The sequence below is a fragment of the Homalodisca vitripennis genome, chromosome 5 (assembly GCF_021130785.1).
Source record: "Homalodisca vitripennis isolate AUS2020 chromosome 5, UT_GWSS_2.1, whole genome shotgun sequence".
NCBI classification, from domain to species: Eukaryota; Metazoa; Arthropoda; class Insecta; order Hemiptera; family Cicadellidae; genus Homalodisca; species Homalodisca vitripennis.
Genome location: NC_060211.1, coordinates 40,782,952 through 40,855,040, shown reverse-complemented (window position 1 = coordinate 40,855,040; position 72,089 = coordinate 40,782,952). Strand labels below are relative to the sequence as shown.

Below are 72,089 nucleotides of genomic sequence, written 5' to 3'. Positions count from 1 at the left end.
AACTTTTATCATCTTAACCAAAACACTTAAAAGATAGGCTTCACAATTTAGCACAATCAAAAATAATAATAAATAGTGTAACTATTAATAGAGTAATTGAGTGTATAGTTTGAAAAGTGTAAGATAATTCGTAAAGCAGTGGCGTTATTATTAATGATCTCGTTTCAGCAATAATTCTACGATATATCACGTATTTATTCTGCAGAAGGCAGTTATAAATGTCGTTTTTCCAAGGGGCTGTCATGGCTTGGAGTATGCTATTCAGGTGTGGATTCAGAGTGAAGAAATGGTTGATATAAACAATTGCAGAAAAACTTTATATAGAAAAATATGAAAATTAGTCATACAAAAAACAACAGTAGTCCCGCGGGAACACTACAGAGTCTACGTCTACGGCCAGACATAGGAACTACCATTGGCGAAACATAGCGCATATTTAGCGATTTCTGTTGGTTGGACCTAGTTACTAACCTCAAAGGACTCAATCAGGCCCATACTCAGGCCGGGGTTTTCGGTCAATTTTACGAGCCCCTGTAAAGATATTCGGCCGAGCCTCATCACACGTATATTTATAGGAACGGTAGCGGGACATTATGGGGCCCGGCCAAATATATGTTTCGGGGCCCGCCAAAGCTGAGTACGGCCCTGGACTCAGTACTTTTGTCACATGGCAACGAAAATGGTGCAACAGGGAGGTGACAACAAATTAAGAGAGGTGTTACTTCTTCCTATTCTTCCTAGTGTGAATTTGTTACTTTTAAGTAACAAGTTATCTGATAAACAGTGAATGTTGTCATGAAATACTGTTTTATCCTGTGTTCATTGTTAAATTTGAACAACTCACCGAGAGTTTTGGAGTTAATTTGTTCAAAAATAAAGAAACTTATAGTTGTTTCCGCTAAATAATGAGTTTGATTTGGGGTGTTTATAGAATACGGCAATAAGTATTCAGCCTGAATAAAAATGCACTACTGAAATTTTTAATTTGAAAAATTCAGCCGATTTATTAGCTCTCATTTATGTTAGTGACTTGACGTGGATCACGTGGATGTCTTGAAAAAGATACGTATTTCTCATTTCATAGCCTACTGAAAGAAAGTAATAACACTATAACTCGTAACTAACGGGTAATTTGAAATAATAAAGGGACTATTATACTTAAACTGATAACATGTTCTGGACAGTCGCCATAGTTTTATAATGATACACAAAATTTCGAGAATCGGTATCAACCCTCTTGTTCAGTTGGAAAAACGAAAGATGTACGATTAAGCATGCACGAACACTAATACATGAAAATTATAAATATAAAATTAAATAAAAAATAAAACAATTATATTGTGGTTAGGTAAATTATGCTATTATTTATTCTGATCTCTTATTATTAGAGTGTTAGTTAAAAGTATTTGGACCTTACGACTGCTTTCCACATTTGTATTTGCTTAAAATGCAAAAGAACGGCTACAAGCATAATTAAACTCTTATTATGCACTTGTAATGAACTACTGCATGTGAATATTTAATGTACATAATCCAAGTATAAAACCTTGGTAATGTTTCTAAATATAGGCTATAGAGAAAATTAAGTATGTTGATGGTTTGTGTAAGTAGGCTACCTATATAAAAAGAATATTAACCACTTCAGGCATTAACATAACATTAATACACACAAAGTTGGAATAACTTACTAACATAGATTTATAGCTTCCCCCTACTATTATTATTATTATTTTATTTTTTTAAGTTCTTCAATCAATCTTACCAAACTTGACATAGCCTACGTGCAGACTTTATATAAAGGCGCTGTAAGCTTGATTTCGGATTGTAATATTTAGACTTTATATTATTTAGTCTAGTTATCGACTTTATAATATATGGTATTTTGAAAACCATATATATATTATTATATTATATTAATTATTAGATTATGGAGAGATAATTTTATACAAACAATCTTATATTTAAAAATTAAGTTTACAATGCAATTACTGTTATGTATTCAACAACAAATCATTTCACTACTAATATTATTACTAGAGACCATAACTGATTTTTTTTCCGATCCTTCCAATCAAAAGTAATAATAAAATGCGTTAGTTCTACGTACAACACAGCAACAAATAATGTTCTTGTTTAAAAGTCAAACAAAAAGTAAATGTATTATTACCAGTTTTCAGTTGGTTGAACTAGTCCAAAATAATAAGTGGAAAATTAAATATTTTTAATACATTTTTATCGTTGTTCTTGATTATGTATCACTAAAAAAATATACGTAATACAATTTCATAATTTTTGGTAGTATAGTAAATAAATCATTTCCGTGAGGCTAACTTTCAAAAGTGAGCAACAAACTCTATGTTAGATGGGCGATTAAATAAAACTCTATTTTCGATAGGTTTTTTATTACTAATTTAGATTATTTAAGCTTTCTTGAGTAAAATTACACTAAGTACAAATGCTTTATGGGAGTATTTTTTAGTAATAATAAAATATTATTCACTTGAATGTCCTGAAAATGAGCATCAGGATTTATAAGTTAGATAAACTTTTTATTAATTTAGCTACTTTGGTACAATTTTCTCTAAAATCACAAGACCAAATATAATGATTTTTTATGTACTAAACATGAAAATTAACAATAATGAGCTATCTTCAAGACAACAAATTATTTAAAGAAAACAATAGTAAAACATTTTTAAAATTTTTGTTATGTTTTCAAAACAAAATTGCAAATCAGAATTTAGAAATTTTATCACGGGTAACTATAATAATTGAAAATCAAAACCCTGTAACTTATTTTATTTTATTTTATGGTAACGAAAGATGGTTAATTTAACATGGGTGGTATTATAGGCCTGTCCTCTTAAAATATCATTCTACACGTCGAATCGTGTAGCCTACTTACCTTTTCTCCGACTGTTGCACAATGTCGGGGCAAATATGCGAGTCGTAAGATGTCGAGCAGTGGAAACTGGGATGACACGGGGTAGACTGGTATAACAAATGCAGAAGCGAATGAGTATTGAGCTAGGAGACATACAATAACGAAAAACACAAACTTGTCTGATTGAGCCATGGCGATGCAGTAGATAGATTGTAGTCTAGAGGTCGTTATTCTGTCGTTAGCTATATGCCTAGCCCTTACCCACTGACGAAACAACATCCTTACTGTGAGTAAACAACACTCTGACCGCATAGATAACTTATCGTTATGTGGTCGTTATCTTTCCTTGATGGCATTTATTAAACAATACTTTGAAGTATACAAACATTGTTTGCTGAGCTAAAAATGCCTTGCAGTTCAAATATTAGCTGTGAAACTTAGAAAATGTACTGCATTCGTATATAGGGCGTATATAGGGGGGGGGTCTCAACCCCCCCCCCAGAAATTTTGAAAGAAATAATTAAAATTGCACGTAGTAGTTTGTTTTAAGCTATATAACATTTATGAGATCTTAAAGATCAAAAACATTCCATTGGGACGATTCCTGAAACTCTAGTTTTTGCGGGTAACTTGTATTTCCTAAACCATCCGAAATAATTTTTTAAATACGAGTACTTAACTGATTGCATTGGATTCAAAATTAACCGCAGAATTGTCACCATAAACGAGCGAAAGGCAACGATATTAACCCAGTATAAAATAGAATATAATGGTTCTGTGCGGGAGTATTCTCAAAACATAAATTGTTCAACGCCATAATAATTAAAATGTTATTACATTTTCTACTGTTACCTTGACTTGAATTGGTTACATGTATTAAAAACTCTGTACAAAAAGTTGAAAAGGAAACAAACATTTCAAGACTACTGAAAACAAGCGTATTGCGATCAATTAAAACATTACCGTAATCTTTACAGTAAATTTACAATAATTTAATACAGACACATGCAAACTTTTTACATAATTATACTTTATAATAAAATTGCTTAGTTCAAATAAAAAAACTCATGAACTTAATAATGTAATTCTTAATGGAAGATAACGAAAAATAATATAACAATCTAAAAGAGAAAATAAAATGAATGAAATGAAAAATGTCTTTATTTACAGAGGCGAAGTTAGGACTTAAAAGTCCTCTCTACCACTTAACCTCCAAACAAAACAAACAAAGTAAACCTGTACAACATTGTAATTTACACGTAAACTAAATCACTTTAATAGTTAATTACATATTGGATTTAACATAATAATGTATATATATATATATATATATATATATATATATATATATATAAATTATAATTAAAATTAACCATTTTGATTAAACTCTAAACGAATATATCAGGTATAGATAACAGATTTGGAGTAAAGTAAACCACGTTTTAAACAAACGAATTAGTACTGATTAGTTTTAATTGTCCAATAGATCATAATTTTGTCTAAATTATACGTAAATTTGTTTGGATTGTTACATGTTTACTAACAAGCGGATTGTTCGCCTCTGTTATTCAAAATCTGCATGGATATTTAATAAAGCAATTTATTTAGAATCTATGATGTTAAATACTTTTATATTTTAGTAAAGAGTCCAGGAATGAAGTGTCAATTTGCCTTAAACTAAATCAAACTGTGATGGTTTTATCGTAAGCAGAAAACCTGCAGACAACGTGTCGATCGCCAAACGCGCCTAAGTCCAGCGGTTATAAATAGGCGAAGGACCACAAGAGAAATATTTTTATATAATACGGCTAGATATTTAAGGACATATTTTTGAGCCTACAACGTAAACCGTTAACCTCACAGATGATGATATTGGATACGTAAGCTACCATGATAATGACACATTTCCTTTCGTAGCATGCTAGCTAAAATTTGCGAATGTTGCAAATTTTGTGCCAACATAGTTAAACAACCACTAAACCGTTCTTATGGTGGAAATGCCAGTTAGTGTAGAAAAATTCATGTCTGACAATTACTTTTATACGTAAGGTTAGGTATTATTTCGCTGGGAGCTTACGCTCCAGGCCCTCAGTATGGAAGTAGCTACACAAGTTTGACTTACAACTATAGTTATAGTACGGCTTCAATCCGATCTGAACAAATAATTTTGGCAAAAGTTCAAACTTTCATATCATATTTTCAAGGAGTCTAGTCAGGCCCGTTTTACCGAATAGGCACGGTAGGCACGTGCCTAGGGCGCTAGGCGATTGTCATTTTTTGGGGGGCGCAAACAATGGAGAAAAATTGCCGTGGTTGTATCTGCATGCATCATCATCAAACGGACTTTTTCTAGGCTGTCTTAAGCTGATAAGTGAATTTGGTCCATTTCTCGCCCAAAACATGGTAACAAAGGCAAAGGTAGTATATCATACATTTCGTCTGACATTTGCAGTGAATTTATTGAGATTATGAGCAAAGAAGTACTGAAGAAAAATCTTAAATTAAATTAAGCAAGTTCGTTATCTCTCTATAATCATAGACTCCACACCTGACGTGTCGCACACAGACCAATTGGCCGTAGTACTTCGGTATGTTTCATTGCCTAATGATTGCGCCAACGAACGCCTGATAGGCCTACAACTCTTACCAAGTGTGTGCAACAAATCTGGAAGTTTGGAAGAATCAACCCTCAGTTTACACGAGAAACTTGAGCTGGATGTCGATAACTGTTGTGGACAAAGTTACGACTGTGCATCAAACATATAGGGCATATACTCAGATCTTCAGGCAAGGATGAATTCATGAAGATTCTACTCCGTTCTACTCTGTCGATGAATTCATGATGAGCCGCTGGGATTTATGAGAGGCATAGGATCTGGAGTCAGTGAGAGTGTGCTTGGGTGAATGTGTGGAAGTGTAGGTTTGGGTGCATGTGTGAATGCTTTAACTTTGGCATGTGTGAAACTATTTACAAAATGATTTACAATGATTTACTGACATTTGCAATGCAATGTAAAATTGTAAAAATGCAATAAAATATGATTTGATTTGATTTAGGATTAACAGCAAAAATGATCTTTCTGACTATGTACCATGTGCAGCTCACTCACTAAACCTTGCTGGGTGTTTTGCTGCCGATAAGGTGTGTCAAGATAACACACGTACAAGGGCTGTATGATTTTTTCTCGGCATCCACTTATAGGTGGAACATCCTAAAAATTCATATTGAAAAGAGCAACGAAGGAAAATCAAACAAAGATCAGGGAAAGCTTAAAACACCTGAGTGATACAAGATGGTCTGCTAGGGCAAACGCCCTTCGAGCTTTAAAAATAAGTCGACATAAATTAAACGATGCTCTTGAAGAGTAAAATAAAGACGATACTCAGACACCAGAAACACAATGCACAGCCACTGGGTTTATATAAACATTTGTGAATTTACATACCACGTTATTAACTGTGATCTGGGACGAAATTCTCAAGAGAGTTGATAAACAAGTAAGACTCTTCAAAATCAAGATTTAGACCTATTTAGTCCTACAAAAAAACTTAAAACACTATCCTCGTTTTTCAGTGAAAAGAGAGATTTATTTGATGATTTTGAGTCCAAACCATTGAAACTTGCAGAAAAAGAAGAAGCCGTTTACGACAAAGCAAGAAAAAGAAAGTTATTGCCCGATGAAAAGAAGGACAGAAGCATGGAAGAAACATCTCCTCGAGAAAGATTTTGCACTGGGGTGTTTATTGCCATTTTTGATAACATAGCTTCGCAGCTCAACAACAAAAGGGAGGCCTATTTAAGATCTTATAAAATCTAGAAGAGAAAAATTCCAAACAGGTGGCTTGTGAAGCTAAACTGTTAGGAGAAGTATACAAGAACGATATTGATGGGCAAGACTTTGTCCAGGAATGTAACCATTAGAAACAATACATGGTTTTGGAGAACCTTTCTAAGATCAAAGAAATGTACGCCTACATAAAATCAAACAGATTAGAGAACACTCTCTCCAATTTGGAGGTCGCTCTCAGGATATTTCTACCCTTACCTGTGACGAACTGCACAGCTGAACGTAGCTTTTCAGCTTTGAAAAGAGTAAAGTCAGAAATTAGATCGTCTATGGTTGATGAAAAGCTTAATGTCTTATTGTTGCTCTGCACCCAAAACAACATTACTTTAAAATTAGACTACAAAAACATTATTGACGACTTTGCAACACGGAAAACCAGAAAAAGCTATTGTATGAATCTTTAGTCAGTCTAGTGGTAAGGGCCAACAATCCAAAAATAATAAAAAGAAAATGTGATTAAACGAATACTGTAAATTATGCAAAAACTTCAAATGTAAAGAAGGGAGGGTGGGTGGTCCGTGAGGTATGTTACACGCATTCTCCCCAGAGGCCAGTACCTCCGCACCTCACGGCTACCGGTTGCCAGTCCAGGACACGGCGGGTTCATAGGTGGTGGAGAATAGGAAGGCTCTCGAAAAGAATCAGGATAATTTGTAAAGGAGACTTAAGGGACACTAAGTCTAAAGTCCCTCCCGAACCAAAACTGGTATTCCAGACTAAATCTAAATTTACGGTTTGTAGGGGTTATGGTAGGGCTGGTGGAGGGGGGGGTTGTAGTCCGCTGGCAGGAGTATAAAAAGGGGCGCAACTCTTCGTTGTGCCTAGGGCGCTGGCAGGGTGTAAAACGGGCCTGAGTCTAGTTCAATTACACCAGGCAAACATTGTTTTAGTTTTAAATTTGAGGGTCGTTGGAGCAACGATTTGTGGTGTATGAGACAGATTTATTTCAAAAAGAAAACATAACCTAAATGGTTCGTTGTGCCAACACAGCTTACATACAAATTAAAAGGTTAATTTACACTCAGTGTTCGTTGGCCCTACGATCAAAAATTTATCAATACATACTTACATATCTTATATGATTCGGTGGACCAACGGCCCCATTTCTATAACAAGTGAACTGTAAATACATAGATTGGATTGTACCATTGTTTGTTGGCCCAACATCCCGTTTTATAAATTATTGCGATTCGATTAGTCCACTGGCTCGTTGGGTCAACGATACGACGAAATGAAACAGCGAGTTTTAAATAAAAAGAGTCGATTACTGACCAATTAATTAGTCCACTGCTGCGATTGCTTTACCTGCACTGTAATAAATAAGCGCCTTATTGCATTACAACTGTGATTATATTTTACTAATAAATTACAGGTATAAGAATTTATAAATTATAATTTTTTGTTGGAAATAATTTCTCTTGAGCTTAGTATAATTGTTAACCTATTTCCTTCCATTTATTAAATTAACACATTCGTTATCGCTTTTTTGTTATCGGGCGTTTTCCAGAAAGTCCATTTTTCAATCAAGTTATAGTCGTTTTTGTATACGAGAAAAATAATATATTCCCAAAGGGCCGTCAAACTTTTGTATGATAGTTTTTAAATATAATTCGGAGAAGGGGTCCCTGATCTCCACATTGACTGGGGTGTAAGTAATGTTCCCAGATCCACCAGTAGTTGATGTATGTCCCCCGGTTGCAGCGCCAATTGATGAATGTAAATTTGAAGTGATGTCAATTTGATGAGAGTCCCAGGTTATAACGCCAATTTGCTGTGTGTCACCTTCACTTTGGTTGCGATAATTTGCTGAAAGTCAGTTCTTTAGAGTTATTGACTCACCATGTAGTTGTACGCCCTTCGTCACTAGTGGCACGTTGTTGTACCATGTTCCTCATCATGGTATCGGTCGCCATCTTGCCCAATGCTAGCTGTATTCCCTCGGTATTACTCAAAGATTATTAGATTTGAACGTCTCTGGTGTTATAACCAGAGACAAGTCTGTGTGTATGTCAGGGTTCCAAAATATGGTAAGTAATAATTACAAAATTTAACATCACTCCACACTTTTTATAAAAGGAATATTTAAAGAAAGTCAAAGCAAGTGACCACGATATTAATTTATTAAATGTCACACTCTCAACACATATTATAATTTCACTCACCTTGCAGTGCTTTGATAATTTTAAAAGTCTAAACAATATCCCATCCTTGATTAAATTTCAATATACTATACAACAGATCATTACTATCCCAGGAGAACTAACACAACCTCCTTGCTTCGAGTCTGGTGAAAGAAGAACGAATCTCCGTATAAAACGACGGATACCGACTCAAAACAATACTCATCCCTTCTCTCGTTCAAATCAGCGTCTTTACGAATAAATATAATTTGATTCTTTTTTATAATTGTCGAAATATATTACGTTTACTATAATTAATCAATTTAAGTATTTCTATTTTCTTTTTATTATTTTTTCAAAGCTTTTTATTTAAATTTTTAGCAACATGTGCTTTATGACGTCATCAATATATAAGTCATTCATACCACAATTGGCTTTTCTGCGTAATTCTATTTAATGTTTTTGTAAAACACGAATTTTGGTTATGTTTACTTCATTTTAATTTATCAAATCTTTTCCCGAATAAAGTTCAATAAATGTCTTCGTTATTAAATAAATCTCAATTCCGACAACATGTGATTCACTGACGTCACAGTCTGCCGATTCATTGACGTCACAGTCTGCCTATTCCCCGCGAATATTCAAATGTCGTAATTTGACCTGTTACAATTACGACATTTAACTGGTACCTCCCGCATTTGATCGTCCTAGATACGCCGATGCTGTTGTTTACGTTATTACTTATCATTACAAGACTTCAACTAATTTGAAAATATTAAGGGTTTTTAGATAAATGCGAATAACTACAGTTGGAGGAATTTAGCTGTGCTCGTGCAGCCCTACCCTTTCAACAAAACGCTATATGTGTGGCGGGTTGCGTTTACGTGCTAGCCGCTGAGATGTAGGCGCAATAATCTTTTTAACGGCTTTTAACTCACGATTTGGATTTGCAGATTAGTATTGACAAATACGCTATTTTCAAAAACACGTTAAACAACACTATAACAACTGAAAAACAAGGATAAGTCCTATTATTGCTATTATTTGGTATTCTCTTATTATTTAATTTACAATCACTTCAATAATATTTTAGTTAATTAAAATGCTAGAATATAATTTTCTAACAAATGTTACTTACAATGATTATTTTTTCATTGGAGTTCTTCAATCCCACTCAAATAGTCCTCCTATTCTGGGTCACTGTCACTGTTGTCTGTGTCCGAACCAAACCGGAAAATCCTGCTTTTCTCGAATAGAAAACTTATGAATGATTGATTGGCATATTACAATGTTTCGAACATAGTCATAACGTATAAAAAAATACTATTTCGCACACTACTGTCAACACAACTCTTAAAATTATGAGAGACTATGAACAACAGTTAAACAATTGTAATAAGCTATAAAATTATTCATATCTGAGAAAGGATCTCGATATAGATTTGAAAGGACTACTGTCAGGGTAGTGTTTGTGATGTCAGGCAAGAAATTAAATATTTGTGGTCACCCATAGAGTAATGGAATTTTGAAGAGCTCTAATCTATGTTTAGGAATGATACAACTGTATTTATTTCTTGTATTATGCTGGTGGGAATATTGAGGCAATAGACTAATCATTGAAAACAAAAATAGAAATAGATTTGACAAAAGGGAGGTCAAAGTTCAGATTCTATCTCGACGAAAATATCCTTTACAACTTCGTCTGAGGCCGCAGATAATCCCTTGTTTGAAGAACAAAAACTAACCTAAAAAACCCAAGTGACCTATAATTATTAAATCTCCTCCTTCTTCAAAGTTTCTCATTTTAAATCGGCCTTTAGGTCTTTAAATACTAATATTAATAAAATAAATACATCTTTTCTAATAAAAAAACTCAATTTTCCACTGATCTAGTGCTAGTCATTGCACCTAATTGAAAGGAAAGGTTTAAGTTTTGCAGTTATTTATAATGCCGAAGGTTCCAGCCAGGTTCTTATCCTTTCGTTAAATATAACATTTTAATTTATTATAAGATTTGCGTGAAACTCAAAATAAAAGTATATTTTAACGAGATAGGCACATGGCTGGTTCTAAAACTCAAATATAATCAAATACCGGAGGTCACCGGAGGTCACGGGAGGTCTCAATCCATGGAATATCCTACGATCCAGTAACTTATAATGCCTAGTTCCGTTTAGATGGATTTCCATACTTTAGGAACTCATTCATGCCAGGATTCTTTTAATACTACATACGATTACATAGTAGGCTACATACGATTAGCAGTACCTAGATAATCGTAATTAGCCCTTCGGAAAGTTTTTTTAAAACGATAAAACAGTTTTTTCTTAATATACGAATAAAAAAGTAAATTAATAAAAACCTTGGAACTGTCATGATATTCATGTCCATCCCATTTTCACCAGTAATCCCAATCTAGGTAAAAACAATAAAAAAGTAGTTTATTGTTTACCTTGTTATAAAAATGACATTGCATGATGACCCAAAATATTCAAGATTTGTATGAAACCAATCAATCCAACAAAGTAAACATCATCCATGTCTTAACAAGTGACTACACCTTTTCATATGATTAATTTTCATAATTTAATTTCTTTATTTACTAATTTATTTATTCTGAGTATTTCTTGTCTTCAAAATGGCTACCCATCCATACCAATACAATCAAAATTAGAAATCGAAACCCCTTAGGACCGATGTTACCAGTTTCAATACCAATGTAGAGGTAGAGTTTCGCACTAAATTTCAATCCTCTAGGTCAACTTGTTTGACCCTTACTGTGCATACAGACAGACAGAAATCGGATTTCGTTCATTATAAATTGGTGGGAGAGGCTTCGCCGAACGACGCGACGCTCAGCCAACAACTAAAGTTTACCTCAATCTTGGGTATTGTTCAAAATTAGGGGAATATCTGATATCAATGTACCAACATTTTCTGCACTGTCGCCATTAAAAAGCCTTAAGAATCTAAAAATTGTATTTTGTTATACTCAGAAATAAACAATAAATACTCAACTTTAGTAGTAAACAGTGGTTGAATGACAACAAATCAAGGAACAGATGATAATAAATGTAGACTATTACAATGAACACACGAGTAAGACTATGGTAAATATTATTTCACCGACATTGCGATAAATTCCGTTTAGTGTTTTCTTGTTGTAACGAAGTGATAATGTTGTTGTATAAATACAATGCGGTTTATGATTATTATTTTTATCTCGGATATAACTCTTAAAAACATATTTAAATAAATGCTGCAGTGGAAGGTTTATTAAATTACCACTCGAAAATTAAATCTCGAGATACATTTTTCTCGAAATAACTTCAAATGGAGTGGGATGGAATTTTATAGTGTTTTGAAAATCATAATGATTGTTGGGTACAACAGAGCTCACATTTTGATTTAAGGTGGCCGTTTAGCGATTGTTTCTGTAAAAGTAATTATTGTAGGGATATACGTATCCAACTAGTTGTGGATATTCTTTTTTTTTCGAAAAAATGTCGTCACATTCTAAATGGTTTTTATAAAAAAACCATATTAATTTTATTTGAAGATTAAGTATTAATATCTGGGATCCCAACGATCGCGCCCCCTAACCAAGCGGCTTCACGATACTCTTGATAATTTTAATTCTGTTTGGTCTGCAAACTTAGCAACGAGGGTTATCGCAATGACAAACACGGCCATCGACAACGCTATCACAAACATTTCAAACACTAAAAGGTAGATTTTTAAAGATCGGATGAAATGTTTAACACTTTTAGTAACGGGTGGCACGCATCATGTAGATATTCATTTTGAAAAATATGACTTGATTGCATATATATGAGGCTGATCAAAAACTGCTTCAACCATATTGGCTCCACGTTCAAGATTGTTCAATTTTTCATTGGAAGTGGGAATTTCCAGCCGCATTAAAATTGCAAAAGACGCCCATACAGAAAAAGAACAACCCGGGCCTAATAGAAAATGATTGGCCAACTTTAATATTTCCTGAGTGACAGGCTTCAATGACGCTCAGCCAAATTCCTTGGATATACACATACACCATCATAGCTCATTCTTGTCTATGCAAAAGTTAAGTTTCATGAAAAATATGAAGTCTACAGATGAAATATTTCTCGAAATATCTTGGGATAATTAGGCTATGTTTATTATTATGTCATATGTTAAATTTAATATGATTATACTCAGATAGTTTACACCACAGAGCTCTTACTTTATACGATTCAATTATTTTGTATTTGGCCGTATCTGTCACATACGCGTTTCAAATAACCAAACTAACATATGATCGGAAGACCAAATACCTGTCAAACGACTTTTATTTACATTAAGCAAATTTGTATAAATGGCAACAGCCTAATTTAATTTTTTCAATAAACATTCAATCACAAAAAGTACTTGCTCCGCCGAGACTCGAACCCGGATCTCTCACTTGCCGGGTGAATGTGCTACCATTACACCACACAGCCCTTCCTTTTTATGATTCAATTATTTTGTAATTGGCCGTATCTGTCACATATGCGTTTAAACAACCAAACTAATATATACACACACAATACTAGCTGTTTCCCGCGGTTTTCATAAGCTTTGCCCGTGTATAAGCGCTTCTGGTTCAAATTAATTATATTTCCAACGCCGATGTAGAGTTTGCCTTGTTGCCACAATCAAGAAAATTGTCAAAAGTGTACAGGTATATTTATAGCCATTGCACACGTACATTTACTTTATTATAAAGTGGTCTAACACTCAAGCTTTACGTTCAACGTAACATTTATTTTAAAGACAAATATACATCATAACTTAGCGCCTTCATATTTGGCTGTGTAATATACGTTAATGTTTTCTAATTGCAGTTTATAATGTGCAGGCGCTTAGAACAATTTTCATCTTTTGCAGTGCCGCCTAGTGGCGAGTTACATCAGTAGGCATAGCATATAAACCTTCTCAGTGGAAACACACACACACACACACACACACACACACACACACACACACACACACACACACACACACACACACACACACACACACACACACACACACACACACACACACACACACACACACACACACACACACACACACACACACACACACTTTATACACATACACACATTTAATATGTAAAAAGATTATCTTTTTATTTTTTCTAAATAGATATGACAGAAAACAATAATAGTGCAAGACTTGTTTCAGCCATTGAAAACATACTTATAGCTTAGTTTTAATATGTACAAAATTGAAACTAACACGTCTTTAGACATCCTGCTGTTTGTGCACAAGTCATGCCCTGCAGCAGTTTGTTCACATCTTGTATAAATGGCTATACAAATGATAAAATTTAAGTAAATATTCTAAAATGTGAGCAATTTTCTCTGATAGTTCATTATCTTTACCACATACAGGTTTTTCCATGTGTTTACATGGAAATAATTATGCTGTGTTAAAAGAATGTATAATATTTCCTTCAACGTCGTAAATGCTATAACACGACTACATGCAACGTTATCAATTTCTCATTGACTTATTCTTATACCACTGTAACATAAACTAATTGTAACATAAACATATATGATATAATACTTAAACGCACTATTTTATTATATGACAGTTAGAAATGAGAATAATAAAACAAATTTTCAAAGTGGATGCTTGTCTTATATCGTACGAAACACTTCATTCGTATGATGTAAGACGTTGTACTCTAATCATATTAGTTCAATAATAAAAGTGTATTACAATCAATATATTTACACAAAGTATTTACTATACTTACATATTTACCCTTATATCACATGCTACGGACGAAAATTCTGCATGGCTGCAGAGCCTTAATTGCCTACCACTAGAAGTCAATCAATCAATCAATGTTTTATTGCGAAGACATTATATAGCACATGTATAGCAAAAGTCAATTCGAGTTCAGAGTTAAAATTTTGAACATTCTTACCACTTTTATCAGGATCACACACAAACATACAATTCAACATTCATGCATCCCTCATCCATTTGCCAATTTTCCACCTACAGCGCCGAAGTCAATCTCTTGATTGGGTGATCTCCCAGTTAAATGCCAAAAACCCGGTAACATTATAAAATGCTTGTGTAGCTAAAAAGCGTTTCAAACGAGTTTTTAGCACATTGGGTGTCACGGCATTCTTTACAAAATTGGACAGCTTGTTGATGAAATGAACTGAAGTGAACACCTGCCTGTGGAGGCAGACGTTCATAAACCACCGTTCTGTGTTTATCAGTCCGGTAGTTTCCTCTGCTTCTAGTCTCATACGAATGAATGTCTTGGCAAGTAGTCATGGCACATTTAGAAACATAGAACATAATTGTTTTGAACATTTAGAGACTTGGCAGTGTCAAATGTTTTGAAGGTTTCTCTACATGACTATCTCAAATTCAAATGAGCTATTATTCGAATCGCTTGCTTCTGCAATTTGAACACTCTCACCAACTGGTTGTTTGCACAGGCACCCCACAATACCACTCCGTAGCTAAGGTGAGAGTAAATCAATCCATAGTACGTCGTCATCAGAACTTGAGTTGGGCAATACTTAGCAAAAGACCTCAAGTCATATATGCCTGAGGATAATTTGGCGCAAACATGTCAACCCTTGTTAAGCATCTTTCTTTGTTATTGTTATATATTTATTGTTGTTACACATTACTTGTTATCTATTTATACTTTCTTGTTATACATCTTAAAATTCATATGTATTTGTTTCATTATTTATCTATTGTTTTGTTTACTAGTTCCATATTCTATTGTTTTTGTTTTAGTCTACTAATTAGTTTCTTTGGTCAATTGTTATGCATGTAGATAAAATTGAAACTTACTTGTTGAAATGGTGATGCCGTTGAAATAATAAAAAATAAATAAAAAAAATAAAACCCTCGATCTAGGTGTATTCCAAGGAATTTAGTGCTGGAAACTTCTTCCAGAAATGAATCTGCTAACATGATGCCAGGGCCACATTCTGAGTCAGCCGTCCGCAGAGCAAAGTTCATGACATTGGATTTTGTTGTGTTTGTTTTAAGATTGAGGCTGTTGAAATGTTGACCGCAATTGTTGATTTCAAAAAAGTCTGTTCTTCCAAAAGAGATTTTGATTTTCCACTGAAACAGAGAGTCGTATCATCAGCATACTGCACGATTTCTCCATGCACTAGTGATGAACCAATGTCATTGACATATATGAGAAACAGAATTGGACTGAGAATTAATCCCTGCGGGACCCCGTAGCTCAATTGGATTGGATTTGAAAGTTGGTTTGAGATTTGGACAACTTGACAGGGCACGTTAAAAAAGAATGAACACTTTGAAAATGAGTAATACATTAGCAGATGGGAAATTCTTATCAGGAAAAAATCAACTTACCGACACAGTAGTACAGAAGGTACAAATATTGTATGGTGTGGCAATCAGAAAAAAAACTGCTATCGCTTATGTACAAAGCACAAAGTAGTCTGGGCCACATATTTTCATGCCATGTCCAGCAATAATGAATCCAGACATTAACTATGTCCTAAGGAACCGGCAACTTGGTGTAAATTCAACATTGAGATTCAGTAATTGAAAATAAACAATATGATCATACCAAGCATTTCCACTTACCATTAACATGACAGAAATCAAACCTATTTTTAGAGATCTTCCAAATCCTGAAATATTGATAAAATGTCATTACAAAAGCTCAAAATCATAACGTGTCTCTGAATAATCTAATTTAGTGCCGTGAACAAGAAAGGACTTCTCTTTACTAAATTCACTCCTTCAATGATGGGTATCCCAGTAACTATAAAGTTGTAGAACGTTTAGGATTGACAATAAAACGTAATTTATTTGCGACTATACAACGCTTAGACAGTGAGCGTACCGTATACAAAAAAGCTGCTTAATTTTCAAAGTAGGTACATAACAAATATAAAGTAGTTCCATGAACTCATATTTTAAATAATAGAAACTGCAAAGCTCTGTCTAATAAGTTTTTGCTACATAACATAAACTTAGCATTACGGTCATATGGCATTCGCACTTAAAGCTCTTGTTTAGAGTAGTATTGAGACAAAGATCAGTTAAGCAATCACTAAAATCCACTAAATCGAACAGGTTAATTGAAAACTATTCAAAATTGTCTTTAGAAAATAAATAGGAAATATGTGCACCCAAAGAATCTGGCCAAGAACATTTTTTACAACAGTGAACAAATTAAGTAACTTCAAAAATCAAACTTTCTTAACCTCCCAATTAGTTAATACTCATAATAAGTATTTATATGTTCCGAGAGATAATGAACTAGTGTTGTTATTGCAAGGACTGTTTCGAATAACGCCCATTATTGGAGTACGCAAGGGTATGCATTGATCGTTGGGATAGAAAAGTTGAGGTTGGTGCGATTCGTTGGCCTTGGGCTTGGGCTTTCGTGACTCTGAAATACCAGTTAATGAACTTTACTCTTCTTTCGACTTGGATTCTTGGTCAGCGGAGATTAATAAATTCTTGACCAGTTGTTCCTCTAAGAATGTCTGAACGGACTTACTGATTGCCTGGTAATAATGGACTCGATTGATTTTAAAGTGCCAAGAACTCGATTCAGAAGTCACTTCGCTAAACGATTCCAGCCCACTACTTATGGTCAAACAGATGTATTTCTCTTCTTTTCAACGACGCCAAGAAGTCGTGGAGCAGTGCTGACCTTTTCGGCCAGTCGATAGGAGCCTACAGGGTGTTTCTCAAACGCAACCTGAAGTATAACCTATGTGCCTCAGCTGTTGGCAAATGTCGTCTTCATGAAGTATATAATAGTCCTGATAGTGCTGAGGAACTTATTCTACCAGATGAAACTGAAAAACTTGATGTTAATATGCTTTTTGGAACATTTTTGTGATGTACTGAGGGAAATCGTTGCAAAACACACTCCACTCAAGAAAATTGGTGCTTCCAGGTTTCCATGTTGGTTTCTCCACCGAAACTTACAAACCTTACAATTGAAAAGAAGAGACTGCATCGGAAATACAAGGATTCTCTCTGATGAACAATCATACGCCTGAGTTTTCAAGAATCCGAACTCAATGTCGTAATTTGTCAAGAGTGTGCTACTACGAATACATTACGTATGTTACAAGGTTGCATTATAAACCTCTGATCCGAAGGCTTTTTGGAACTTTTGCTAGGAACAACAAACGTCTTGGATATGTGCCCCTCTACTCTTAAGTATGGAGATCAATCGGAAACTGAGGCCAAGCAGATGTGTGATTTATTCGCAAGCTACTTTTCTTCTGTTTTCTCGCCACCTTCACTCGTTAGCAACAGTTACAGATTCAACCACTCCCTTCTGCCTTAGTGAGTTGTCCTTCACTACCTCGGAGGTTTTTGATGCCCATGGGTGAACCTTGATGTTACCAAGGGATGCGGCCCTGATCTTATTCCATCGAGTGTCCTTCGATACTGTAGGGTTACTGCTTTTGTAACCCTCTGCAAGCTCTCTTCAATAAGTCACTCCATTATGGAATCTTTCCAGACGTTCCTCAAGCTGAGCTATGTCGTACCAATACATAAAGGTGGATCTAAGGAAGATGCTACCAAACTATCGTCCGATAGTAATCCAGTCAGCTGTTGTCAAGATTTTCGAAAAGCACTCGTTGTGAAGAATACTCAAACCCTCTCTTTCGAGACGCCTATGTCATCTCACCAAAACAACATGGTTTCTGCAGAGGAAAATCTACAACTAGCTAATCTGATTGTATTGGAAACGAAAATTGTTGAGGCCTTTAGCAACCGCAAACAACACTCGATGCCATCTATCTTGACTTTTCGAAGGCCTTTGACAGAGTTAGTCATTCCCATCTTCTGGCCAAATTGGAAGCTTACGGTGTTGTCGGGTACCTTCTTGAATGGATTGGCAGTTTAATCTGTCTAATCGAAGACTTGTGGTAAATCTTTTGGATCCCTTTCTTCTGAGTTCGTCGTTACATCTGGAGTACCTCAAGGCTCGCATTTGGGACCCCCTTTTTATACATCTTCATCAATGACATTGTTGACATCATTAAGGTGGACTCTCTTCTTTTCGCCGACGACATTAAATATATACAGTTCCATAGAAAGTGAAGTCGATTGCTTGAATCTTCAGTGTGGCCTGGATGCAGTCAAGAGATTTGGTGTCGTCAAAATGATATGACGCTTAATATAAATAAAAGCTCTTGTATCACATTTCATCGAACCAAGTCTCCCATATATTTCAATTATACGCTTGACGGTGCCCTATTATCAAGAAGCAACATTGTCCGAGATCTTGGCATAGGTCTGAGTGAAGACTTAAAACCCCCCACGAACATATTAACAACATTTGTGCCAGAGCTGCTAAGGCACTTGGTTTCATAACTCGCTCTTCCAGAGACTTTCATGATCCTACTGTACTCGGGACGCTATACTGCACACTAGTTCGACCTCTGCTTGAGTATAGTTGTGTCATGTGGTCTCCTCATCAAGTAACTTTGGTGCGCCAGATTCAATCTATACAAGACAAATTCATCCGTCTATTTGGTTGTAGGCTGGGATTCGCCTACAGAGACGTAGACCGCTGCGGTTTATCGAGGAAGAATTGGGACTTTGTTCCCTGGAAACCAGAAGGAGTTATCCAGGGGGTTATGTTTCTGCACAAACTTATCACTGGCGGCATTGTTTGTCCAGAGATCTTGAGAGGAGTTTTCTTTCGCTGTCCAATGGGTACGAGATCTTCAGAACTATTCGGCAGACGTCACGTTGGTTTCGAAATATGAAGCCAATAGTACTCTCATACGTATCCAACGTCTTGGAAACATAGTATCTCCTCACGTGGAGTTCTTCGCTGATAGTGTCACTGTGGTCAAGAAGAAAACTGTAAATGGCCTTGGTATTATAGAAATTGCAAGCGTCATTATGGTTATTGATTTTTGTTGAATTATATATTATTAGCGACATTTGTTATAGATATTATTATTGTTATTATTATTTATTTATCTGTGTGTGTGTGTGTGTGTGTTTGTGGGTGTGTGGTGTGTGTGTGTGTGTGTGTGTGTGTGTGTGTGTGTGTTGTGTGTGTGTGTGTGTGTTGTGTGTGTGTGTGTGTGTGTGTTGTGTGTGTGTGTGTGTGTGTGTGTGTGTGTGTGTGTGTGTGTAGGTGTGTGTGTGTGTGTGTGTGTGTGTGTGTGTGTGTGTGTGTTGTGTGTGTGTGTGTGTGTGTGTGTGTGTGGTGTGTGTGTGTGTGTGTGTGTGTGTGTGTGATGGTGTGTGTGTGTTGTGTGAGTGTGTGTGTTTGTGTGTGTGTGTGTGTTGTGTGGGTGTGTGTGTGTGTGTGTGTGGTGTGTGTGTGTGTGTGTGTGTGTGTGTTGTGTGTGTGTGTGTGTGGTGTGTGTGTGTGTGTGTGTGTGTGTGTGTGTGTGTGTGTGTGTGTGTGTGTGGTGTGTGTGTGTAGATGCGCTGCTTTGATTCTTTGGAAATGTATTTATTATTCGTTTTTCTATAACTTCAGATTTTTTTATATAAATTGTTATCCTTTCATAGATTTAATTCTGTTATCTTTTTTTCTTCTAAATATTTTTTATTTTTCATTTGTTGTTGACTGGTAACTTACAGATGTTTGTTTTGATATCAATTAATTATGTGCTTGTTTGTAAGTAATACGTAGCTCCTAGTCATTCATTAGTTTATGCATGTTAGCCACCACTTGTTAAATTTTTCATTGTTATATTTTTTGATGTAATTGGGTTTCTCCCGTTGAAATAAATAAATAAATAAATAACTTTGTTTTTTCTCTTTCCCTCATTGCTTTGTTTTTAAATTATTCTATCTTTTGTTAGAGCGAGAGACGTATTCAACACCGTCTTATTACCTGTCGTTTTTGTTAACTTTATTGTTGTTGTTACCTTATTTATATTTATTATATCCCGGTTTTATTATTTTTTGTTTTGGGAATACTCTTTATGTTTATTAATTCATTTATTTCACTAATTTTAACGTTTTTTGTGTTAAGTAGTTTGAACTATATTATAGCAGTTCCACACTTTCACGTATGTTTTTTTGTTTTTTGTTTGTTTTTGTTTTTTTTTTGACGTGACAACGTCTTAAATTAGGTTGCGGCTCGGAGTCACTCATGAAAAAGTGTAACGCCCGGTAACGTTACGATGCCCGTCCAGTGGGTCCGCCGCACGGGATCCGCACGGGATAAAGCAGATAACTGTGGTCCGCCGCACGGGATAAAGCAGATAACTATGTTTATTCGTGAAAATGTGGAGTGCTTAGATTCGTCATTTACAACAACTACAACAATAAAGGTAAATAATTGTACACTGATATTTCATTATCGTAAACTATGATTGATTGATTAATTGTAAGATTGACACAAAAGTTGAGAAACTGAGTTTATAGGTTATGTCATACTATTGACAAATGTTGATAGTGTTAAGTAAATTATTAGTTTAAATCACTCTGCAATCAATCGTAATTCAGTCGATTGAGAAGAAACAGCGCGTATTGCTAGTCAAACATTTAAAATAACAAATTATAACCTCTAACCTGTCATAACAGTGCGACCAAACAAACGAACTAAACCGACCAATCACCACGCGCGGAGTTAGAATTTAACTGTGTTTAGCAAGAATTTCAAATTCCAATTTTAGTAAATGTTTTATTCAATTTTACCATTTACAATAACAAATTTTAATTAATTTCAAAATTATGTACAATGTTTTAGTAAACAAAATATATTTCTATAGTTAAAATTTGTGCAATTCTTATTTTCATTCAATTCCTTGTTCCTATTGTGCAATTTAATAATATTCATATCAATAAATATTCTACCGAGAAAAAGACGTTGTCACGTAAAATCTTCGCCCGTAAAACCGACTTTACAGGCAACCATAATTTTTTTGTTGCGAATATGCACTTTAGAGTCTCTTGTTATGGATTACTTTGTTCTACATAAATTTTGTTGTTGTTAAGTTTGAACCTGTTTTGTTTGATAAGTTTATATACTGCACAATATTGTATGAAGTATATGTAATGGGAAACCGTTGAAATAAATATAGAAATAGGGTCTTGCTCACGCTAATTTATATGTTTCATAGTTTTTACTTAATGTTCTTTATATATTTCTAGAACAAATTGTAAAGTAAAACAGTTCTAGAAAAAAAGAATTCATAGAATAGTCCGTGGTCCATTTTCTTGGTTATGGAATTATCAATAATTCCTTGCCATAAAACGCACTCATTTTGACTAATCTGCTACTTTTTCCTGTTACCGGTGTCACCGGTTGCTTTCCAGATTCGACCAATGAGTTATCAGGCATTGACATTACTCAATACTCAGTCTGGTATGTTATGTTTGAAATTTTTGCGTTAGATTTTGGTGTTAATTTGCTCCATTTCAGCCTTCACAATTCTTTTGGTTATTATCAGTTTAGTTTGACGTGTTGTGAAATTGAAAAATAAATTATTGCATAATTTGATCTTTGGTTACTTGTGATACTTTGGTTATTTATAATTCTGTGAAAGGTATATTATTTCTTAATAAGTGTAGAGTTATCTTCAGAAATGGAAAATTCAAATAATTCTGGTAAGTAAAAACAATTTAATTTACTTTTCATGGAGTGTTTAGGATTAGTTTTGTTATACTATACCATATGTTTAAAAACAATAGTGTAATAAATAAATTAATTAAGCATTACAACAGTTAAAAATTATGGCAGGATATTTATAAGGTCATTTAACTAATAAAAAGTCTACATACAGTACTTGTGTAATACAAGGTGCCTTGAATTATGCTTCTCCAGCTTGGTCACCATGTCAAAAAAACAGGGCCTTCAGACCACCCTAAGATTAGTTGTGTTGCTTTAAGTGATACTGATATTGGGAAGTACTAGTTGAGGACTTTCATATTGAACTATTCCTCCAGAATCTTTAATGAGATGTGATTGGCAAGCCTTGCTCTACCAACTCCTCAGCAGTAATCTCTACTTTTCAGCCCATTCCTGAAATTTACATGAGACTTCCAGCCAGAATGAGTCTTACCACGTCATTGATTACTGTTTTAGGGGAACTGTATGTAACGACACAGTCCATTAATGAAAATAGGAAATTTATCTACAAGCTAGTCTACTTAAAAAACCTTGGATAATACTTTGGCCACGTTACAAAAAATATCTAAAACTATTTTAACGATTTATCAAAATAGCCTAATTGAGGCTACTTTCATTTTCAGAAAGAGTTTTTATGAGCTGACAAACCCTATAGGCCTATTGCACAAAAATTATTAATGTGTTTGAATTTTAGATTAGCCTAGGCCTCTATATGAGGGGTGCAGAATCAAAACTCACTAACTCCAAAAATTCGAATTTCTGATTATTTTTTGCTATTCTTTGTTTATCCCTACTTCCATATCTATACTTATTTCACGTCAAAACTTACTAGAACTTATTTAAGAGTACATTTTAAACTACTTGTCATAATCAAAACATACTAGTTCCGTGGCGTTTAGAGAGTGTATATCTATCCTTAAATTTTCAGCCAGCTGAGTATTCATTGATTCTCTAGCCAATCGGAGTAAAGCACTGAATAAACTGCTGGGTTAGTTGGTTTTGGTTATATTTTTAAGTTGTGTTTTGGTGGTGTGCTCTGCACATTGTTTATTATGCTTGGAATTTGTATTATTTTCATGGAGTATAGAGATGTTAATTACTCCAGTTAAGCCAAGTAATTGAAAGTAATTCAAAATCCTGAGGAAGTTTACTAAATAATCTTATCAGTTATGACCATAAAGATGTTGGCAAAGACTGCAATGTCCTTGGTTTCAAACATTGTATTAATAGCATATTAAAGCCTACCAATCAATGGTATTTTACAGTTTCCAAATGTACGAGGGTTTATGTAAAAATTATACTCGATACAAAAAATCTCAAGAAACCGTTTGGTTACTCAGAAAAAAATCACAGTGTGTGGAGAAATCCCTTACCTTAGCGACTGTGCAAGCTATAGCTCACTGTTTCTTCCCAGAAAAAAAACTGTTTCTTAGCAATGCAAAAGAGAATGATGTGAAAAAGCTCTTAATTAGCTAAACATTATGGAGAAAATTGGTATAATCTGGAAGATCTACAGTTTTTTATTGGGATTCTGAACGAAGCTACAGCACACACAGATGACACAAAAGGTAATCAGTTGTATGAAATAACTGACGAGAATCTTATTTTTAATTGTTTAGCCTCAATTTGTATTTTATATTTTTAAAAGTAGATGGAATTTTACAAAGAGCTTCTTTGGTACTTATTTTCAATACATTTAATATCTAGATTAATGAAAATCTGTCATTGTTTTGATCTATCTAGTAAAGACTAATACTAATTAATATTCCAAATTTTAAAATTAAGTACAAAGAACTAATCTTAACTACAGCTAAATTTTACTTATTTAATTAAACAAAAATTGATACTTGGTAATAAAAATAATAATACTTTATGAGGATCAAAACTCAATTCCATATTGTTACAGGTAAAAACTCTCTTAACTCCAGGTGTCAGTGTCAAAACTCTCTAACTCCAATTTTTTTTTAATTTATAAGAACACAGTGTAAGCTTTGCTAATATATGTTGTAACAAAGAGTTTCTATGATTATTGTTCTAATTAATGTAATTACTTTTATTCCGAGCTAAGAGTAAGCACCCGAAACAGTTGTTTGTGATTTCCCAATATTTTTATTTTTAAAGTTGGTGAGTTTTAATTCAACACCTCTCATAAATATCTCAGTTAGTCCATTGATTTAGGGGACCATGGGTGGATAGGACTTTCTGCTTGGGAGGATATAAAACTAAGGAGGGGTCGCGACATGAGGTTATCAACATTCACATGAAAAAAGGGCAGGCATTAGAGATCCACCAATTGTATTTGGATTGTATTTGTATAATTTAAGGAATTTTCAGTACTTTTTCCTGTTTTTCGTCATTTTGGCTGTAGTTTCTAAGTCCATGGTGAAGTTTATTCATTTCTTTTTTGTTATTTCAGTCTTGTTTAATATTGCACAACTTCTTCGGGCATCTTTGTGTTGCTTTTCTCCATTGGTTAGATTTTGTTGCATAGTTCATTTAAAGAAAAAGATGTTCTTTATATTTTTTTTGGTGGTAGTGAATAGTGTTGTGAGTCGTAGCCCACGCTGATGGCTGATGGCATTTACTGTTACCCCTTTCAACTACTAGTTGCTTTTACTGGTTTTCCAAAATGGAATGTTTTCTGTAGTCTTTTTAATTTACTCTTTAAACATTTGGGTCAATTCGTACCAAGTAGTCCAGCACTGGTTGCTTGGCCATCTCAGAAAATTTTTATATTTAATGAGTAAATACACTTAGATCTGCTAAGTCGACAGATTTCTTATAGTTCACAGTTTAAAAATGGCAACGAATTTTGTGTTAGTCCACGTACTACTTTTTGTGTTCAAAGATATCTATGGTTTTTAAAAGTACTCAGAATGGATTGCCCTTGGGGGTCAATAAAAAGATTTAAAAAAATGTATTTTGACTTACCAGACTTAAGAGAATCTACTCATTAATATACATTTTTTTTAGATGATCAAGCAACCAATAAATGTTTTCCTTAAGCATATGTAGGGACTGACCCTTTTTCTTTTGAAAAAACAACAAATAATGTGTATTTGTTAAAGTAAACATTTATCAAAACCTTAATGAGTCGTATCTGTAAGAAGAAAGTTGAATTAATCTTGACAGACGAATATTTGAGGGGAAATATTCATGAACTTAGTTGTCTAACTTATTTCAACAATTATGCTGATAGTAGTTTGTAGTCCGATAGTTTTTGTCTTTTGAAAATGTTTGCTCTTATCTTACACCAGTTTTTTGTTTGTGTGAAATTTGGCATACAAATTTTAAACCTCTGCCAGTTTGAAAGTTGGCTAACAAAGATATTTTTTATAGGTTTAGTATTGAAATGTAGTAAAATAAGTTTTATACAAAACTATAAATTTAAAGTGCTTCTTTAAGTTTATAAATTTTTAATTTTTGTTTATTTTATACTGAAACACTCACATGTTACTATCAAATTACCTAAACACCTAATCAGGAGACCTACACACTGATGTCTTGCTCAGGTGGATAAATAATCTTCAACCTATAGATCCAATTATAGGCCTATAATTGGAATCTTATCTAATTGTATCTTCTACATATTCTATGCAATGTTTATATAGGATTAATCTCCAAAAAAAGTTGTTAAATATCCCATCCAAGCTATGTACCCTTCAAGGGCATTAGAAGTAAATCCATTTTTATGCATCCTTATAGGATGTAAGGAATCGAATATTCCCTTTATATAGGGTATTTACAAACTCTCCGGAAATATTTTGGAATTTTGTTCTTTGTGTCAAAACAAACAATAAATTTACTATAAACATTGGTCAGATTCTTAATATTATCATTTAACTTTTCAAGATTGCTTAATACTGGAAAAACCGATAAATGTTTAAAGAATAATAAAGTCTATATTTAATTACAAACGTTTTGACACCAGAGACGTAAAAATCGGTTAGTAATAACTTAGATTTAAGATTTTAACTGTTGTAATGCACGGTTATTGATGCCTTAAAGAGTGACAAACTTAGATTTAAGATTTTAACTGTTGTAATGCACGGTTATTGATGCCTTAAAGAGTGACGGTTTTGCCTAACAAAGATAGCATAATATATCAGGAACCTCATTTCAAAGCTTCGTACTTGTACCTTAAATCGGCAGAGTAACCTAATATTCAGTCAACCATCAGTTAAAATTAGACTGCTTTGATTGCCAATATTAAAAAGTTAAGTCAAAATTAAACATAAATTAATGCTCAGTTACAATATAAACTAATAATTTCATCAAGAATAAATCAATAAGAGTAAGTGGGACCGCGCCTGATTTGCATAAACTTGTTTCTGCAAATTTTAAGAACAATTCAACTAGTGTAGTTTCAGCTCTAGTTCACCTTCCTCTTAGTGCATATTATGGAATCTGATTGATGGGATTTGGCGTCACATTCGTCTGAAGAGATCCTCCAAAAAAACAGGCAAGATGAACACTTTACATCGTTTCAACATCAGAGACACATCATCAGGTGCATAATTGAGATGATACAATGAAAATACCACTTCACCTAAATTATACTATGTTTTGCAGTCTATGTGTCTCTGATGTCGAACCAATGTAAAGCGTTCATTTTGAGCTTCTTTGCTGTCAATTTTTTTGGGATCTCTTCAGACGAACGTGACACCAGATTCCAGAAGTCAAGTTTGTGACAGCGTCAGGTTCTAGATGCTGCACTAAGAGGAAGTTGAACTGGAGCTGAACTCAAAATTCACATTGAACAACCGTTCCCACCATAACTGCGTTTTTCCAATATATCCCAAATCAAGATCACGCTCCGGTTGTGAGCCAACATCTGATCTGTGCTATGATTGCATAAGTCACAGTTATGAATCTGGGCTAATGGATTAAGCTTTGTAAATATACATGATAGACCTAAGCATGTATCACTAATATTAGGATCTACATTATTATTATTATTGTTTGTACTGCATACAATATCTAACATGTTATGCTTTAAGAAATAAGTTTTGGCTGACTAACAGTTTGTGTGCTGGGTTTGCTTCTGTAAATGGCTTGTTCTAGACAGTAACCCCCTGCCAGCAGCAGCAACACATGTCAGGAAGTCGGTCAGTGTGGACACGTCCGCTAGTGTTGAAGATACAAGTCTTCCAGGTATAAACACAACTGACTGCATGTTAACACCTAAGTTTGCTTGAATTTATGCAAACCCCATTTAAACTTTGTGGAGTTGTTGAAAACTAAAATTAATTAAGTAATATTCTCATTCTAAAATTAATGACTGTTGTCTTTGCACAGGAGGGGACAAACAGGAAGAAGAGGAGCAAAGTATAGAAGACCTAATCATAGACGTAGAATGTGAGGTGAGTATTTTGTGATCGGTTGGCTTACCAGAAGTAGTGGAATACAGTACTTAATTTGAAATATTAATTTCTAGGGCCATTCAGAAAATAAGTTGCTTTAGTAAATAAAAAATAACACTTATATTTTACAGCCTTTTTATTGTATACACTTGAAAGAATTACTCTTATACTATTTTTAAACATAGTTATTGTTTACATTTAATCACTTATTGTATCTAGATAGAAGCTTTTCAATATTAGTTGAATAAAATTCTGCCACCTATGTACATAACCGATCACAGCAGTTTTCATGGCAACAAGGTGTGACTTTACTCCATTGATTGTCTTTTTTGTTTGACATTGACATAAGCCACCCATGTTTCATCACCAGTGGCCATGTGATTAAGAAATAAATCACATTTTTCATGTTATCGGATAAGAAACTTTAGAAACTTTTTCTCGTTACCTTTGTTTTGTCTTCATCAATCAAGAGTTTGGGTATCCTTGGGCTCAGAATTTACAATATCCGAGTTTCTTAGTCGTAGAAAATGTTTTCATAATCTGCGACTGTGAAACTTTGATTTTTCCTAAACTTACGATGTCATAGGTAACTACAGAGCATCAGCCACTTTGCTTTTCAAAGTCAAAGTAAAAAATTCTTTATTTACAATTTCGTTTAGAAATATAATGGTGTCAAAATCGCGTAGTAGGTATTTTTCTTGGTTTTGCTTTACATTACTTAAGAGTTTTTCGTTGTAGTGAAGAATTCTTCCAGTGTGTAAAGTGGTCGTTCCATCAGCCAGTCATGCAGTTGTTTCTTGAGTTTCGTAGAGCTGAGGTTCTTCATGGATTCATGTAGTGCATTATATAGTTTGCGTCCCATGTATGACGGCTTCTTGCTGTATTGTGTGGAGTGGTGAATTGGAAGGATGTAGTCTTTGGCTCGTCTTGTATTATAACGATGAACATTTTCTCCTCGGGTGTGTTTAATAAAATTGTGAACACTGTTCGTTCTTCACAAAACAATTGGCACCATTTGTAGTGTAGTTCATAATGTCTTCTCCTTTACCAAGAGAAATGCAATGATGCTATTTACTTCAGTCGGCGGGAGAGTTAATTGTGGTGACCATTTTGAACACTAGTCAAGGGTAGTTAAAATAGCACCTTCACTATGACACTGAACCAGCCAGATGTGTATTGAACGTAGTTACAAAATGCCACTCAGATTGTGCCACTACCAAAACCCATTTAGCAATCAGATATGTTAGGCTTATGTGAAACAAAAACATTTTTATCTAAAAAATAATTGCTCTGTCAAAATCTCACCTTTGTTGTGATTTTTAATGATCCTAGGAATGTGATAGGAGCATACTAAGATAATATCATATAGAAGTATATGGTATTCTATGTGAATAAACAATGATTTAGTTACTATTGGATTTAATAGGCTTTAAACTAAAGATTTCATGTCTACATGCAATATAATAAATATAGGGGAAAAATATTTAAATATACAACAATAAAAAAAATTCTGTTTATGGTAATAAATCTTTTATTTACAAGAGACGTTTCTTTGAATTACGTATGGCTTATTGTAAAATTGAGGACAGAATCAGAAGACATCAGTCATGAATATAGAGTACAAAATAGGTGCAATATAATAATTTACAATGTTAATCATTACTTAAAAAATTACATTCATATATATCAAGGGAGGAAATGAACTATAATGGATTTATGTGAATCTATTTCATAGTTTCCTCGTAATCATTTTTCAGTTTTTAATTCGTGATACTTTTAATCATTAAGAATATACATTTGTGTTTATAACTCTATTACAGTTTATAGTAAACAAAGAATGTTCAAAATGTAACAGGAATTTTTATTTGTTGGCAAAATATATATTTATTTGTTTACATTAATGTTGTCACCTTCGGATAACTTTTAGCTCTTTCAACGATGCACTTTTAATGCCAATTATGCTTGTAAAAGGCACCCCTTAAAGGTTCTCTTTGTTTGTGGAAAAAATACCTTACGGAACCATGTGTGGAAAATATGAAGGCTGGGGCATCGTTACAGTACTGTTTTTGGCCAAAAATTCATGACTAAGCTATCAAGTGTGAGCAGGTGCATTGTCATGGTGCAAAAGCCATCAATTGTTTTTCCACAAATCTGGGCAGTTTTTTTTTTTTAGATTGCTTCACACAAACAGTGTTGAACTTGTTGGTAGTATTCCTTATTGACCGTTTGACCTTGTGAGAAGAATTCATGATGCACTATGGCATTGAAATTGAAGAACACAGTGAGCATAACCTTCACGTTCGACTGCAATTGTCGAGTCTTAGTCTTGGCTATCCAAAATGCCTCCTATGGGATGATTGAGCCTTAGTTTCAACGTCATATCCATAAACCCATGTTTCGTCATCTGTTAAAACATTTTTTAGTAATTTTACATCGTCGTTGATTCATTAGTGACTCTTGAGCAATAACACATTATTCACGATTCGGTTGTCCATTCACCGCTGTTTTTGTTCTAAATTCAACAATTTGTGAACAAATTCTGCTGCCACACATATCCGAAACATTCAAAATAATTTCCATTCCTGAGCCAATTGATATGCCAACATCATCAGCGACTTCTCTGATCATAAGTAACAACCATTGCGATCGCTCATATCTATTTCTTCCACTTTTTCATGTTTTCATTGGTTGTTGATGTGCTTGGGTATCTAGAGTGTTCGTCATTTTCAGTGTCTTCACGGCCATCTGTGAAATGTTTCTACCACCCTTAAACCCTTGTTTTACTTATAAATACCAGCTCACCATAGGCCTTTGTTAACATTTCCCACAATTTACTACACTATTTAATTTCTTACACAAAATTTTTTTAACAAAAGAAAATTGCTTAGTTCATAAAAATTGTCTAACCTTAACAGCTGCGATTGAAAAAGTAAACAATGAATACAGCTGGAAATTGTATTATACTTCATTACCATGAGTACCAACATAATATATAGATCTTGACAGTTGGACTTTCTAAATGTGTAAAACTTAAAAATTACCGTTACTTTTTGAACAAACCTCATATTTCGTTTTAATGCATGTTTTATATTTGACCTAAAAACTGATGTTAAATAAAGAATACATAGTTATGAAATATGGGTAATAAAAATTAACTATGGATTTAAATTTTATAACAAAATTTGGATTTCAGCAGACACATATTGCCAAATTTAGGTATAATTATATAGATTTGAAATGTCCAACAATAGAGGAATTTAGTTTTACTATTCTTGAAAAAATTACAAAATTGCAAAATTGATCAGTTTTAAAGGTGGTAGCTTTTAAGTAGTAGAGTCTGTACAGTAAAACATTTATGAATACAAAGGTTAACATCATATAAATAAATAAATATAAAAATAAAGGCCAGACTCTTCATCTTTTGTTCAAGAAACGAGTTATATTGTTCAGGCAGTACCATCACAAGAAATAATGTTATGAGCCAAAATTATATATGGTGATAAGAATTACGTCAATATGCAAATGGCATATTGTTCCCCAGAAGAACATTTAATATCTCATAAAAATAAAAACTAACTTCTATATCACACATAGGAATATACAGAAAGTCCAAATTGTTCCACTGATTATTCTTTTTCAATTTAATTGAATACGGTTTATTTTAAATGTTTGATTTAGCTCCATTTCACCTTCCGCTCGTTACAGCATCTGAAATCTGATACTGTCACAGAATTCTGTCAGATGTGTCATAGACATTGTCAGATGCTGGACTGAGTGGAAGGTAAATTGAAGCTAAGATTTAAAATCAATCAAACATCCCACCATAGCTATGTTGTGTGTAAATAAAATATATTTATATTAAATTGTATTTATTTCATTGTGTCATGAAATAATTACATGTGTTTCATGTGTTATGTGATGTATTATGATATGATGTATTATGTGATGTTATGTGTTATTTCATGTGTTATGAAAGATTACAGTAAGTAAAACAAAATGAACACATTTTTGTTAACCATTGCTTTGTCAATCACCACCACTTATTGAGCAAAAACCAATGACCAAGTATTTATATGTAGTTTCTTTTCTTTAAGTTCCAAATTTTATCATAGTCAAAATAAATTGTTGACTTTGCCTAGTTCTCCTACAAATTTCAAAATAATTCTGAGTTCATTTCATGTTTTGGAGTAACTGAGCTCAACCACTATTAACAGTACACAGATTTTTATATGTACCAAGAAAAAGCATGAAATTAATTTATTTGTGTTTACTAAAATAATGTTGATTGCTCTTCTCTCCACCTTTTCCTTTCTTCTGTATCTCAATTGTTGTTCTCATCTTTTTATAGTCAAAGTGTAGATGGATTAAAAGTGGTTATTATATTGAATTTGTACTTTAAATACAACTGCAGTGTAGTTCTTATTTTTTGCAGGAACTGGACCTGAACCACCGGCGGATAGCAAAGATAGAGGACCTGGAACCTCTGAGGTGTCTGGAGCGGCTTTACCTGCGGTGGAACCTCATCAAGCGGATCGAGAACTTGTCAACAGTGACGACTCTACGAGAGCTGGAGTTGTATGACAACCAGATCACTGTCATAGAGAACCTAGATGCTCTCGTCAACCTGGAGTTAGTATCTAAGATGTTTTAAAATTATGTTCATGCAGATCTAGTGTCACTTTATTTTATGTCTCTAGATTATGTTCTCTGGTTTATTCTTCCTATACTGGGCTGGAGTAATTCATTCTCATTCATCTTTGAGAGATTCCATATTTCCGTACAGTACATTTACATTTTTTGAAACAGTTGCTATGGCTACAATCGTCTATTAAAACAAACGCAATTTTAGTTAGAAGTGATTTAGTAAGTTAGCTATAAGTGACTTGTCGCTAAAAATGTTTCTTGAATGTTGAACAACATTCAAGAAACATTCGATTTTGCAGTCATATTTTTGATCAAACTTTTTCTATAAAAAATCAGACTTAACCCTTTCAGTGCCAACGTCCGACTACACGGACGTACATAAAATGTGCAAGAAGAGCCAGCGTCCGACTACAAGGACGCATGTAAATTGTGCAAGAAGAGCCAGCGTCCGACTACACGGACGTGTTTTAAAATATTCGTAAAAAATACAAAAAATATCTAAACAATCCTAATTTTGTTATAATTGTATTTATAAAGATATAAACTAATAAAAAACATTCAGTTGAATGTATTTCGATTACATTAGTGTTATAAATAAAACAAAATACAAGTGGCTGTGGACGTCGCTAGTCTGAGTCAGCTGTCGTCTGTTGTTTACTAACCAACTACGCAGTTTCGCCGATTGTGCCGAGCTAACTTGTTGTTGTTTCGTTTATTGTTGTAAAATGTTTACAAAATGAAGCGTAGTGCATCACCTCTTAGTGAAAACACTGTACGGAGAGTGTTAGGAGACGATAGTGATGTTGTTGTGAGTGATAGTGAAACGGAGAGTGAAGAAGTGCAAAACATGCAAAAGGGGACTCCACCCATATTGTTTACCATTTCATAAGTGTTAATTTTTTTCTCATTCAAATAAAAAAAAACTTAAGTAGGCTATAAGTGTTTATTAATTGTGTAATTTTAAACTTGAAATAGGCTATTTTTTCTCAATATTTGCCTAATACATAATTTTATAAAGTGAAAAACAGTGTTTAGCAAGATGTGCGAAAAATCCAAATACGCGTTATTTTTGAAAAACAATGATAAAACCTTTATTTTTGAAGATAGATGTAAAATATTTTGTGTATGTGTTCAAAAGTATGTGGAGGTTCAAATACATACTCAATTTATGGAACAAGGATTTTTTTACTGGCCTTATATTTAACGAGCTCCTCACGCCTGAGATTTAATGGGGTGATCAACCGAGGCGGAGAGAAAGAGTGGGGATGGAGGGGCCCCTCCTGCCAACTACAGATAGCCCGTGTATTAGAATAGTGGAATGGGCAGTCCGCGCGTTCTCGCTCTGTACTCATCTGAATTTAATTTAGTTCAGTACTTGGCAAACCTATTAAAATGTATCACTGTATTTTTCAAACCCCTTTCCGTAGTTTAGTACAGCATACATATATTTAAATTACATTTTCAAAGCTGGATGTTGCAGGATGCAGCACAATTTAATTGCAGGCAATCAATGTGACAAGCCTCTTAAAATGTACCACTGTGTTTTTAGCTTCTACTGTGTTTTTAGGAAGAAGAGTGTAAACAGAAGGCAACCAGGCAATACCAATATTACCAAACAGAGGAGTTATTTTTCTACGAAAAAGAACAAAAAATCCTCGCAGAGAGGCCTCACAGAGGAGGAAAAGTTAGAAATTTGCCTAGACTTAATTAAGCCTTCTGAGTAACAATGGCAGACTTCAATAAATTATATAAATTTGTGTAATTGTAATTGTATCATAAATCTTTATATTCGTAGCATTAGAGATCAGTAGGACTAAATTATTTTCATCATCCGTATTACATAAAATTTCTGTAATATAAGTGTAATATTTCTTACATAAATATAAGTGTTTAAAATTGTAAACCAAAAATATATTCATATATGATCTTAAACTGAATTTGTCAGTTACAGTAATATAATATAATTAGCAAAATTTTGTATTTATTAATGATGTCACGTGCTATGTTAGGTATTTAAGTCAGGTAGTTGTCATTGATTTTGTCATATTTCTATAATTATGTTTTTGGTTGAATATTTACTCGCAAGTTTCTTTTTTAATCTTTTTTTATTACCCTTAGTTTATTACAGCTATTACATAACTCTTATTACAGATTTTGTAGTGTAATTATTAATTTATTTACTACCAATTAAGGACTCCACATTATAATATGTTGCTTTTGCCCTATTAATTTGAATATATTCCAATAGCACAAAAAGATTATGACATTTTATTCGTTGTGCACCATCTCACATTTTGTAAAGTGTCTTTGGAGTTATAAAGGAAGTTCAATATTAATATAATTAATTCAATATAATTTCTATGTTTTGCAGATATGTTCGTGTAAAGTGTCTTTGGAGTTATAAAGAAAGTTCTATATTAATATAATTAATTCGATATAACTTCTATGTTTTGCAGATATGTTCGGATATAAAACGACTCATTAATTCGGATATAAAACGACTCATTAATTCGTAAGATAATAGAAATCAGAACCGTTCCGAACTGAGGTCGCTATCAGCCGCATGTACAGAGTTTGTCAGGAATTTTTGGGATTTATCGGTACTGCTCGGCTCTGTCCCCACTCTTTCTCTCCGCCTCGGTTGATCACCCCATTAAATCTCAGGCGTGAGGAGCTCGTTTATATTTACACCAAACTGAAAAATTCATCATAAAATTTTATGTAAGTAAAAGTTTTTCTGGTTTTATATTTTTAATGCATGTTGTAGTAAATTTATTTTTCAGTATTAATTTAAAGCACATTGTTTAGAGCAAAACAAAACAAAAAGTAACAATTTTCATCAATAAATAACAAAACTGTGACAGTTTTTGCAAACTGCTGAAAAATTGGCAATTATAGCCTGGCTCTTCTTGCATGAGCATATGGCACTATGCCTGGCATTTCTTGCACACGCACTAGGGAGAATGTCTGACACTGAAAGGGTTAAGTAGGACAAATATATCAAATTAATTGGTGTTTCTCATATTATTATTAGAGTTGTGTTAATGTCAAAGCGGCATCAAACTTTTCCTTGTGAAATTTGCCACCAAGTGGTATAGATATTTTCATGGAATAAGTAAATTATAACTGTTTATTTTGTGAACAAACTGTAATTTTGAGAGGACTATGACTCCAATAGTGATGCATCGGCATTACTCATTGTGTATTCTAAACTTTTATTTGTGAATTCTAAGCTTGGTTCTAACAATGGTTTTATTTGTGATTCATTTATCGGATAATAATTTAGTAATATTCAGGGATCTGTATGCTAAATTTGTGATGTAAAAATTGTTTTGTCTAGGCCTTAGGCCTAGTTTACAAACTGATTATTTCATTATTTTTTATTTATTGGACACTATGAGTGATAATAAGTGATAAATAAGTCAGGTGAACTTAGACAACTATTATTAGAACATTTTTTTATTATAATAAAATTACTTCATTTGAAGCTTTTTCTGACAATATATTGTGTTTTTATCAACTTTATTTCTTGAAAAACACTTCTTAAGTTTAAAACAAACATTTTTACATATAAACCTAGAAAAAAAAACAAAAATTATGTTCTGAAATGTTATGCTCTACAACATAGAAAAGGTTACAAAATATAATAAGCATACAAAAAATATTTAGAATATAAATATGTAATTTTTTGTTTAACACAACATTTCACTATTTACCAAAAAATGTAAACGTATATATATATATATATATATATACAGTAAATATATATATATATATATACAGTAAATATATATATATATATATACAGTATATATATATATATACATTAACGAAATATATATATATTTCCTTTTTTACTTATAATGAAAAACAAAAACCTAAATTGAAATAAAAAAATTAATCCAACTACATATAAATGTTTCTGAATTCGTTGTTTATTATTTTTCAGGAAACAATGGATGATAACTTTTTTATAAAATTGCATTCACAATATTTTGAAAATAGTGTTTACACATGTAGAGTCTTTTGAAAATTTTCACTTTGTTGCATTGGAAATTCATGAAACGAATAGTTGTTTTTTTGATCTCATGTCAGATCAAAAAACTTAAATCGTGAAAAACTCTAAAATTAATATCTTTGACAGTTCATTGTTGAATAGCAATAATAACATTTTAATAATTAATATAAATAATAACATTTATAATTATTATAAATTAAAGTTTTTTTTTTTTACTATATTTTAATTAAGGAAGAAACTTATGCCTCGTATTAGTTTTCAAGGATACCTAAAAATCATGTTAATAAATTACTTTATTTTAGCGTAATCAACTAAAATAGTGATATATCAATGAAAAATTAAACATTTATTGCATTGTAACATAAATTAATAATTGTTCATCAAAATATGTAAATGTTGAGTAATATAATTTTTATCCTATAATTTAAGACCGCAGCTTATTGCAATGGACTCTTTGGACCAAACCAAAATACGTCTTGTAGCGAAAAACTCTGATAATGACCATTATATATTATCTCTGAAAAAAAGAAAATATTTATATATAGTTTGTAATTTCATTTACCGTATATTGTTTGAACTACTACAATCAGAGGTGCTCACTAAAAGCCTTAGTCATTCACGAGGAAACTTTCTATATAGCTTATTCATTCTCATATGAGAACTCACTAGCAAAACATTTCACTTCAGAAAAACACCGTTATGATCTCCTAGGATCTGATAATTATTTCAATGACTCCTCTCCCTCAGAAGCTAGTAAAAAACATTATTTTATCAATATGCTTAAAGAAAAATTATGTTTGTCATTGTTAGAGTGTAATATATAACCATATAGCTTTGTATTTTCACCACAATTAATATTTTTAAAAATTAATGACATCTCAAATTATAAGTGATAAGGCCAAATTTATTATAATTAATTTTTAATAAGTAAATGTTTGGTCATCCTGTCCTAAATGACAGGCAATTTACTTCCCAAAGCAAAGAAAGATTTAGAGGTCGGTGAGAATCCTTCAAACTGGTTGATAGAATGACTCATAAACTACCTGAAAGGGAAAGTGAAGGATGAGATCATATTAATGACACCTAATTCCATCATGTTCCCAGGATTAAGATGATTCATTTTTCACAGGAAAACATGTGTGTAATGCAATCCAGTGATACAAGTATAATTGCAATATAGACATGTAGGTAACTGTATATAATGGTTATTAAAACATATAGTTTGAAAATCTATTGTGACACTAATTTTATTTAAAATTTTGTTTTATGAAGTTTCAGAATTATTGTATTGAATGATAGTAAATTCAGGATGAATTATCTGAATATCATATACAGTAACTCAACAAAGACCGTATTGTGCGTGTAAGTGATGTAAGTGATAAACAAGGGAGAGTGAGCCGGTCTCAGATGGTGGTCTGACAGCAACTTACCACATCACTTAGCAAATGTTAATTTAAGTGTAAATCACTTTGTTCGGTTTATGTTAAACATTACACCTTGTTCCCTCCAATTCAAGCTGTGTCATTGTGTACTTTTGGTTAAGAAAGAAAAAGAGGGCAAGTTTTAAATCAATAATTCATTTTTTTATTTGTAAAAAAGCTTTAGTTTTTACAGCTCTTAATCAGTTAAATATTTCAAGTCCTAAATAAATTATCTTATTGCAAAAGACCAATAAATTATAATGTATTGATAAAAAAGTGGTCATTAATAACAAAGTTATAGAATTTTTTTAAAAGCAAATTTTAGTTTTTTCTAATGATTTTTTTCTTACGCCAGTTTTGTTAAATTTTTTGCATGGACATTGTAAAACAGCTGCCAATTTTGAACAAGTGAACAGATTTTATTAAATTGCTATCATTAAGTTTGTTTCTAATATTTATGGCCAAATTGCAAGACTAGAACTGTTTTAAGAGTTATGTATTTTTCTAAAGAAACAGATAGAAAACTAAGCAAGTTAGGGCCAAATTATATACAGTATTTCTTGTATATTAAGACCTAACAAATCATCTGGTAAAGTTCATTATAGTAATTTGTAAACACATCTACTATACAGTGCATTTTCAAGACATTGTATCAAACTTCAGATTATTACTTACATCTAGAAAAAATAAGTAAAACGTTTTACGAAATGCTTGGTTTTCTGTCTGTCTGTGTAGCCTATGTATCTTCTACTTACAAATTCATGACTCGTTAACGTTTTGAGTTACAGTATTGTATTGTGTATACTTTTCTTAATATACCTGACTTTGAACTGAAAAATAATGTTTCATTAGTTTGACAAAAAGTGGTCTTTAACCTGTTGAGGAGTAGCTGAAAGTTGTTCCAAAAGAGTACAGACGGTTACAGCCGTTTGATCCCAAAAGAGTATTGACGGTTATGACCGTCCATGACGGGGTTGCTAAAACAATCAATATTGCAACTGTTTATGCACTCTAATGGCGTTCTTACATACTATTTCGACTGTGAAATGTTCAAAGTAATTATTGCTGTACGGTGCTGTCTCCTAGTGACGGAATACATAATCACAGATTTGCCGCCAAATGTTCTGTCATTTTCTCGCGCCACGTCCATTTATAGGCTATACATGGTATCAAAAAACCCAAATGCTAAGGTTCACATCATGGACTTCCGAATTAACGTTATCAGACAGATACTGGAAGCACATGTTGCACCAAGAGAAGAGGCCGCAGCTGTGACGCGTCCGTTGGGCGGAGCCCAGCAGCCGCTACGCTTGTCAGGTCGCCATTTCCCCCGCCCACTACCAGTAAGGGAAAATGGCCGAAGGAAGCTAAAACGCTGCTTTGTGTGTTCAAATACAACACGGGGTGAGCGTAAAAGGAAAGAAACTGCTTATGAGTGCACAAAATGTGAAGTAGCACTTTGTGTGTACCCGTGTTTTGAACACTATCATACGTTTGTAAAATTAAAAAAAAAAACAAAATGTATGAATTTATCAAGTTGTAGATCCAAAAAATGCATTATTATGATATTTTGTAAGGTTTCAATACATTTTGAATGAAAACAAAAAAAATTTGTTCTTTACTCCCTGGAGTTCATTAAGGATAATTTTGCTTACTCTAGTATACACTAGGTAGGATGACGGTTATAGCTGTCAGTACTCCCCAACAGGTTAAACACTTTTACATCAAATTACATAAAAAGTAGTTGTAGCAAGAATCTTACAAGGTATATAAAAAGTAAATAATAAAAGTTTGCCGCCTTTTTTATTTATTGAATTTTTTTATATTGAGAAAATAAATTTTTATTGGTCTATTTTTGCACATGTTTAGAGCATTTAATGGTATTTGTGTTTACTTTAACATTAAACAATATATTTAATCTAACTCCTAATTTGTTGTACTTTCAATGCTTTGTTGAATTTTTTTTAATTGGGATTAAAATCATTTAAAAACGAAATAAGAGTTTTGTTCATCATTTAAAACATATAGGCTGTAGATAATTCAGAAACCATGAGACAACACAATTTGTGATAACACTAATCCTAATGAGACACAACTTGATAAACTGAAAGTTGCTACGAGTCTACAGTTAATATAATTGGACACCCAGAATATGATTTAGGTAAAATGAAGCATTACACTTTGTTATTATGGCAGTATTAAAGATTGTCATCTATCTTGAACATTTGGACATAAATTAACAATATAATTTTACTACAGTATTTTAATTTGATTTAAATTGTAAATCACAACTCAGTTTTATTATTATAAGAAATTTTGCTTAAGGCCTCTTATTTTTTTATTATTTACTTGGTGTTTTGGTGTAAATTGTTGTCCTTTTATTTATTGATTTGAGTTGGACATAATTACAAATAATATTAATAGTAACTGAAGCCATTTTTACTCTACAAGATTGTTAATAAGTCTGCAAAGTTTAATGTTAAATTATCATTCAACTAAATTAATTACTTATTATTACTTCAACATGTGTACAGTATTCTACTATTTTGATTTTTCTTTATTAATTAGTAATAATGTGTAACCTAACATAACCTAAAATTGGCTCTCTCTCTCTCTCTCTCTCTCTCTATATATATATATATATATATATATATAAAAAATTTTAAAATGATCTGAAAGAAAAGTGATAAATAATTTCAACATTATTCACAGTATATAATAATTAATCGTATTGTTATCCTATGCTGCATGTAATTTGTAATAATGCTCTCTTCCTTTTTTCCAGAATTTTAGATTTATCGTTCAACCGTATCAAAGAGATTGGTGGTCTGGAGAAACTGGAGAACTTAGAAAAGTTATACTTATGCTCAAATAAAATATCCAAAATAGAAAATGTCAACCACCTGAAAAAGCTTAGGCTTCTTGAGTTAGGCGATAACAAAATTAGGGTAAGTATGTAATTTTCTTTTAATTTAATGTTTTGATCTTTTACAAAATTAACCTGAATAGTAAATCGATTTATTTGATTAAAATATTGGTAGCTTAAACAACAAATAGGGAAACAATTCTAATGTCAGACCAGGCACAGATTAATAAGAAGTAATATTGAATCTAGATGCAAAGTTCATTGAGAAGGCATCCCAGGCGATTCTCTGATATCTGAGGGTTGGATTAGTTGCTGAAAAATGATTGCTTGAAAATTTTCAAACCAAACGTACAACAGAATTCGTTAAAACAAAAGTACATGCAAAATTGCCTACTATTATCCTAGGCTAGTAAGAGAAATAACAATCTAGTAATAAAAAAGAAATATAATAACTTCAACAAAGATAGTTTTAAATTGTCAATGAAGAGGCATCCTGTAATGAAGAGGCCATGTTGATCATAACTGTTGGTGAGTTTGGTTGTTGGTTATGTATACTTGTGTTGATATAAACTTAGCTATATATATTTTGTACAGATTGATGTCTGTTGGTAGTTATGGTTTAATGTCTGTTAGGTCTCTGCTTTGTGATGGTTATATATAGTATTTCAAGAATTTAATTGTATAAGCAATGCTTGGGGTGAAAGTCTTCTGAACTATGTAATTGTTGAGGACCTTGTAAAATATTTTATTGTTGTTGTCATTATAAATTTACTTTTTAAGTATGTAAATGATAAAAGTAAAAAAATGCTTAGTTTTCTCTGAATAACTATTAACCCTTATAACGTCAGTATATCTTTTCACGACTTCCAGCAAACGGCACAATATTAAAAAAAAAAAAAAAATTTTAATGTGTAAAGTTCATTTTTATTTTTACTTTCTATAATTATGGTAAGTATAAAAAAGTAAAAATTTTAAAATTATCTTGTACGTACATATATTTATGGGACATTAAATTGTAGATATAAATAAAGTCAAAATAAAAGGCACACAAAATTTATTAGCTAAACTACAAACATTACCAGACAATTATATAAATATAATTAAAATAAATTATATTTATAATAAATTATATATAATAAAATTAAAAATAAATAAAAACCAAATAAACAGAAAACACGACGAAGGAAACCGACTCAGCGATGGTTAGACACGCGGTTATAAAAGCGCGTGCGCTGTACGGCGTCTGTGCCGTGTGGCGGGGAGAGTGTCTAGACACCGCGTCTATTGTTTCAAACAATGTAACGCGACAGCTATATTTTGACGCTTGACATAGGTCAATAACCCACACACATGGTTGACGCATACCGTTAGTGACATTGATCGGATTTAAAAGGAACTTAAATTTGCTATAGACGCAGTTTTGTGTCGATGCGCCGTACCGCGTCTTTGCCGTTTGGAGATAGTTTGTCTATGCGCCATACGGCGTCTGTGACGTTATAAGGGTTAATAGTATTGAAAAAACTACAAACCATGAGTACAGAAAAGTTTTTGAGATCCTACATTATTCTTTTATGGGTTAAGTTCATTAAATATGGTGCTTTAAAAATAAGCATATTGAAGTTTAAACTATGTAAATCATACAATTTTTGAGTGTTTATCATATTTGAAGTTGATAATTGAATCATTACTGTGTGAGTCTTCCTTGAAAAGTTTATTGTTGAAAATTGGTTGTGTTAGGTAAGCAAAAAAAGCATGATAGGGTGATGAAGACTCACTTAAAATTGGATACACTAGGACAATTAACATTTAACTATATAGTGAATAAAAATGTAAGAATCAATCACTTGAAACAACGTCCTAGTCACAGTGAGTTCAGGTTGTATAGCTGGAAGGTGCTGTATTTTAAATAACAAATTTCTATAGTATACTAATTTATACAAATAATGAATGGTGTTTTAAAATAAATTAATCGTCAATTGTAAATATAAGATCATAAATGTTTTACTGATTGTTGAAATGTTTTCAGGTTGTTGAAAACTTACAGGGACTAGATGAACTAGAAAATTTGTACCTAGGAAAAAATAAAATAACCAAAATTGAAAATGTGGAAACACTAAAAAAGCTCACAATTGTAAGCTTTCAGGTAAGTTCATGCAGTAGTTGCTTATAGTTAAAATGTTTTCTTTTCTCAATGGGCCTAGAATTATCTATTAGTGACACATTTTACTTTTTTTGTATAGAAAGAAATATATTTCAATGAATAGCATATATCCGTATGGACATCAAATCAAATTAGAAAATCATAAACCATTTTACTGTTATTATTTTTGGTTGCAGAGTTTGGTACAGTGAAACTCTGTTATAATGTCTACCACATATAACTATTTCCTGCTTATAACGTCTATTTTAGCATTCACTGATAAATTGGGCCTTTTTAGTACAACAAAAATCCCACATTTAAGGTTTCCTCCTTGTAATGCCTTCCCACCTACGCATTGTGTATCATTACATTTTGATCACTTAACATTTTTGTGTCCGAAAATCACCATTTTCGACAATTGTTTTAGAGTACAATGGATGTGAGGGTTGTGGTAGTTACCGTAGTACGTCAGCAAAATACCACTGTATTACTATGGTAATTCAGCATCCTAGCAAAGTGTTCTTGGAAATCCTCCCTCACTGCCGGGCCTCCCTTGTATAGGCTACCTTGTAATTTATAAACAAATTAAAAGGTAAACAAAAATGTGCAATCATCTGTTTGTTTTCCCCTGAGCTGCAGATGCGCTGCATGGCAAATGCGTGAACTTGAACATATAACATTCACCGTCTAGCACGAATAGATACATTTGACTCATGGCGATCCACGTAAATAAATATATATACGAACCGCGAGCAAAATGTTATTTACAAAATTACCATAACTTTTAGTTTACAAAACTACAATGATTTGAAGAGTAATCAATTAGATTATCTATCTATGGGTTTTCATACATAAAGTATGACATAAACACGTTTTAGCTATTGGTAATTTGCATAATGGCCTTCAGCTGTTTTGCATTGAATAGACACAGCTGATTTTCGGCAATACACGTACATAAATATAGATATTAGGAACATCAAGCAAAATATTACTTACAAAACTCCCATAATTTGTTAATTAGGTTAAACCTATCTACGCTTTTTCATACACAAAGAATGTCAAAAACACTATTCAGCAACTGTTAATGTGCGTACTGCCGATCAGCTGTTTTTCTCAAATTAAATTGTTTCAGTGCTTGGAGATAGGCATAGAATATTGAAGTCAAATATTGTTTAAAAAACTTACTGTGTACTTTGATTGACTATCTCCAATTTTTTTTCATCTACAGTTATTCGTGGAACAATGATATTGTTCATACAATAAAGAACTCGCTTCAGCTTGACCTCTTACATTTCTCTCCTATCCATATCGATTGACAATCACAACACACAGATGATGCAAAGCAATACTACTTTCTTGTCATAGTTCTCTTTCATTGTTGAATAGTTTGGCATAAGGAAGAAGTCACTTGCCGCTATGTTCTCAGACTGTCCATTAATTAATATTCAATTGTTAATTGAATCTCGTCCATTGTTTCTCAAATCCGATTTTTTTTAACCCTTTAAGGAGTGAGTGTAAACGCTACATAATGAGTAAGGACGTCATATGACATATATTCTTATAGTGGTCCAAAGGAGTACGGACGTCATATGACGTTTAGCCTTTGTATTTTTGTATTATCATAAATGCATCACTATTACTGATTGCCTTTAGTTAGATTAGTCTGTAAAGTGGTTCCATCTATCGGCAACATACTTAACTTCCATGTTTGTGCTCACATTCACTTGTAATCTGATTTTACCACCAGATCGCAGTAGACACCCGGTAGAAGCCCCCGACTCAAGGTCGCGTCACGCGCGCGCATCGCTTTGCTGTCAGAATATGCTGCATTCCTTGTATACTGGATATTTTTATCTTGTGAGAGTGACATATTTGTTAAACAACCATCTAGTTTGTTACTGTTGTTCAAATGGCAGACAATACTGATTAAGTCTGTGGTAGTGAGGAAATAAGACATTTGATTTTGAAAAAGTGCTGAAATATTGACTTGTAAAACACGTAGTCCTTTTTTATTAAACTTTCAAATGTAAATAAACATTTTTGAGGAAATTTTAAAGATTTTAATTTTTTACTCCTTTGGTAATTTTTGGATTTCATCAGGGGATTTTGAACTCATTTTAGACTATCAAAGGAAGACGTCATATGACGTCCATACTCCTTAAAGGGTTAAGATTCAGAGGATTTGAGATTTGGTTTCAACTCATCTTTATACTCTATAGCATGTAGATAATCTATAAAATGTCTAAACCAATAATTTGAGTAACAAAGAAAGAAGAATATCACAAGTTCGCTTATACATTTTTTGCTTACAATGTCAGCACTGGCCATTCTGGCAGGAAAACGTTATACCAGGGTTTTAATGTATATAATTTTAAAGGTATGCATCTAAATATTTATCTTCACTTTTTTTCCAACACTACAGTTGGAATGTGGTATATAATGTAGTAGAATTAAAAGAAGAACATTTGTGGAAAGCAATGTTCTCAGAGCCTTTTTTTCACTATTTGTAAATGGCATGTTGTTTATTTAAGACTTAGAATATTCAATTTCTATTTTGTAAGTCTTCAATCCAAAACAAGTTCCATGGACATGTAAATTTATACATAAAATTAAATTATTAACACTATATTTCAGTGAGACGTTTGATTGTCTTGGCCACTCTCTCATTTTAAACAAATTTGAAAATCTGGGCATTAGACGTACTGCCCTTAACTGGCTCAAGAGCTACCTGGAACAACGCAGCCAACTGGTCGAAGTTTACACACGGAAAGAGGACAGATCCATACTGTAAGATCAAAACCATTCCCTATAAATAGAAGTGTACCACAAGGATCTGTCCTTGGCCCTGTATCGTTTATCTTATTTACAAACAACATGCCTCAATATTTGGACAGTCTCTGTCATACGCTCATGTATGCAGATGATACAACCCTTGTCTCTTCAGAAAACTCTACTGAACAGTTGGTGGTACGCTCATACACCTCATTGAACATGGCATACCAGTACTGCCACTACAACGACTTGGTAGTTAATGTCTAAGACTAACCAGCTAGCATTTGGTAGAAGGCTAAACCAGGTACCAGTCCTACCAGATGTTTATGTAAAGCCATCCACCAACTTTCTGGGCGTGATAATCGATGAAAAAATGTCATGTACACAACAGATTGAAAAGCTATGTAAGAAATTAATTACCAGTCTTTATATCTTGAAGCGAATAAAAACAATCAGTAACACCCCAACTGCAAAGACTACTTACTCTGCAATATTTGAAACCCATATTCGATACGGGATAGCGGAGAGGAACAACTCCAGAGAACCTACAACGACTACTGCGACTTCAGATTCTTAAAAGCTATAAGGATTCTTAACTGCCTGGGCCCCAGAGACACCTGTAAAGAAGCCTTTAAGAACCTAAAAATCATGACAGTGATTGCCCTCTATATTCGGGAGGTTATACTGTATGTTGATGGGAAGAACCTACCTCGAGCTGCTGACCACCACGACTACTACACCCGACATCCTGCAAACTACCCACTACCAGCCCACCATCTTACACTGTATGAAAGAAAACCGTCATATGCTGGCAAGAAGCTGTACAACATACTACCACAAGAACTAAAAGCTCTTAAAGGAATGAAGCTGAAGTCATCGCTGAATGACTGGCTGACATCAAGACCCTTCTACACCCTAGATGAATATGTGCACTGGAAAGACATTCAAGAGTGACATTATTTTTGTATACAATTTGAATTTTATCCACTGTAAACTGACGCTATACATTTCTCTAAGAAATCTTGTAATAAAGAGTTTCTGATTTCTGATGGCTCTATAGTGTTCTTCTATTGTACTGACTCCGAGACTACTTTGTACTAGCGTCTTCCGCAGTCAGTGTGTTACCCAGATTCGTCTCTCTCTTTCTCTTTTAATTATCTATATTTTAAACTAACTCAGACAACATTTGAGATTCCTAATTTTATTTTCAATTTCTTACAAAATTATTTGATTTACATGTAGAAAACAGTAAAGAACTTTTAGGTTATTAAACGTTTAACTAAAATTATATATTTTGTATATATAATAATATATTATTACACTTTAAGTCATACAGGGATGCTACAGGTCAGGGAAGTCAGGGAAAAAAAAACAGGACTGGAAATCAGGGAAAAGTCAGGGAATCCGGTCTCAAGTCAGGGAATTTCGACGTTGGTCAGGGAAAAATATAAAATCCCTTTACACAAATAAACTTACTGCCGCCGCGCCGAGTCCAAGCCTGCAGACGACGCGGCGCATGAAGCAGGCAGCCAAAAACCCTGGGGATTGCGTCGAAAAAAGTCAGGGAAAAATGAAAAATTTGGTCTGGAAATCAGGGAAAAGTCAGGGAATTTCATTATTGGACTCCTGTAGCAACCCTGTCATAAATAACATTTGTGTATAAGTAATAATAATGTGTGGGATGACAAATTATACATTTCACTCATGAATAGTAATCTTGTTATTTTTAGTCTTAATCACATATGTGCCAGTTCGTTTTAAATGTTATTTTTATTATTCATAGCGAGATCTAGTCCTAGTACTTTGTGGATATATATAATTACTCAAGTATAGCATTCAGGCTTCCTTTTGTATTTTCCATGAGTTTGACAAGTAAAGGTCTAAATATAGTTAGCTGCATTCATCGCAAATCCTTAGTTATTTATATTTAACACATTGAACCCTAAGCCTATAACAATGAATTTACTCAGTATACTGGCCATTATTTGTTATTTTTAAAAATGTTAAAAATTATGAAGACATTGTTTTAACCTACCCTATTATATATCAAATTAAAGAGGAGAACACACAGTTTTAGAAAATATGCCTTTTTATTAAAAAATTAATATCTGAACAAAATTATGGAAAAAAATAAAATTTGAAAAATTGTAACTTTGTATAAACGTTTTATTTTTCATCCACCTAGTATTGTATAAACGGTTTTTTAACACCCGATGTTCTATAAAATGTGTTTTTGATATAAAATTCACATAAAAGAAAGAAAGTGTTCATGTTAGTACTAATGGAAGGTCTATCATAACCATAGTCAGCATCACTCACGTCTTGATCATTAGGCCTAACCTCAAAATCTGGATCAGGATCATTGTCGTTAAGAAACTCACCCTCCGATCCAGAATCATAAATTTGACCTGAGATTCTTTAAAATTGAATCGCAGATGATCTTTTATTTTAATTAAAAATACGATCATCCACCTCCAAATCATGCTCAGAATCTGATATCATGATCAATCAATCTTGTATCACTAAGAAACCAATCAAAATAAACTAAATCATCACTAAACCAACATGTATCACTTTATTCACTAACAGTGGAACTTTGTTTACAAATACACACCAGACAACAACAATGCTCGCATCACTGCGTCATCAGTCGGTTACGTAACTAAGCAGCTGTGCAATCGTTGAAAACACTATTTTTACAGTTGCACAACTGTTACTTGTCATAAAAAGACGTATAAATATAAGCAATATAACATAGGAAATGGTGTGAAACAACTAAACCCGATTTTTTACCTAAAACCTAAACGTATTGAATTAAATACCAGAGCCTGAGTATAGGTCGAGCTCTGTATACAACGGCGTAAGTTCTAGCCCGACCTATACTCGGGCTCCGTATTCAATGTGTTCATTATCGCAGCATACAGTAGAGTTGGGTGCATGTCCTTTTGTCATACTTACCTGTCTTTTGTGTCGGTTGACAGGCCAACAGACTGACAGAGATATCGGGACTAGATGCTCTGACGGAGCTGCAGGAGTTGTATCTCTCGGAGAATGGGATCATCCAGATCCATGGTTTAGACCACAACACCAAGATCTCCACCCTGGATCTGGCTCAAAACAAGATCACCTCCATCAGTGGCATTTCCCACTTGCAACAACTAGAGGAGTTTTGGGTAAGTCCTTTTAAAAGTGTTTTTCCCATTACATTTTGAAATTTGAGTGAAAACCAAAGTTATTAAGATGCCATGACACCATTGATTGTTTGCCATGTGTCATGGACATTACAAACATTTTGAAACAAGTCATAGTAGTTTTCATACTATGGCATGCTGTATAGTTATCGGATCAAACAAAATTAAATCTTTTAATCTTTAGCATGTCGGCTGTCAGCTGATATCGTTTTCCCTGTGCCTGTAACAAGTCTGCCACCATTCCGCTCTTCTAATTTTTTTCTCAGTTCTTAGGTTTCCTCTAATTTAATATACGATTAGAGAGACTAAAAAAAAGTTGGTCTCAAAAATAAACTTTATTAGTTTTGTGAAAACTTTCCATTTTTTAGCCATAATAATTACAACAAATCAGCTGAAAAATTTTTAGTTTTGATGTAAATAATGGTGGAAAGGCTTAACAGATTTACTGTGACAAGTTGATCAATTGCAGAGTGTCAGGCACAGTCACATTTAAAGGTCTTGCTTTTCCAGGTAAAGTTAGAAGTAAGCAGGCCTCTCTAATACTTTACTCAGTTTATAATACTTTACCGACATTAAGACAGTCAGGATAGTCGTGAGGTACATACCCACTGCAGTTAATGTGTCAAACTATGACACATCTCTAGCTAAGAATGTATTTAACTATGATACATCTCCAGCTAAGAGTGTTTAAAGTATTATACATCTCTAGCTACAGAATTTGTTGTTAACGCCTTCACTGTGACACTAATCATATACTTTAGAGCAGTCTGGTTAGTTGTGAGGTGCATCCACTGCAGTCAGTTTGTTAAAATACGATACATCTCTAGCTAAGAATGTGTTAAAGTATTATACATCTCTAGCTACAGAATTTGTTGTTAACGCCTTCACTGTGACACTAATCATATACTTTAGAGCAGTCTGGTTAGTTGTGAGGTGCAGTCAGAGTGTTAAAATATGATACATCTCTAGCGACAGAATTTGTTGTTAACGCCTTCACTGTGACACTAATCATATACTTTAGAGCAGTCTGGTTAGTTGTGAGGTGCATCCACTGCAGTCAGTGTGTTAAACTACGATACATCTCTAGCTAAGAATGTTAAAGTATTATACATCTATAGCTACAGAATTTGTTGTTAACGCCTTCACTGTGACACTAATCATATACTTTAGAGCAGTCTGGTTAGTTGTGAGGTGCATCCACTGCAGTCAGTGTGTTAAACTACGATACATCTCTAGCTAAGAATGTTAAAGTATTATACATCTATAGCTACAGAATTTGTTGTTAATGCCTTCACTGTGACACTAATCATATACTTTAGAGCAGTCTGGTTAGTTGTGAGGTGCATCCACTGCAGTCAGTGTGTTAAACTATGATAAATCTCTTGTTAAGAATAGAATATGTAGTTAACACTTTGTGATATCAACTATATGCTGTTGGCCTATCTAGGTAGTTGTGAGGTACGTGCCACTGCAGTTTGTGTTTTAAACTATGATACATCTCTACCTCTCTTAAATAGAGTACGGAATTAACACCTTCACTGTGACACGAGTCATATACTGACTTTAGAGCATTCTAGGTAGTCGTGAGGTTCGTCTACTACAATCAGTGTGCTAAAGCAGATATCTGAAGGTTATTTAGCCATTGGGTTTCTTGCCAGGACAGTCCTTGTAACAGTAATACAACCAAAGAGTAAGCTACCTATATACGCCGGGTAGTTAAGTTCATTGTACGATTATTACTGTATAACTATTATTATCTATAAGCCTGTTCAAACAAAGTTGATGAAAAGCAACAAATTTTTCTCATCAGTTAAATGTTTTATGCTTAAAACTAATAATTTGTTACATAACTGTCCTTCTTCCAAGTGGTTTTTGATTAGGTTGTTTTGTTAAAATAAATTAGCTTTGCACAATAACAAGGCATCTATATTTTAAAGATATAAAAAACACCTCTTACCAATGAAAATCAGCTGTAGAATAGAAATTAATTGATAGTATGGTCATCATTACGGTAGTTGTAGATGCTCTCAGTTTTTTAGCTATAGTTAGGTCTCAGTAGAATAAATCTGTAACTAAGAAATGGCATGATCTGTATTTAGTTGAACGACAACCTGGTGAGTGACTGGAGCAATGTGGATGTCCTGTCGCACAACAAACAACTGGTGACTGTGTACTTGGACCACAACCCCATCGCCAAGGATACCAACTACAGGCGCAAAATCAAGTTAGCTGTACCCTGGATTTCACAAATAGATGCCACTCTAGCCAGGTATTGTGCCACTCACTTTATAGTGAGATTTATTTGTTATACTTGTTCGTAAAATAATCACATGTAAAATTTGAGATATTCTTTGGTGAGCATTAGCGAAATCTATCACTTGAAGGGCAGGAAAAATGTTATACCTATCTATTTATAAGATATCTCAGGAAAGAACTGATCCAGAAATTTTGCATGAAGCTCCATTTCTATGTAGGCAATATTTAGTTTGATGAAGGTGCATTTGGCAGAGCCTTAATGAACATTTTCGCATTGAGCTTATGATTAACCATGAGAAAATTGTAGTATAAATTAATTTATAAACAAACCGAGTTCAATCATATGTTATGTTAATGTATGAAACAATAATACATGTTGTCTAAATAACAGAATGAAATGAGCTACAGACGTGAAATTTTCATGCAACTTCAGTGAAGGCTGTTACATGTGGTGTGGTGTACTCCTGGTATGATAACATCATACTTCTAAGGCAATAAGAATGTATTAAGGGGCCATTTTTAAGTGTTTTGTAGTTTTTTAAGCCTCTGTGGTTGTAATGAAATTTATTAATTTAAAGTACAAGTTGTTATGTGTTGTGATTTAATTTTGAAAAGTACAGTATTTTACTAGTGAAGAATCTATAAGTTCATGTTTTTAAAAAATTTGTTCAGTAAATATTTATACTTTACTTTATTTGTACTTACATTGCATGCTCTATAACATATGTTTTGTTTGAGCACATATATTGAACTTGCAGAGAGTGGATGTTTTGTATAGAGCAACTGTTATGAAGAGTTATTCATTTTGAGAACTTTTTACTGACTATAAATAAATTAAATAAATACAATAGAACTACTTTATTCAGCTATAACTGGTTATTCTGCCAACATCAAGATAAAACTTGCCAAAACAGCTGATTACCAATATTATTCAGTTAGTGATTTAATCTATTTTACAACTGATCACTCTGACTCATGTGGCCATAGACTGGTGACAACAATCAAACCCATGTGACATTGACCTTGAACATATAAAGCAGGTTCATTCTTAAACTACTTTCTGACAATATTATCACTAGTTACATTTTTACTAATTAACTTTGCTTGTACATATATTTTATAAAAGGAGAAAATATTATTGAATAATATTACATATTTTATATAATTAACTGAAAATTAATACTACAACTATACTAAAATTAATACTATAACTATATTTGATATAATTGGTAAAATATAATTTTTAAGTTATTGAGTTAACTCCACACACTGGCAATGAATTCTCCACTAAATAGAGTTATAGAAAATATGAGTACAGTGGACAACAAAACTTGTACAGATGATTTTTTTAGGGACACAGGTTCCACCCCCAGAGTTGCAACACAGAACTTAAACCTCTTCCAAAAAGTAAAACACAGGCATAAAACTTTGTTAACAAATTCTACGTTCAGCATAGTCCACCAAAATGCTCAAACTGCAACAAATAAGTTAGATGAACTTTCTCTTCTATGTGAGGAACTTAAACAAGACATCTTCATAGTTTCGGAACACGGATTTACAAACGAAACAATAAATTTTTTCAAAATTATTAACTTTGATCTGGCCCAATCCTTTCAGCGTCAATTTTATAAGGGAGGTGGAGTAGCAATTTTAGTTCGAGATCGAATCAAGTCTGAGCCACTGAGGTTTAATGTAGGAATTGAATTAGATTTTGAGATGGCTGGAGTTGAGGTCTGCTTGAGTTCTCTCGGGAGAATTGCTGTAGTTGGTTTGTACAGATCACCAAATGGCCAATTTGGTGTTTTTTTCGAGAGACTTGAGCGGCTTCTAAACTATCTCCTCAATAATTTTAAATATTTTGTTATAATGGGGGATATCAATATTAATGTTTTAAATATGAATGATAAGCAAACTCAACAGCTTAGAGACTTGCTCAAATCTTTTAGTCTTAGCTGGTCTGTGAACTCGCCAACTCGTGTGACAGCGACATCGAGCACTGCCATTGATAATGTCATAACAAACGTACTCAATAGTTCTGTGTCAGTGCTGAACACTGCTATATCCGACCATTACGCACAGGAGGTGGTGATCCGTGGATGTTCAGTGAGCCAAGAATCCCACAACATTATTTTAAGGAGAAATGTCCATCCACATAATATAAATCTTTTAAATAAATGTCTGGCAGATGAAAATTGGATTTTTTAAGATTCTTTTACTTCTGCAGACACAATATTCGACTCCTTCAACAGTTGTTTCTTGTTCCACTTAAATGTTTGCTGTCCCCTTAGGAAAATAAAAACAAAAGGTAAAGTTCAGAAGAATTCTTGGATAACACCTGGAATTCTGATTTCTAGAAATAAATTAAAATTCTATAATGAAATATTCAGGAACACTAATGATTATAGATTCAAATCCTTCTATAGAAATTACAAAAGAATTTATAAAAAAGTAATAACTGCTGCAAAATCATACGAAATAAACAATAAACTAAAACAGTCATCTAACTTTTCTAAGACAGCTTGGAACATTATAAAAAACTCAACAAATAAAGCATCTTCAAAATCCATTCAGCTTGATGCTGATGGGATAAAATTAACCGATCCAAATGCAATAGCTTTGGAATTTAATAAATTTTTCTCCTCAGTGGCTGGTTCTCTTGATGCTGACCGTGAATTGGAACTGGATACAGTCACCACACATACCCCTGCTTCATCTATGGTTCTGGCCCCTGTGTGTGAGGACGAAGTGGGACGTATTGTTAGAAGTTTTTCAGCTAAAACTTCCAATGACATAAATGGCATATCAATGTGGCTTATAAAACAATGTTATCAGCACATATTAAGCCCATTGACAAAAATCATAAATGTTTCTTTCGAAACTGGCACATTCCCATCCGCACTCCAATTGGCAAAAGTCGTACCTGTTTTCAAAAAAGGCGATCCAAAGTTAGCGGATAACTATCGACCAATTTCAATTTTACCTGTTTTTAGCAAAATTTTTGAAAAACTGTTCCTGGACCGACTTCTTAATTTTCTTGACAAACACAAAATTTTGTCTGATCTACAATTTGGTTTCAGACCAGGAAGATCAACTTTTGGAGCAATCACACAACTTGTAGACTTTATTGTGGAAGGCTTTGAGACACACCAAAGAACGCTCAGTGTCTTTCTTGATCTCTCAAAAGCGTTTGATACTGTTAATCATGGTATATTGCTACACAAGCTGGAAGGCTGTGGTGTACGAGGGACAGCACACCAGTGGCTCCACTCATACTTGAGCAGTAGAAGTCAATGTGTTCAGGTCCAGAATGCAGTATCAAGTACTATTAGAATATACCAAGGAGTCCCACAGGGATCAATCTTGGGTCCTGTCCTTTTCTTGATTTATGTGAATAATATCCATGCGTCAGCCTTATATGGGAAAATCATTCAATACGCAGATGACACGACTCTCTGTTTCCGGGCTGATTCTCTAACTACATTGGAGATTCAAACCTTCATTGATCTTAACTCCTGCATTCAAAATTTTCTGGTAAATAATCTCAAAACTAATCATGAAAAGACAAATTACATCAACTTCTGTTTACGTGGGTTGATTACTTATGAAACCCCAACAGTAATGATGGATAACATTGTTCTGGAAGAAACTGATTCTGCTAAATTTCTAGGAATACACCTAGATAAAGGGTTAACCTGGAAAGTTCACATTGAAAGTGTATGTGCTAAATTGGCAACTGGAATTTTTGTCCTTCGCAATTTATCAAAGTTTTGTACGTCTGATGTCTTAATGATGGCTTACTATGGATTAATATTTCCATACCTGTCGTACGGAATTTCTCTGTGGGGCAGTTGTGCCATATCAAACTTGGAAAGAGTATTCAGGCTGCAGAAAAAAGCTGTTCGAATCATCGCAAAATTGAACAACAGAGAGTCATGTCGAAGTGCCTTCAGGGAGCTCAACTTGCTAACTCTACCCAGCTTGTATATTTTAGAGACTTCATTTTACTGTCGATTTCAGTGTATATTGACGCAGGTCAGTGATATACACAAATACGAGACAAGAGCTCGGGGGCGCTTTCGAGCCCGACAGCGTAGAACAGCAGCATTTGAACGCCTCCCTTCTCAAGCTGGGATCAAATTCATTAACAATCTCCCTGAAACACTAAATTTAGAAACAAATCCAAAAAAATTTAAAACCCTATTAAAACACTACCTGGTGTCTTGTGCTTTTTACTCAGTTGGCGAGTTTATGGAGCACACTTGGGATTGATATTCGCGGCAGTGTTGCAATCCTGGGGGTTGATCCCACGAATTATGAATTTTGTATGTGTATGAATGTGTGCCTGCGTGCAACTGTATGGAAAGTCGAGTGAATGGATTTAGTTTTTAAGATAAATACCGTAAAAAATTGGTATTATTGACTATTGCAATACAATGTAATATATATTGTCAACGCAATAAAATATATTCTATTCTAAATAGTGAGTTTTCAGTTGGAACTTTAGTCTTTGCCAAAGTGAGGTGTTACCCTGATTGGCCTGGAAAAATAATACATGTAGATAGTGAAACTTATAAAAATGTCACAAAGTACAATTTTTTGCTTCAGATAAAACTACAAATGTTAACAAAAATGACTTGTGTCACTATTACAACAATAGACTTAAGTACCCGGTTGAAAAAATATCTAAATGAAATCAAGAACTTTATGATAAAGCTCTGGCTGAAATTAAAAACGAGTGGGAATGGAAACCTACATTATCTAGCCCAACAACTCAATCTCTAATAAATGCCCAATGCTCAACACTTTACACACAAAAAGAAAATCCTTCTATCTCAAAACAAAAGACAAAATTTTTACCTCATACTAAAGATAAGGGGTCTCCTAGACACACAACTCCTATTGCAAGCAAAAAAGATATTGAGTCCAGCAAAGATAAAACTTCTCATACTAACAAAAACTTAGTTCAAACAGAGAAAATGGATGTCAGTTTAAATACGTCCTCAGTTCCAGAGGCACAAACAAGCACTATTTTTCAAACTTTGATGGATGCTTCTGTGAATACTATGATCGATCTTGAGTCACAACCCAAGATGGCGGGAGACCAAGACGACTCTTTATGTAGTGCGTGTGATTCACCAGTTTTTAACGGACAATTAACTATTAAATGTGATGGTTTCTGCAGAAATAACTTCCATTCATTGTGTGTAAACATTGATGAAGATAAATTTCAAGCGCTACAACTTCTAAAGAACACTGTGAGGTGGACATGTGAGTCATGCAATCTAAAGCTGTCTAAAATACTCTCCCCAGATGTTAGTGCTGAAGATTACTTTAGTTTTCATGAAATTGTGGGAAAACTAATAGAACTGGTCAAAGGGATTTGTGATGATAATAGTTTAATAAATAAAAGACTTCTCTTACTTGAAAGCAAAGCTAGGTTAGAAACTAAAATTGACAATTCGGCTGTCATTGTCATTGACGAACAGCCTGATGCAGTGTTACCACAACAACGACCTTCTGAACCTTGTCGTCGCACTACCAGATCCATGTTTAAGCAAAGGAGACCGAACTACCAAAGCTTACACAGAGGTAAAAAGAATGAAATTGATCTAATAATCCAACATCCGAATCGAATAGAAATCGATATCGAAGAAGCGACTAAGTCAAAACTGGAATCTACAACCGGCAGTTCGGTTGCTGTTAACCATGGAACTGGTGTGAACGGGGCTGTAAACGTCGTCTTGGATGGCGTTGACTCTAAATCTCCAAACTCTGTGAACCACGATGACAAAAGCATTATGAGAACGAGAGACAATTTCTCGCAGGACACGAGACGTATTTCAGAACCTGGAATCCGACAGGAGGTTAATCAGTTTACAAATAAAAATCGAGTTTACAAAAATTCTAATAAAGAATGGACAAGAGTTAACTATAGGAAAAAGGGTGAACAAAATAATAAAAGTAATAACGGATCATTGACCAAGGATGGATTTCGGAAAGTGATCTCAAATACTGGAACTGAATCAGAAGTGAAGGCTAGGCCTTACCAGACAGGTACAACTTATAGTGAAATAATTAAAAGTAGACCTACTGTGAAAAATAAGGTTGTACACGGCACTCAAGAAGTAAGTGTAGAAAATCCACTTAAACCTGCCAAACGAATGATTTGACTTCCTATCTGGTTTGGATCCCTCAGTTCAAACTGCTACCATAACAGAATATCTCAAGTCTCTTAATGCAACTGCTAATTTCCAGTGTGATAAAATAGAATCACGTTACAACAATTACTGCTCATTCAAGCTAGGGGTTCCTCTTGAAGTGGGAGAAGAATTGATGCATCCAAACCTCTGGCCTCAAGGTTGCATCATAGGAAAGTACAAGCCTCCAAGAATAAACCACAGTGATAGGACTGGACCTAGGCAGAACAATTTTATATCACAAACCCGCTTAGTGACAGGTTTAACTTAAACTCTGAACGTATTTGTGTTTTTAATGTTCAATCTCTTCAAAATAAATTAGGCCAGTTAGAGGCAATCATGGACCAAAAGCAGGCTGATGTGGTTTGCATCAACGAGCATTGGCTTTGCAAGGAGGAGGTGACTTTATATGTTCCCGATGGTTTTATCTTGGCCGACTATTATGCTAGGCCATCAGCATATGGTGGTTCATCGATTTTTTTGAAGGAACATTTATCTTTCGAACATATGGATATCTCCTCTTTCTGCCAAGACAGTGTATGTGAGGGTGCTGCTATTAGGTTGTGTAATTTTAATCTTGTAATTGTTTGTATATATCGAACACCTGATTCTAATTTTAAGACTTTTATGGATATCCTAGAAAACTTATTGTTACATGTAACTAGTAAATGTGTAAAACCTAATGATCACTTAGCTCTAGCTGGTGATCTCAATATAGATGTTTTAGACAAAGGTAGCTCCGAGACCTATGAATTTTTAAATTTGTTGAGATCATTTGATCTTTATGGTACTAATTTTACTCCAACACGCTTCAGGGCGTGTCTTGACAATTTATATACTAACCTAACCTCTAATTATTTTAAGGTCTCGTTACTCAACCAAGATATTTTATCTGACCATGCAGGTGTCTGGGTAAAGCTCATTTTGACTCACCAAAGTGGCAAGGAAACCCCCATCAAAACTAAACGCTTAATTAATAATTTTAGATTGTATAACTTAATAAATTGTCTGTCTTCTGTTGATTGGTCGTTTTTATATGAAACTGTGGATGTAACTATTGCTTTTGTAAACTTTTTAAATACTCTAACCTCTTCTTATAATGAGCTGTGTCCTGTAATTGAGGTAAAACCAAAAAAAGGTACTGGGCAATCTAAAAAGAAGACTGGTACTCACTTTAATAACTGGTTCACTCCGGCGCTGCGTACAAGTCGTGATATCTTATTAATGTTGTATGACAGATGGTAATGTACTGAAAGTGTAAATGATAAGAATAGGTACACTAGTTTTAAGAAACTTTATAAGAAAGATATAGCAAATGCTAAGAAAACTGTCAATGACAACCTCATTTTAAACGCCAAAAATAAATGCCAAATGGCCTGGAATGTCAGAGCCTGGAATGTCTGGAGGAGGGAGTCGGGCTCGGTTAAGTGCAAACCAGAAATACATATTACTCCTGAGTGTTTTAATAACTATTTTGTTAATGTTTCAACACTTGTAAAAAATCTTCAAGGCAGTATAGACTTAGATGCTGGTTCCATGTACAGAAGCCATTCTGACTTTCTTTTAAACTTTGATAAGCCTATACCTGAAACTGGTTTTGGTTGGCAACATGTTGATTCTGATGTAATACTATCGGTTGTGTCTAACCTTAGTAACAGTAAAAGCGAAGATGTGTTTGGCCTCTCCAATTATGTTATCAAAGCATTAGGGAATACTTTAGTTAGCCCTCTTACATATTTAATTAACTTAGTTCTTGTAAATGGTATATTTCCAAATTGTTTAAAATTAACAAGAGTAACCCCTATTTTAAAAAAAGGCAACTGTAACTCAGCTGAATGTTATCGACCCATTGCTATTGTCCCGATTATTGGAAAGATTATTGAATCCTGCTTAATACTTCAGTTGTATGAACATTTTAGTACTAATAGTTCACTGTATCAGCACCAATATGGGTTTCGACCAAAGCACAACACCTGTTCTGCAATAGCAGTTATTTTAGAATATATATTAACTGGTTTTAAAAACAAATCAATAATAGCCTCTAATTTAATAGATTTAACCAAGGCCTTTGATTGTCTTTCTTTTGATATTTTATATGAAAAATTATCTTTCTATGGTAAAAGAGATAATAAATTGAACTTAATAAAATCCTATCTGTCTGAGCGGAAACAAAAAGTGGTGGTCAATAACAATAGTTCAACCTATCAAGAAGTGATTGCAGGTGTCCCTCAATGCTCTGTCCTTGGGCCCTTTCTCTATCTGAATTTTGTTAATGATATGTATTGTAATATTCCTTCTCTTTGCGTACTTTACGCAGATGACACCACACTTATCTGCTCTGATGATAACTTTGAAAATGTTAAACCAAAAATTAAGAATGCATTTGATTCAGCAAAAATGTGGTTTCAATTAAATAATCTAGTTATAAATGATAACAAGACTGAGTTAATCTACTTCTCTCTAAGAGATATTCCTGCTGAGGGCAACACAAGTGAGTGTGTAAAGTTGTTGGGTTTTACCCTGGACAATCAGCTAAGCTGGGAGCCTCATATACTAAATCTGTGCAAAAGACTGTCACATGTTGTATTTCTACTTAGAAAACTTAAACAATCAGTTAGCTTAGACACTCTTATACTATCCTATTATGGTCTTTTCCATTCACTGATGACATATGGAATACGCTTTTGGGGCAATTCATGTCACGCTTCAAAAGTTTTCATTTGGCAGAAAAAAGCCATTGGAATCTTAGATAACCTTACCAACAGACAATCCTGTAAGGCAAGTTTTCAAAGGTTGGAAATTATGACAATGCCGTCCTTGTATATTTTAAGCAATTTAATTTATGTCAGGGAAAACAGACTCATTTTCTTGCCAAAGCTCCTTTCATGATCATCTAACTAGGCAAAGAAACAATCTGGGGACAGCTTCGGTAAGACTTTCTAAAACAATCAACAGCCATGTATATCAACAACTTAAATTGTTTAACAAATTACCATTAGCTATTAGAAACATGACATACAAAATTTTTAAAATATCATTACTAAACTGTTAAAAAGTCAAGTATTTTATACAACTGATGAATACTTTAGTCGTAGCTTCTAAGTCCCACATGTAAATCTGTATTTTGATTAAGTTATTTCTGTTAAGTACCACCTTTGTCTCTTAAATACTTCTTGTGTCTTGTTCATATTAATCTGTATTTTGATTAAGTAATTTCTGTCAAGTACCACTTTTATCCATCACTGTCAACCAGATATCTCAGTTTGCACTTGAGTTAGGCCTGTTTGTCTCTTTCATTTTGCATTTTCTTCTGTTTCACAAAAGTGCTTAAAACAACTTCCTATATTAAGACACATTTTAATCCTAAGCTTTTAACTAATTTTACTCATACAATGTACAATTTTTAAATTTTGTGTATTAACCCTTTGAACCCCAGGCGACGAAATATCGTCGCCGAGAAGATATGCGAAGATCCCCGCGGCGACGATGTATCGTCGCCAATGAAGTTGCGAGAATCCCCGGGCGACGTAATATCGTCGCCATGGTATATGCGTTTAATACATATTTATTTGAAGTCGTAAAATACTTATTTTATGAGTATTAATACATATTTATATGTATTTTATTAAAATACTAATTTTTTTATTTATTTTTTTACTAATTTATTTTTTTAGGTAATATCAGTGATTTTTGTGTTGTACGCTTAGAGGTTTTTACAAGTCACATACTTTTATTAAAAAATTCAAAAAAAGTTTATTTTTAGAGATATCAATATAATTTTTTTTGTACATACACAAAACTAAATTTAGAAAAATAAAATGTGGGTGCCCATGATAAAAATATTTCTTATTTTTTAATTAAAAAATCTTAAAATCAATTTTTTTGCCTAAAAATTTATATACATATATTTTAAAATTATTTTAATGCTGTTAAACATTTTTTTTATACTTCAGACTAATCTTTTTCTGTGTATACAATTTCATTCTGGACATTTTGGTGTGTAATACAAGACAATAGCATAAAAAATAGCAAAAGTATTAATTTTTTACAAACAGTATGCAAAACAGCTGTTTTCTGCTCCGGGGATTCTCGGTAGTTCTTAGGTCAAATGATTTTGGTACGTTTTTTCCACCATCAATATTTTGGTCTGGGGTTCAAAGGGTTAAGTTATGATGTTACCATAACAGTTTTATATTATAATATAGAAATGACGTGTCCTATTGCATTGTTAATATGCCTAATGGAAATAAATATTATTGTCTATTGTCAAATAGTGTTCATTTTCCATTTAGAACTTAAATTTACTACAATTCTATTGTACTATTTTTTTGTGTTAGGGCAAAAACTGAAGTAAAAAATTCTTTAGTATAAAAGCTAATGTTTCTTTCCAATTATTGGCGTAAGTAGTTGATTTACCTAATTATGAGAGTCATCCGGAAAATAAGGTCTGATTTCTTATAAAAAATAATTAACAACAGATTTTTCAAGAAAACTTGTTTTATTTTAATCCTTACATATCTCTTTTTCCTTTTCAACCTAGTTTCTACTTTTTAAAACATTTTTCATAACCTTCTACAAGATTTTGAATGCTGATGTCGTAGAAGTCTGGCACCTGAGAGGATAACCAATCTTTAACTGCTTCTTTCACCTCGTCATCAGTGTTGAAGCGCTTCACCGTCGAAAAACTCCTTTTGATAGTGAAACAAGTGAAAGTCACGCTGTGGCAAATCCGGGCTGTACGGCGAGTGGTCAATATGTTCCTGACCAAATGATCTAATGAGATTTTGGGTTTGGATGGCAGAGTGGGGTCTGGCGTTGTCATGCAACACGAAAACTCCAGACATCAATAGACCAATGTCGCTTATTCTGTATTGTACTTTGAAGTTTAGTGAGAGTCTCACAACAAGTGGCTGCATTAATTATTGTTCTTCTTTGTTCCTTAAACTCGAACAAAATTCCATGTCTATCTCAAATACTCAATACACTTAATTTATCTATCTATGAATATCAGCTGCTGGAACGTTCCTTGCTGTCTAAAACCAGATAACTGATTGTATTTCACAGTCAGCAGGTTGATCATTTTGAATTTGCACACTAAACCGCATTCTGCAATGGTTTCACTGCAAATGGTGGAGTTATTTCGTACGCAAGGCATGCTAGGAGTGGGTGCGTATGCACATAACACTGTTTGCTTGCCGCTTCAATAGTTACCCCAAAACAAAACTTACTTTCCAGATATCCCTCGGTCATATTAAGGTTAATATGAATGATGAACTTGACAAGAGTGGTAGTTAATTGAAGGGAGAGCCGATGGCTGCACTGTTTAAGATGTTGGACTTTGTATCTGAGTTAGAGATAGTGTATGTTCAAATTTTGTAAAATCTGTTTATGAGTACCTTGTACTGTATTGACTCTCCTCCTTATTGTTTTTTAATAAGATTATCACACAGGTCAGTAAATGCATTCATTACCAGTATTCGAATTTGAACTACCTTCAACTAAGAACTCATGTGATAGCTATAAAATTATTTAGTAAATTAAATAATTGTGTGTTGAAAATGAACTAATTTATTTTCTTTAGTACTTAACGGATTATTGCAAAACAGTTAAATGCAGTGTGTTGTTTTAATGTTTTTAATAACAAACAGATTTTAGCGACATATTAACGTAGTTTTTTCTCTGTTGTAGATAAGAGCTGATAGCAGCGGAATCTGCCCATTTCCTACTACTAGAATCTGTTTCTACTCCTCTCACTGTACTGAGATGATCGCAGTCTTGTAACTGGTGGAACCGATTCGATTTGTATTGGTCACTAAAATTAAATTAACCTTGTGCGAGGTAAACTATTCATCGTTATTCTGAAAGATGAAAATATGGATGATGAAATGTTTTGTATGTTTTAAAATTTATAGTTTGTACAAGTGAATGTCAGTAAAATTGGTACATTGTGAAATGTCATATTAATGTCATGTACTTGAAAATATATTTCAAAACTTGTTGATTCATATCATTACAAAAATGTTGAACACTGAGTTTTTTTAACCCTTATTCTGGCATAAACCGAACTTTTAATATGAACAATTGTGAATCGTTTTTCATATTGACATTATTCTGGTATCTTTGGAAACATTCTGTTGTGAGCAAATGTTATGTATTTTACATTTTTTAGCCTGTGATGATGTGACAGAGGAGAAACTTATTTGTTATGGACACAGTAATGTAAGCAGTAATTAATTAAAAGCTTTGTTTCATTACTACTGCATTTCACCTGAATTGAATGTGTTCTGTTACAATTTGTTATGTTTATTCAGTATTAAATTTATGGTACTATATAATATATTAGTATTGTAATTTCAGTTAGTAAATCATAGCACAGTATTTTTTAATATATTAAGTAAAAATAAAGAAAATTAAATACACTTACTTTATAAATCAAACCCCTTTTATTTAACATTATTCTTCTTCGCTTTGGTAATAGGGATCCATTTTTATATTAGGAAAATATACATTCCTTTATAAATTTAACAACAGTTATTATCTAATAAAACAAAAATTAACTTGTTTTATTATCTTATCACTTAGCTTAAATGTTCTTTGATCAAAATTTATAATTTCTTCTTTACAAATCTGTAAAATGAATATTTTATTTGAATAAATCAAGCATTTTGTTTTGTCTAAATAAATTGTTACTATCAAATATAATAGTTATTATTATTTTCTTTGGCTCATTTTGAAAATAATAATTCCATGACAATTTGCTATATATATATTTTTTTTATTCTCTTGTTCAGGAATGGCTTGGAAACAAACAGTAAAATAAAACCAGATGGAGGGTTAATTAAAGCAGTCCAATTAAACAACAATTGCAATTACAATCATTCATCTAAAATTGTACATGGAATGAATGAATACATTCTTGTGTTAGGGTGTTTATCTTGTTTCATTTACCTAATGTTTCAGCCTAGTTTGGGATAATTGTAATATTATGTTATTTAAAGTTGTACAGATTTTTTTATAAAGTAATGTAATACGAGAAAGGTTACAGTTATGCTGTAATGTGTCTAACTGAGAAGTATTTTTGTTGCCAAATAAACCTTATCCAACAATTACAAGTTTGTTTTGTTGTTGAAATAAGTAACCGACTTTTCTTTAAAAAAATCTAATTTACTAGTTAATTGAAGATCTAAATTCAGGCAAATAGTCTTCTTATTTATTTTAAATAATACTACTAACACTTTTACTGTAGCTACAGTACATCAATGGTTACTTTTAATTGTTGTTTGATATGTCTGTCTGTATCTGGTTGGTGGAAGCCTAAGAGAGTGGTTATTACCAGATTCATCGGCCATGCCATTTTTGCAAGAGTGAGCATGGAGCGTAAGAGTTCGTGAACATTTGTCTAGATTTCTGACCTCAGAATCTGGACTGGACACAGCCGGTTCTCAGAGTGATGTTTTTTGCTTGACTAGTACAACTAGAACACTGTCCTTAGGTTTCCATTAAAACAGTATCTAGATGAAGATATGCGTAACAAGTAAGTGTAGAAAAACAAGTAGGTTCATAATATTTAGTTGGTGTAGATAATGAAATATGTTGTACCATGATAAATGCAACCTAAATTTAGATCACATTCTGAAATATCAGAATGTATTAGTACTCGGGTGTCTATATGTACTAGGGTGTGCTTATACTTCTCACCTATCCTCGGAACCATCTTAAGAGAGAGGGTTTTATCTAACGTTAATAGATTGGCGTTAAACACAGAGAGATGATAACGTTTTGTCAACTCTGTAATGATCTATCGTAAGGCAATTACCATGGTTTAGGTTGCACAAAAGTTAGATTTATAATGACTTGGTAGAGTACAGTCAAACTAGACTCAGTGTGGAACATGATTCTATTTATAACTCTGAAGTTTAGAACAAATCTTAGAAGGAAACTCAGCAGGTGTTATGATTATTTATTATATTTAAAAATTAAATTCAATTTTTTTACATTTTGAACACTTCCAGCCCCATTCTATCAAGATAAACGAGGCTGAATGATCATTTATAAGTCTTATAGAATAGATGCATATCAGCAACTTATTAAATTGTTTTTTAGTACAAAAACTATCAAACTACAATTTTGTATTGTCTTTTCCTATACATACATATGAATTATGAAAAATTATTCGTGCTATGTGCTTCAGATCAAATAAACTGTTAGTAAAAAGTAACGATTATTTCATACTAATTGTTTTCATTCATTGGGAAAACATTTTTGATCAATACTCATTTCCCAGAATTTTGTTTTAAATATAAGGTACAAAATTTAATAATCAAGATAAACCAGATGAGTGTATTCACTGGGTACAAATTTCAAAATTTTTGCCTTAATGTAAGAGTTAAGTAAGAGAAATATTTGTTTTTGCTGTTTTGGTTGTACCATATTATAAATCCTCATCAATGACTATTTGTAAAAGCTCAAACATTCTTAATTTATGAATATAAGTATATACATTTATAGTATAAAAAAATCAATAACTATTCTTATTAAATACTATTTTCTTTCAGTAATCTTGCAAAGCTCATGAATTTCATGATTACTAAAATATTATTTTGGAACTAAAAGTTTGGAATTACAAACAATTTTTCAATCTGTATTAAAACCAAGTAAATTTGTCTTTTATGTATAAAAAGTATAGAATGAAGTAAATGTTATAAAATTAAAACGTTATGTCAACATCTAAAGTAATTGAAAACTGAGAATAATTATTGTATGCCAATTAAAATAAAGCAGGTTCAGAATCTAATACATGGTTGTATAGACAAATTGTTGCCATTTGCAATTTTTTTTAAGTGCACAGACACACTGTTTTTATAAGACAAGTCCATAACATATTCAAAGCTTTTATCTGTTTATAGTGAAGCCTGTGCAAGAGCATCTTATCAGACAGAATAAGGAAAACAGTATTGTGAAGCTGTGCTCTAATCAAAGGAAGGATGTGATAGGACATTATCTTGTATGTATCTAAGCTCAAAAACTTGCTATTTTAATGCAACTACTGGCTTTTCCAAATAGATTTGATCATTGTGCTCATTAAATTACGTGTTAGCACTTGTAAATTAAATTGATATTAAGTATAGAATCAAAATGTTAATTGCTGTATTTTAGCTTTAAAAGGTTTGATACCACCAGTAAATGATCACACATTTTCCAATGTTTATTTCATTTTTGCAAAGTATTTCGAAATCAAAGATTCCACTGTCAGACAACTTCACAAAAGGCCTCGCAAAAATAAAATAAATATTAGAAAATTTGTAATCATTTACTAGTGATATCAAATTAAAATCTTTCCAATGCTTCAAGAATCGTCATTTATAAGATTTGTATTAAAACCTTTTAACAACTGTTACCAACTGCACCAAGTATTCCAATCAATGTTTAAGTGTTGGTATCAAAATTAGTCAGAGCAAATATTGATACATTGATACAATTTATCATATGAACTGCTTCTTCTTTCTTGTATATTGCTCTTAACCTTACTCTGAATAAAATTACATATATTGAGTGTCACTATTTTGAATGTAATCTTAATGGATATTTTCTCAAAAGATGTCTAAAATCCCAAATTATCATCACCGTGAACTTGTAATGATTCCTTAATGGTTGTAATTTTGAGATGTGATGTTAGTGTATATTAATAATAGTGTGTATAGTTTTCAGATGTGAATATTACACTTAAAATTGGGTTTATTACATGTTTGAATCTGATATACTTCCAGCCAGCACAGGACCAAATAGTATAATGTGTAGAATTTCACAAACACGAGTGTGTTTGTGTTGCTGTTTTCAAGTACTTTGGTCATGTTTAACTCGTTGGTTACTATAGTAGATGTTTCACAACTTCGTAGTTTTATTGAGTTGTTTACACACGAGGTCTAAAGGTCATTATTCTAAAATTTTAACTTGTGGATATATTGAATTTGCTGTTAATTTTTAATGTTTGCAAGTGTTGCATTTCACAGTATGTTGATTGAAATAGTGCTACTATCGTTTTTCAGACAATTTATGTTCAATTAATCTAAGCATGACTTTTCAAGGTTTAAAATAATTAATGAAACTTTCTGAGTTGCTCTGTTTTAACAGTAATGAAAGTGTTATGTCTGTATACAGTTTATATTTATTTTACATCCATATGTGTATATTAAACATGCGTTATCATACCACCAATTAGAAATAACATCCATATGATGTCTCGTCCTAATTGATAGAGTAATGACATATTTTGCAGGGAGCTAATTTTATATTGTGTATAGTTTACGGACTTTTGTTGTATATTATTTTATTTTATGATATTATAAGTATTATCTAAATGCAGTGCTTTATATAACTAGCCTTATATCTTTGAAGTGAACGGTTGAGACAATCTGCACAAAAAGCTTGACTCGTTACATATTGATAGATCAACTGATGTAGTGATTTGCCTAACTAAACAATTCATTTGTCATGTGATTTTATTCAGTTATTGATAAAAAATCCTGTATTTTGTAAGAATTAAAACATTAGTGTTAACATGTGTAGGTACACTGGTTAAGGTACACACAGCTTTCTTTGAGTAAAATTCTTCCGAGAGTTTAGAGGTTAGATTTATTGTAGTATCCGGGTGACCTCATTGTTGAGTTTGACTTCATAAGGCCAAAGATGGAAATGAGGGAAGTTTTACAGATTGTCACGGTTTTATAACAAAAAACTAAAAGATATTAAGTATTGTATTGATCTCTTCTTCAAATGCAAAAATATTTTCTATTCAATTTATAACCAGTCATTCAAGGTTTTAAGGTGTAAATTATGATGTCTCAAACAGGTAATTAAAATGTATCTTAAAATATTTAAAACTTGTCTATCAGCTTATCAGGATCAAATTTCATATTTGTTACCAATCTGTAGAGTTGGTGCCTAACTTCAGTTTTATTTGGACCTTTAGCTATTAAATAATATTTTCAGACAAGAAATATTCCTAATGCTTCTTTGAGGTTCATATTTTTACTTGCACTTTTTGGACAAAATTAAAGGAATTTCCTACAAATTTGGGCTCCAAGACAGAAAATGTGTTAAAATATATCAACTGGTTCTTAAGAAACACAGAGAGAATTCGAAGGATACATTAATGAAAATATGTATTTGCATAATTTAAAACTCAGATTAAGCAATTATGATTAGAATATTCTAAAATTATGGTGTGAAATTTTGATGGTTAATGTACCGTTATGAAGGCATAGAAGACCCTGTTTGCTTTCTTGGATAGTAAGTAGCGCTTGTTCAAGAGGAAGCCTAGAAGATTACAAATAGTATGTTTATGTTATTAAAGCTAAAAGTCAAATGTTTGGTAATTGATCATTCCGTTTCTTTCTTCTTGCTATATGGTATTTAAACTGAGTTATAATTTTTACAAAAATTAAGAGAAAGATTGAATGTATGCACAACATAATTATTATATGACCATTTTAAGACTAGATTTGTTTTGAATTATGGTAATGTTACTATTCCTAAACCAAAGTTATTTATTATAAACTGTACTCCAGGCAAAAATAGTGCAGGATATAGTTTAACACATTGTTACATTTTGATGTTAAAGTGTGATGCAAATTAAAATACAGTTGGAATTGAATAAAACTGTTGTACTACTTTATTATCATTTATTACAATAAAATTTTATTATAAGCACTGAAGTTAAGGTAAATAAAATATAAAGAATAGAACTTGATTATGTTCCTTCGAAAATCGAATGTTTAATAATATCATGGCCCATTTTTAACCTCTTTTTATTCTCTGTAGTTTTTGTCTGTGTGTGGGTGTATCTTTGTATAGATTAGTTCATACACAAAGCAGAATGCTAGCAGTAATTCCTAGGCGTACTATGACAAGGCCATTTCGCTACCAGCGATATGTAACGTAATATAGTTTGACGAGACCTTCTCTATTTATTGTGTTGTTTGTATTTCTTTGCAAGATAGCTGAGAGATTAAGTAAAAACTTTATGGCTAAATGATGAACAGGCATTCTCAAGAAGTGATGGTGAACATTATGAATTTTATGGAACTAGAGTAAAGTGGATTTCATCATTGATCCGAAAAGCCAGCCGCGCGTGGTGTTTCTTTGTGAACTGTAACATGTTTTAGTTTGGAATAAAAAAAACTCGAAGACAACAATTCAGGGTTTCAAACACCAAATAAAAAGAGAAAGCCTAACGGGTATAGTTGACTTGGATATTAGTGAAGTTAGGCAAGTTGTTACTAAATTTTATGTGGCAGAGAATTGCCTTCCAACAAGGAAGAACATACTGTACATGGCAAACTGCTAAGATTTAAAATTCAGGGAATCCATTACCAGTGTAAAAATAATACTAAAAAATATTGATGGAGATGGAGAACAACCAAAACCATAAGACATATTCTTATGAAAACACAAGATTGATGTACAAATGTTTTGTTGACCTAAAAAAGTAAAAGAATTATAGGCTGAAAACCGTGCTATTGTTTATGCGGATGTCAATAGACTATGTGAATAAAACAGTGGCTGATGATTCTCACGCAGGCATCACTGTGCAATGTTTAAAAGGAGAGCAACTTGTTGTTTTACATGGTGGAGAAATGGGGTTCAGTCCTAATTATTCAACCACATGGAAAGTGAGTAAAAAAAAGCAAGACTACCACGATATTGTAAACAACTAAAATTAACATAATTGTGTTGGTTAAATGCTGATGCATCGTCAACTGTTATATTCACTATTTCGTGTGAGGTGCTTGCTTATTTGCCGCAGTTACGCCAATAGGGACTCGAGCTTTATCATCTTGAGATATGAAAAATACTTGATCTGGTCCTAGTATGGATGCTATGTTCTCTAAATAATGGATTGATGTTTCAGCGAACTTGCTATCTAAGTGGCTCTTGTGGTGATCAGTTTGAGCCCGAATGAGCTTAACAGGGACTGTCGATACATGTCTTCGTCCCTCTGCAGAATTAGATTTTCTGGGAATCAAACGAAGATATGTCCCACTGCGACTAATGTCAAATCCCATTTTACGTAATTCTTGTGTGAGTTCATCAAGAGTTTTTACGCTGCGAATTGATTCCGTTCGTCTTCTATCATCTGCTGCACTCCCAAATAAAGCTATATCCGCGATTGTTTTCAATAGTAAAGGTTGATTGCTTTGAAGATTAGGACGTCCCACTGAATCCCTCATAGATAGTCTTTTTTTCATTTCTGGATTTTCATGACAAATATCTTCTAATTTTCTTTTCATACCATCCCTGTGTTTCTTCTGGGCAACTGCGTTTTGAACCTTCCTGTTTAAAGACTGTTTTTCTGTTTTTATTTCCTCGCGCAACTTAATGATCTGTTTATCAACTTCAGCACGGCTTGGCATAGTATCTCTGGCAGAATACAAAGCATTCAGATTTTTTTCGAGTAGAGCAATCTTATTTTTTCATAGCTTCCTGAGAAGGTTTTGGTCTCTGTTTATCTGTATTTTTATTAATTTCGCATTGCTGTTGTGATTCATTACCGGTTTTTGTATATTTGAAGCTGGCTGTGTAATTTGTGTTTTTTCTGCATTTTTACAGGTTGCCTAAAAATAAAAACTTTCTATGGGTTCTGCTAAAGATTTTCTTATTAAGCCACATAAATACAACGTATGGAAATATATATGGTAAATACAAAACCCTATGGCTTTAAATCTAATATCTTTAAACAAGCAATTCGTTCCGGTCACAAAATACAGGGTGTTATACTCTATTCAAGTAGGTATTTAAAAGAATGTAAACAATCTTGATATGTATTTTTATTGAAATATGCAATTGTAAAATCAGATATTTGTAAAGGTGCGTACAAGACATCGCGAGGCTTGCACCGCGAATGGTTCGTCTCGCATACATCAACCTGAGGCATGCTACGGCACATGTATACGAGCGAACCATTCGAGGCGCACGCCTCGCGATGTCTGTACGCACCTTTATGTACTTACAGAAAAGAAATTTTAATATTTGTTGAGTTTTTAAATGAATTACAACAGGTGTTACACAGTTTACAATTTTAAACCACATATTTCAATAAAAAGACATATAAAGATTGTTTATATTCTGTTAAATACCTATTTGAATAGAGTATAGTTTTCTGTAGGTATATATATATATGTATAAAACTAACATCCTGTATTTTGGGGGGGGGGTGGGGGGGGGGGGGGGTGGGGGGGGGGGGGGGTGGGGGGGGGGGGGGGTGGGGGGGGGGGGGGGTGGGGGGGGGGGGGGGTGGGGGGGGACTATTTGTAAATGGCATGTTGTTTATTTAAGACTTAGAATATTCAATTTCTATTTTGTAAGTCTTCAATCCAAAACAAGCTCCATGGACATGTAAATTTATACATAAAATTAAATGATTAACACTATGGCTCTATAGTGTTCTTCTATTACTGACTCTGAGACTACTTAGTACTAGCGTCTTCCGCAGTCAACGTGTTACCCAGATGCATCCCTCCCTTTCTCTTTTCATTATCTATATTTTAAACTACAACTCAAATAACATTTGAAATTTCTAATTTTATTTTTAATTTCTTACAAAATCATTTGATTTACTTGTAGAAAACATAACGAACTTTTAGGTTATTAAACGTTTTACTAAGATTAATATATTTAGTATATATAATAATATATTATCATATTTCAAGTCATAAATAACAATTGTGTGCAAGTAAT

General features: G+C 33.1%; 2 protein-coding genes across 3 annotated transcripts in view; one reads left to right on the top strand and one right to left on the bottom strand.

Annotated features, from left to right (window-relative positions):
- Window positions 1–3,225, bottom strand: part of LOC124362058 — a 16,843-nt gene extending 13,618 nt beyond the window's left edge. The window contains exon 1 of the mRNA XM_046816214.1: window positions 2,906–3,225. Within this exon, the coding sequence (XP_046672170.1) occupies window positions 2,906–3,196 (291 nt within the window). The 5' untranslated portion in view covers window positions 3,197–3,225. The remainder of the gene's footprint in view (window positions 1–2,905) is intronic.
- Window positions 3,226–22,192: 18,967 nt separating this feature from the next.
- LOC124362057 (protein phosphatase 1 regulatory subunit 7-like) lies at window positions 22,193–69,011 on the top strand. 2 transcript variants are annotated; one of them, XM_046816212.1, is made up of 9 exons: window positions 22,193–22,463; window positions 27,550–27,639; window positions 27,784–27,848; window positions 32,281–32,477; window positions 40,717–40,879; window positions 42,824–42,940; window positions 48,691–48,882; window positions 51,000–51,169; window positions 63,042–69,011. In XM_046816212.1, exons 1-9 carry the CDS (start codon window positions 22,442–22,444, stop codon window positions 63,043–63,045), a joined length of 1,020 nt encoding a protein of 339 aa, XP_046672168.1. In that variant the 5' UTR covers window positions 22,193–22,441; the 3' UTR covers window positions 63,046–69,011. The 2 variants fall into 2 exon arrangements, with proteins under 2 accessions (XP_046672168.1, XP_046672169.1); XM_046816213.1 differs by lacking the exon at window positions 27,550–27,639 and having other exon boundaries at window positions 22,194–22,463.
- Window positions 69,012–72,089: the final 3,078 nt, after the last annotated feature.

Bases quoted from the DNA above. Each gene is read 5' to 3' on its own strand.
- LOC124362057 (XM_046816212.1), top strand. From the start codon at position 22,442: ATGGAAAATTCAAATAATTCTG. The intron at 27,849-32,280 runs GTGAGTATTTTG...TATTTTTTGCAG, and splicing joins TCATAGACGTAGAATGTGAG to GAACTGGACCTGAACCACCG. The intron at 32,478-40,716 runs GTTAGTATCTAA...CCTTTTTTCCAG, and splicing joins GATGCTCTCGTCAACCTGGA to AATTTTAGATTTATCGTTCA.